Source organism: Triticum aestivum, chromosome 7D (assembly GCF_018294505.1).
Source record: "Triticum aestivum cultivar Chinese Spring chromosome 7D, IWGSC CS RefSeq v2.1, whole genome shotgun sequence".
Taxonomy (NCBI): Eukaryota; Viridiplantae; Streptophyta; class Magnoliopsida; order Poales; family Poaceae; genus Triticum; species Triticum aestivum.
In genome coordinates, this window is record NC_057814.1 from 53,695,652 (window position 1) to 53,767,740 (window position 72,089).

The following is a 72,089-nucleotide window of genomic DNA, read 5'->3' on the forward strand; positions in this document are numbered from 1 at the left end:
CAGGTGGCATTCACACAAATCATGTCTAAACTAAGCAAATGACATAGCAATGCAACATACCATACGCACGATATGAGCAACATAACCCTGCCAAGTTAGATCATGCACCTCGGGGCGAAATAGGACTGGTCATCTGTCTCTGAATCCTCCTCTGAGGAGCTATCCGTAACCAGCGAGATATGCGCTTCGTCAGTATTTTCCATCACCGTGTGAAATGGCTGATGCACACGAAGAGTAGTTGAATGTACTAACATTGTTGACAAATGTAATACGTAACGGAAAAAAAAGGATGGACTGATATAATTCACATATAAGATGACTGGCTAAGCAGGGTGGCATTGCAAAATTCACATATATGATGCCTGGCTAAACAAGATGGCATTGCATCATTCACATAAACGGTGAATAAACTAAACAGATGGCATTCACACAAAGCATGTCTAAACTAAGCAGTTAACATATTTGATGTATAAAGTAAGCAATGCAAGGCACCATATGCATGATATAACCAACATCAGCAGGCCAAGTTAGAGCGAAGACCTCATGGGGTAAATAGGAGTGGTCTTCTTCTTCTGAATCCCCCTCAGAATAGTTATCTTCCTGTTGATTACGATCCGAAATGGGTCGAGGGGGGCTGCCTTTGCGCCCACCATGGAGCGACGTGTGCATGAAATTTTGTTGCCACGCAAGGCTCGTCTCTTTTTCTCTACATGTTCAGTTCCATTGTGTACAATAACTGACATGCATAGGAATAAAACATAGTGAGATTATGCAAGGAGTGCATGCACAAATCCAGAGTGATGCACGGTAGCAAACTGTGGATAGACCCAAAACCAATGATAGCAGACAGATAATAGCTTTAGTTAAAAAATATAGATAATGGCTCCTTTAATGTTTGTTTGCACCCAACATGAAACTCATAGTAGACACCCGAGATTTACCAGATAGTAGACAAATAGTACTGATTGCTGCCCCAATATGTACCCCACAACCATTTAAAAACTCAAGTTTCAGCATAAGTTTGGACCTGAGTCGGAGTCTAATAGGTGAACACGATGATAAAGTAGCATGTCATCATATTAAGCGATGCATAACGTAAGCAGACATGGAAGAGTGCGACCTCTCTTGCGGACCCGTGTAGTCCTCAAGGTCATCTGCACAGTTGATGATGGTAATGCAGTTGTCGTGGCTGCTAGCGGCGGGGTAGAAGATCTGAGGCGGCGAAAGACAGTCTAGAGAGCGGATCCCTGCTGTGGTGAATCCTTCCCTCGTTGGAGCAGCTGAGTTGGGGTGGAACACAACACCGCAGGAGCAGGACAAACCACACAAGGTTTTCTTTGACACATATCTGTAACAGAAGTAATTGTGTAAGGACTTGTTTGAATTTGAGGATTCTAACAATGCAGGGATAGGAAATAGACAGGAATAGGATATTAATGCATGTGCAAAATAGAGAATTTAAAAACACTGGATTTCTGCCAATCTGGGTGTTTGGTTCACAAGAATTGGAAGATCACAGGATGCAAAGCAACATGGTGAGATTAAGTCAAACCATAAGAAGTGTACAACCTCTTTGGCGAAGCCATGTCGATCTCGGCGTGATTGGGTTGGCCGGTGAGGATGCTCTGGCTGACTTGGCTGTCAGAGGAGGGGAAGAATATCTTAGGCATCTGGAGATGGAGCCCGAGGTACTGCTCCGCTGTGATGGAGGGTTTCGTCATTGGAGCAGCTCCGGTGAGTTGTACGATGCCGAGGCTGAAGCAGGACAAGAGAGAGAACGTTATCCTGAGTGGAATTCTAATAGCATCTCCAATAGATGACGTAAAATACATAACCACAAAGTGCTAGATGTATACATCAGCCGCTCATCTCTGAACTTAACTGTAGAAACTGAATTTAACTGTCAAAACTGAACTTAACTGTTGAAACTGAATTTTGCTGTCGAAACTGAATTTTACTGTCGAAACTGAATGCACTAGAGGTGAGGCTACACGTCAGTCGACTGACTTTTTCATCTCTGGTCAGTCGATTTTGCAGTCGTTGGATACGAAATCAAGGGCCTGCAGTTCATCTTCCACCTCCACCCCCCTGAACCGCCAGATATCACCGGCCAAACAGCCGCCCCCCGCCGCCCGCGGCCGGCGGTGCACCGCCCCGCCTGCCCCGAAAACACTCCCCACCGCTGGTCCGCCGCCGCCCCGGCCATCCCTCTAGCCCCCCCCCCCCCCGTGCCGAGCTTTTTCTCCGGCGATCCCCACGCCACCGCCCTGCTACCTCTTGAGCACTGCGTTGGTTTTCCCTTGAAGAGGAAAGGGTGATGCAGTAAAGTAGCATAAGTATTTCCCTCAGTATTTGAGAACCAAGGTATCAATCCAGTAGGAGGCCACGCACGAGTCCCTCACACCTACACAAACAAATAAATCCTCGCAACCAACGCGATAAGGGGTTGTCAATCCCTACACGGTCACTTACGAGAGTGAGATCTGATAGATATGATAAGATAATATTTTTGGTATTTTTCTAATAAAAACGCAAAGTAAAGAAAACAAAATAAAAACGGCGCTAGAAATAGCTTGTTGTCGGGAATTGATATGATGGAAAATAGACCGGGGGGCCATAGGTTTCACTAGTGGCTTCTCTCGAGAGCATAAGTATTTACGGTGGGTGAACAAATTACTGTTGAGCAATTGACAGAATTGAACATAGTTATGAGAATATCTAGGTATGATCATGTATATAGGCATCACGTCCGAGACAAGTAGACCGACTCCTGCCTGCATCGACTACTATTACTCCACACATCAACCGCTATCCAGCATGCATCTAGAGTATTAGGTTCATAAGAACAGAGTAACGCTTTAATCAAGATGACATGATGTAGAGGGATAAACTCATGCAATATGATATAAACCCCATCTTGTTATCCTCGATGGCAACAATACAATACATGCCTTGCGGCCCCTACTGTCACTTGGAAAGGACACCGCAAGATTGAACCGAAAGCTAAGCACTTCTCCCATTGCAAGAAACATCAATTAGTAGGCCAAACCAAACTGATAATTCGAAGAGACTTGCAAAGATAACCAATCATACATAAAAGAATTCAGAGAAGATTCAAATATTGTTCATATATAAACTTGATCATAAACCCACAATTCATCCGTCTCAACAAACACACTGCAAAAGAAGATTACATCAAATAGATCTCCACGAGAGAGGGGGAGAACATTGTATTGAGATCCAAAAAGAGAGAAGAAGCCATCTAGCTAATAACTATGGACCCGAAGGTCTGAGGTAAACTACTCACACATCATCGGAGAGGCTATGGTGTTGATGTAGAAGCCCTCTGTGATCGACGCCCCCTCTGGCGGAGCTCCGGAACAGACCCCAAGATGGGATCTCACGGGTACAGAAGGTTGCGGCGGTGGAATTAGGTTTTTGGCTCCATATCTAGTAGTTTATGGTACGCAGGTATATATAGGAGGAAGGAGTATGTCGGTGGAGCAACAGGGGGCCCACGAGGGTGGATGGCGCGCCCTGGGGAGGTAGGCGCGCCCCCCTACCTCGTGCCCTCCTGGTTGATGTCTTGACGTAGGGTCCAAGTCCTCTGGATCACGTTTGTTCCGAAAATCACGTTCCCGAAGGTTTCATTCCGTTTGGACTCCGTTTGATATTCTTTTTCTGCGAAACTCTGAAATAGGCAAAAAACAGCAATTCTGGGCTGGGCCTCCGGTTAATATGTTAGTCCCAAAAATAACATAAAAGTGTATAATAAATCCCAATAATGTCCAAAACAGAATATAATATAGCATGGAACAATAAAAAATTATAGATACGTTGGAGACGTATCAAGCATCCCCAAGCTTAATTCATGCTCGTCCTCGAGTAGGTAAATGATAAAAACAGAATTTTTGATGTGGAATGCTACTTGGCATAATTTCAATGTAATTCTTGTTAATTGTGGTATGAATATTCAGATCCGAAAGATTCAAGACAATAGTTTAATATTGACATAAAAATAATAATACTTCAAGCATACTAACTAAGCAATTATGTCTTCTCAAAATTACATGGCCAAAGAAAGTTATCCCTACAAAATCATATAGTCTGGCTATGCTCTATCTTCACCACACAAAATATTTAAATCATGCACAACCCCGATGACAAGCCAAGCAATTGTTTCATACTTTTGACATTCTTAAACTTTTTCAATCTTCACGCAATACATGAGCGTGAGCCATGGACATAGCACTATATGTGGAATAGAATGGTGGTTGTGGAGAAGACAAAAGGAGAAGATAGTCTCATATCAAGTAGGCATATCAACGGGCTATTGAGATGCCCATCAATAGATATCAATGTGAGTGAGTAGGGTTTGCCATGCAACGGATGCATTAGAGCTATAAGTATATGAAAGCTCAACAAAAGAAACTAAGTGGGTGTGCATCCAACTCACTTGCTCACGAAGACCTAGGGCATTTTGAGGAAGCCCATCATTGGAATATACAAGCCAAGTTCTATAATGAAAAATTCCCACTAGTATATGAAAGTTAAATTGGGATGTAACTTTTCGAGTAGATGATTTTTCATATAAAAAACTTTTTCATCCGAGTTCGTATGCAAAAGTTATGCCCATTTTAAGAAATTCCAGAGAGATTTTGCAAATAAAGTCGAAATTCATATTTGTTAATTTTCCCAACAACTAGACCACATATCACATGGGAAACTTATTTTATTTTATTTTTTTGACATTTCCATCATTTTCTTTTGTTTTTTTCTAAAACTGAAAAGGCGGTCCACAGGGGGGGGGTAGAGTTTGAAAATGGGCCCTTTAGTACCGGTTCGTGCCATGAACCGGTACTAATGCCTCAAAGCCCATTAGTACCGGTTGGTGGCACCAAACGGGACTAAAGGTCTAACCTTTAGTCCCGGTTGGTGCCACCAACCGGTACTAATGGGCATCGCACCCTTTAGTCCCGGTTCGTGGCACCAATCGGGACTAAAGGGCCCAGGTGAACCGGGACTAATGCCTTAGCCGCAAGAACCGGGACCAATGCTCACATTAGTCCCGGTTCGTGACTGAACCGGGACTAATGTGAATATTGCCCTGTGACGAAAGCCCTGTTTTGTACTAGTGCATGACGTCTTTTGGCCCATATGAGGCCCTTAGTAAACCTCGGCCCATTAACGGCCCATGGTAAAACTGGCCCGTAATGAACAATGTATCACTTTATACCCATTAACGACCCATTATTCCGTTGGGCCATTTCCATCCCATGTTATCTTTCGGCCTTCTCAGGGCCCATTTATTCTTGGGCTCATTTCCAGCATTCGTTTACTTTCGGCCCGTTACTGTCATTTTCTGCTTGTGGGCAAAATACAACCGTGGTTACAATCGGCCCGTTTGTGGCCCGTTAATACGTTGGGCCGTTTTCATAGTGTCATCAAATACGGCCTATTAACGACGGCCCGTTATGGTCGGCCCATGAACGGACGATTTCAACTCTAGCCCATTTACGCCCCTAATGTCGTATGTTATTGGCCCATGTTTGTCCAACCGATCATACGGCCCGTAGAAGGCCCATTGATGATATGGCCCGTAGAAGGCCCATTGTGTCTATGCCCCGTAGAAGGCCCATTGTTTCTACGGCCCTTAGAAGGCCCATTGTTTGTACGGACCGAAGGAGGCCCATGTTAACTACAGTAAATATGTAGCCCATTGTTAATGTGGCCTAGTTTTAAAAAATAGGTTATTCCGGCCACTAGCAAACCGCGGAAAAAGAACTGCACTGAAATAAATAAACAAGACAACGCAAATAAATAAGCAAGCAACTTACGCTAGGCTATCACGGCTATTACACATATTACATCCACTGGGCATCAAAGTTCGCCACAAGTGCAAATATAGGGAACAAAGCAGCATATAAACGCCGCAGCAAAACAAGTCCAAAACTGAACCCACTTCAGAAGAGCTCAAGAAACAATATCCTAGGTGCCCATAATGCTGGCAAGATGCTTAGCAAGCTTATTAACTTTCTCTTGTTTGGCGCTTAAATCCTCCAGCACTTGCTGTTGCACCAGAAAGTATGCATCTAAATTCTGCAGGGACTTCCTCAGTCCTTCGGCCTCCTGTCGCATAACGTCTGATCGATGTCTTTCAACTTGAAGTTGAGACATAAGAAGCCGAACTGACTCAGGCAGCAAGTTCGAAGAGCTGGTGCCAGCAGTAGTAGCCAGTAACTCGAACACTACATCAAGACAGGACTTTGGGGTTGTCTCAGTGTCTTTAATATAGCTTTTATCAGCTTTCTTGGAGAACAACAGGGATGTCTCACTATCTTGAAAATGATCTGCATTACTTCCTTTACCTTTTCATAATGGGGTACTCTTCTCCAATATTTTATCCGCGTTCTAAAGGAGAAACAAACAAACACATCACAGGATTACAATGTAGTATATGAAACTCATTTTGGTAAACCAGTTCAGTCGTAAGGTGGATAGGATAACAACATGAAACAAACATATATCTATGTAGTATGGTCACTGTATGGTCTATACCGTTCTAGTTTGTGTTGCCAAATCAAGATAGATACAGTTCGAATCATATCTATTTAGGACAAAGCAGCATAGACAGAATATAAGTCTGGGAAACTACACAGCAATAACAACAGTTGTAATGTGCATGGCAAGAGAACATAACTGTTTATTCAGTTGAAACTGAAATCAACATAGCGCAAGTTACAAAAGCAAACACGTTAAAGAAACAGGTTTAAAACATACCTGTTGCGCCATTGCAGTTCCAATTGCATCCTTCAAATTTGAAATTAGTTGGTATGAGTAAATACAGTGATGCAAGAGCAAATTATTATGAACCATAGCTACGGAACCTGACCTGAGAACAATTCTTCTTCTGCTTTAAGCGTTGACTTGGGGTTCGGAGTAGTGGTCTTCATGCTTTGGGCACTGCAGTTGCCTTACTAACTGCTCGTGTTTGGGCGCTCTGTGGTGGAGACGGTGCTGTGTCAACGGGAACTGGGTTACTATCTGCTGGGGTTGGGGTTAGAAGGGGTGTAGCTGGTTCTCTGTCCAACTGGGTAGGGGTACAATCTGCGTGAGTCTGGGTTATGTGTGGTGGGGCTGGTTCTTGGGCAAGTACAACCGTGGTTCTATCTCCGTCGACAGGTAGCACGATCTTTTCTGAAAACCGTGTTTTTACTCCCACAGATACTGCCATCACCCCCTCCAATTGAAATGGCTGATAAACAAGAAAAGTAATTGAATGTACATACATTGTAAGATAGACAGGTGCACTGGATAGTAGGGAAGAAAACAGGGCATGAAATAATTCACATTTATGTTGTCTAACCAAACAGAATAGCAGGACATAATTTCAAATATATGATGGCTAATTAAACGGGATAGGATGACACAATTTCACATGTATGATGGCTAACTAAACAGGATAGAATGACATACTTCAAAATATGATGACTATGTAAACAGGATGACATGATATAACTACACGATGTGTCTATTAAAGTGGTTGGCATGCCATAAATCACAAACATGCCGTCGATGGAAACATGATGGCATGATATAATTCACGGATAGAATGACATAATTCAAAATATGATGACTATGTGAATAGGATGAGATGATATAACTATATTATGTCTTTAGAAAATGGGTTGGCATGCCATAATTCAGATACATGCTGTCTATGTAAACATCATGGCATGATATAATTAAAATATATGATTTATATACTAAGGAAGTGAGCAGAGGGCAATCACATATATGATGTGTCAACTAAGGAGATGGTATTCAATATCGTGTATATGATGTAAAAACTAAGCATTTCAATACAACATATGCATGATATGAGTAATATAACCCTGCCAAGTTTGAGCATACACCTCAGGGGGATAATAGGACTGGTCATCTGCCTCCGAATCCTCCTCTGAAGAGCTATCTGTAACCAGCAACATATCTGCTTCACGAGGTAGCATTGTCTGCTCTGAAGACCTTGTTTTCACTCCAGATTTCTCCATCACCAATTCAAATGGCTGATGCACAGGAAGAGCAGTTGAATATACAAACATTGTCGACAAAAGCAATGAGAAATACAAAAAAAAGGACGGCATGATATAATTCACATATATGACGCTTGGCTAAACAGCATGGCATTGCATAATTCACATCTATAATGCCTTGCAACAAGATAGCATTGCATAATTCACATATATAATGTCTTGCAAAAAGATGACATTGCATAATTCACATATATGGTAATTAGACAATAAACAGGTGGCATTCACACAAATAATGTCTAAACTAAGCAAATGACATAGCAATGCAAGATACCATACGCACGATATGAGCAACATAACCCTGCCAAGTTAGATCATGCACCTCCGGGCGGAATAAGACTGGTCATCTGTCTCTGAATCCTCCTCTGAGGAGCTATCCGTAACTAGCGAGATATGCGGTTCGTCAGTATTTTCCATCACCGTGTGAAATGGCTGATGCACACGAAGAGTAGTTGAATGTACTAACATTGTTGACAAATGTAATACATAACGGAAAAAAAGGATGGACTGATATAATTCACATATAAGATGACTGGCTAAGCAGGGTGGCATTGCAAAATTCACATATATGATGCCTGGCTAAACAAGATGGCATTGCATCATTCACATAAACGGTGAATAAACTAAACATATGGCATTCACACAAAGCATGTCTAAACTAAGCAGTTAACATATTTGATGTATAAAGTAAGCAATGCAAGGCACCATATGCATGATATAACCAACATCAGTAGGCCAAGTTAGAGCGAAGACCTCATGGGGTAAATAGGAGTGGTCTTCTGCTTCTGAATCCCCCTCAGAATAGTTATCTTCCTGTTGATTACGATCCGAAATGGGTGGAGGGGGGCTGCCTTTGCGCCCACCATGGAGCGACGTGTGAATGAAATTTTATTGCCACGCAAGGCTCGTCTCTTTTGATCTACATGTTCAGTTCCATTGTGTACAATAACTGACATGCATAGGAATAAAACATGGTGAGATTATGTAAGGAGTGCATGCACAAATCCAGAGTGATGCATGGTAGCAAACTGTGGATAGACCCAAAACCAATGATAGCAGACAGATAATAGCTTTAGTTAAAAAATATAGATAATGGCTCCTTTAATGTTTGTTTGCACCCAACATGAAACTCATAGTAGACACCCGAGATTTACCAGATAGTAGACAAATAGTACTGATTGCTGCCCCAATATGTACCCCACAACCATTTAAAAACTCAAGTTTCAGCATAAGTTTGGACCTGAGTCGGAGTCTAATAGGTGAACACGACGATAAAGTAGCATGTCATCATATTAAGCGATGCATAACGTAAGCAGACATGGAAGAGTGCGACCTCTCTTGTGGACCCGTGTAGTCCTCAAGGTCATCTGCTCAGTTGATGATGGTAATGTAGTTGTCGTGGCTGCTGGCAGCGGGGTAGAAGATCTGAGGCGGCGAAAGACAGTCTTGAGAGCGGATCCCTGCTGTGGTGAACCCTTCCCTCGTTGGAGCAGCTGAGCTGGGGTGGAACACAGCACCGCAGGAGCAGCACAAACCACACAAGGTTTTCTTTGACACATATCTGTAACAGAAGTAATTGTGTAAGGACTTGTTTGAATTTGAGGATTCTAACAATGCAGGGATAGGAAATAGACAGGAATAGGATATTAATGCATGTGCAAAATAGAGCATTTAAAAACACTGGATTTCTGCCAATCTGGGTGTTTGGTTCACAAGAATTGGAAGATCACAGGATGCAAAGAAGCATGGTGAGATTAAGTCAAACCACAAGAAGTGTACAACCTCTTTGGCGAAGCCATGTCGGTCTCAGCGTGATTGGGTTGGCCGGTGAGGATGCTCCGGCTGACTTGGCTGTCAGAGGAGGGGAAGTATATCTTAGGCGTTTGGAGATGGAGCCGAAGGTACTGCTCCACTGTGATGGAGGGTTTCGTCGTTGGAGCAGCTCCCGTGAGTTGTACGATGCCGAGGCTGAAGCAGGACAAGAGAGAGAACGTTATCCTGAGTGGAATTCTAATAGCATCTCCAATAGATGACGTAAAATACATAACCACAAAGTGCTAGATGTGTACATCAGCCGTCATCTCTGAACTTAACTGTCGAAACTGAATTTAACTGTCGAAACTGAACTTAACTGTTGAAACTGAATTTTGCTGTCGAAACTGAACGCACTAGAGGTGAGGCTACACGTCAGTCGACTGACTTTTTCATCTCTCGTCAGTCGATTTTGCAGCCGTTGGATACGAAATCAAGGGCCTGCAGTTCATCTTCAACCTCTACCCCCTGAGCCGCCAGATATCACCGGCCAAACAGCCGCCCCCCGCCGCCCGCGGCCGGCGGTGCGCCGCCCCGCCAGCCCCGAAAACACTCCCCACCACTGGTCCGCCGCCGCCCCGGCCATCCCTCTAGCGCCCCCCCCCCGGTGCCGAGCTTTTTCTCCGGCGATCCCCACGCCACCGCCCTGCTACCTCTTGAGCACTGCGTTGGTTTTCCCTTGAAGAGGAAATGGTGATGTAGTAAAGTAGCGTAAGTATTTCCCTCAGTATTTGAGAACAAAGGTATCAATCCAGTAGGAGGCCACGCACGAGTCCCTCGCACCTACACAAACAAATAAATCCTCGCAACCAACGCGATAAGGGGTTGGCAATCCCTACACGGTCACTTACGAGAGTGAGATCTGATAGATATGATAAGATAATATTTTTTGTATTTTTATAAAAAAAATGCAAAGTAAAGAAAACAAAATAAAAACGGCGCTAGAAATAGCTTGTTGTCGGGAGATTGATATGATTGAAAATAGACCCGGGGGCCATAGGTTTCACTAGTGGCTTCTCTCGAGAGCATAAGTATTTACGGTGGGTGAACAAATTACTGTTGAGCAATTGACAGAATTGAACATAGTTATGAGAATATCTAGGTATGATCATGTATATAGGCATCACGTCCGAGACAAGTAGACCGACTCCTGCCTGCATCGACTACTATTACTCCACACATCAACCGCTATCCAGCATGCATCTAGAGTATTAGGTTCATAAGAACAGAGTAACGCTTTAAGCAAGATGACATGATGTAGAGGGATAAACTCATGCAATATGATATAAACCCCATCTTGTTATCCTCGATGGCAACAATACAATACATGCCTTGCGGCCCCTACTGTCACTTGGAAAGGACACCGCAAGATTGAACCGAAAGCTAAGCACTTCTCCCATGGCAAGAAAGATCAATTAGTAGGCCAAACCAAACTGATAATTCGAAGAGACTTGCAAAGATAACCAATCATACATAAAAGAATTCAGAGAAGATTCAAATATTGTTCGTAGATAAACTTGATCATAAACCCACAATTCATCCGTCTCAACAAACACACTGCAAAACAAGATTACATCAAATAGATCTCCACGAGAGAGGGGGAGAACATTGTATTGAGATCCAAAAAGAGAGAAGAAGCCATCTAGCTAATATCTATGGACCCGAAGGTCTGAGGTAAACTACTCACACATCATCGGAGAGGCTATGGTGTTGATGTAGAAGCCCTGCGTGATCGACGCCCCCTCCGGCGGAGCTCCGGAACAGGCTCCAAGATGGGATCTCACGGGTACAGAAGGTTGCGGCGGTGGAATTAGGTTTTTGGCTCCGTATCTGGTAGTTTGGGGTACGCAGGTATATATAGGAGGAAGGAGTATGTCGGTGGAGCAACAGGGGTCCCACGAGGTTGGAGGGCGCGCCCTGGTGGGGTAGGCGCGCCCCCCTACCTCGTGCCCTCCTGGTTGATGTCTTGACGTAGGGTCCAAGTCCTCTGGATCACGTTTGTTCCGAAAATCACGTTCCCGAAGGTTTCATTCCGTTTGGACTCCGTTTGATATTCTTTTTCTGCGAAATTCTGAAATAGGCAAAAAACAACAATTCTGGGCTGGGCCTTCGGTTAATATGTTAGTCCCAAAAATAATATAAAAGTGTATAATAAAGCCCAATAATTTCCAAAACAGAATATAATATAGCATGGAACAATAAAAAATTATAGATACGTTGGAGACGTATCAAGCATCCCCAAGCTTAATTCATGCTCATCCTCGAGTAGGTAAATGATAAAAATAGAATTTTTGATGTGGAATACTACTTGGCGTAATTTCAATGTAATTCTTCTTAATTGTGGTATGAATATTCAGATCCGAAAGATTCAAGACAAAAGTTTAATATTGACATAAAAATAATAACACTTCAAGCATACTAACTATGCAATATGTCTTCTCAAAATAATATGGCCAAAGTTATCCCTACAAAAACATATAGTCTGGCTATGCTCTATCTTCACCACACAAAATATTTAAATCATGCACAACCCCGATGACAAGCCAAGCAATTGTTTCATACAAGCCAAGTTCTATAATGAAAAATTTCCACTAGTATATGAAAGTGATATCATAGGAGACTCTCTATCATGAAGATCATGGTGCTACTTTGAAGCACAAGTGTGGTAAAAGGATAGTAACATTGCCCCTTCTTTCTTCTTCTCTCAATTTTTTGGGCCTTTTTTTATGGCCTCTTTTTTTCGCCCGGAGTCTCATCCCGACTTGTGGGGGAATCATAGTCTCCATCATCCTTTCCTCACTTGGGACAATGCTCTAAAAATGATGATCATCACACTTACAACTCAACGATTACAACTCAATACTTAGAACAAAATATGACTCTATGTGAATGCCTCCGGCGGTGTACCGGGATATGCAATGAATCAATAGTGACATGTATGAAAGAATTATGAACGGTGGCTTTGCCACAAATACAATGTCAACTACATGATCATGCAAAGCAATATGACAATGATGGAGCGTGTCATAGTAAACGGAACGGTGGTAAGTTGCATGGCAATATATCTCGGAATGGCTATGGAAATGCCATGATAGGTAGGTATGGTGGCTGTTTTGAGGAAGGTATATGGTGGGTGTATGATACCAGCGAAAAGTGCGCGGTATTAGGGAGGCTAGCAATGGTGGAAGGAAGAAAGGTGCGTATAATCCATGGACTCAACATTAGTCATAAAGAACTCATATACTTATTGCAAAAATCTACAAGTTATCAAAGCAAAGTATTACGCGCATGCTCCTAGCGGGATAGATTGGTAGGAAAAGACCATCGCTCGTCCCCGACCGCCACTCATAAGGAAGACAATCAATAAATAAATCATGCTCCGACTTCATCAAATAACGGTTCATCAAATAACAGGCCCCAAGATGGGATCTCACGGGAACAGAAGGTTGCGGCGGTGGAATTAGGTTTTTGGCTCCGTATCTGGTAGTTTGGGGGTACGTAGGTATATATAGGAGGAAGGAGTACGTCGATGGAGCAACATGGGGCCCACGAGGGTGGAGGGCGCCCCCCCTACCTCGTGCCCTCCTGGTTGATGTCTTGACGTAGGGTCCAAGTCCTCTGGATCACGTTTGTTCCGAAAATCACGTTCCCGAAGGTTTCATTCCGTTTGGACTCCGTTTGATATTCTTTTGCTCCGAAACTCTGAAATAGGCAAAAAACAACAATTCTGGGTTGGGCCTCCGGTTAATAGGTTAGTCCCAAAAATAATATAAAAGTGTATAATAAAGCCCAATAATGTCCAAAACAGAATATAATATAGCGTGGAACAATAAAAAATTATAGATACGTTGGAGACGTATCACGCACCACCACCGCCAGCGACCACCACCCCCACCCTGAACCCTAAGATAGATAGTTTGGTACTTCTCCGGCGAATGCCCTCCCCGCTGCGGCTGGTTCTTCCTTAACTCCGGCGAGCCCCCCCACCACCTGAAAATCGACTGATCCAAAAGTCGATTCAGTCGACTGAAGTGTAGCTAAATCGGAGTAGCATCGCAAGCAAGAGCAAGAGCGAGAGCAGCAGCGCGAGCAAGAGCAAGAGCAAGAGCAGACCAGGCAGGGGACCGAGAGCAAGAGCAGAGCAGCAGCGCGAGCGAGAGCTCAAGCAGCAGCAGCTGCTACTGATGTGGACGTCGCCGCCGAGGCAGCGACGTCGTGGAGGAAGTGGCCGGCGACCCCGCGGTGGATGGAGTCGCGCCGTGTCGGCTCGGGACCGAGCGCCGGCAGCACAGTGAGATCGAACGAAGAAGAAAATGCGGCGACTAGTGTACAACCTCTTTGGTCGCGCCGATTAGGCCGCGGCTTCATCCGAGGAAACAGTGATGCTGATGCTCTTCCGGTGGTGCAGGTGACGGCAGTGTGGGATTGGAGGTGGCGCGAAATACGAGGGGAACGTCGGGGCAGCTCCTTGGAGATGGAGGACGGGGTGGCAGAGCCGGCGGGACGACCAGATCGACGGCGGATCCTCATCCGGTACGGTGGATGAGGGACGCCGAGGTGTTGCTGTGAACGACGTCGTCGGGGAAGAGGCTTCGGCTGGGTGGCGGACGGAGGAGGGTGTGGGGCTTCGCGGGTTTTCCCGGCCTCGGTGTACGAATGGGTGGTGGGACGTATCACGCCCCACCACCGCCGGCGACCACCGATTTGAGGCGGTTCTTTTGGTTTAGGGGTATCACCGGCATTTCACGTGTCGGGATTTCACAGGAGGTGGGAGTTTTCACGCGCGTTGTAATTTTGGAATAGCAAGGTGCGGGTTGAGATGGAGGGAGTTGTCAGAGCACAACGAGACAAAGATATATCTTAAATATTTCGGGCTAACAAGGCGCGGGTTGAAGAGGCGGGAGTTTCGCAGCACGATAGACAGAGACGCTAGCTTGAAATTTCGGCATAACAAGGTGCGGCTTGAAATTTCGGGAGAACAAGCTTAACGTGTACCCAAAAGAAAAAAAGACAAGTTAGACTAGTATGATATACTACGTACAATGTGTTTAACACGCACAACACACACACATACACCATTTAGACTAGTAAGGTACACGTGCATTGCACGCATGAGATTTGGCAAACAAATTATGAATAAATACCACATTATAGCATGTAAGCTTTCAGTCATATATGCATGATGTAGATGTTCGTTTAATTCTTATAGTTCATTTCATTCAAAATCATCTAGTTTTTATAAGAAAGCTAATCTATTTTAAGCTTTGAGTCATGGAATTGTGCGTTGTAAGGCATAAAGTAAAAACAAATCATGTAGAATAACACTTGGGCAATTCTGATACGGAAGATTCTAGAACAAAGAAGAAGTGCTTGTGTTTTGAGGTTTGTGCATTATGCTTAAGTTCAACCATAGAGTCTTCTAGATTGTACATGTGGCAAAATCTGGTGGAATCTAGATGATATCCAACGGCCAGTAGTGCTCAAATTTGCCAGCTCTGCACCATCGGATTGGCCTCATCCAACGACCATCTTTCAAAGTTAAAGTTATCCGCACACTATATAAAAAGTATAAAATATAATGTATATGTATAGGGGTATAGATATAGATATGTGATGCGAAAGCCACCCATCATCTCCAATTAGAATAGTGTGTCCATGCACGGATGCAATGTGGCCAAACGATGTCTGCCATCGGTATCTCAAATTCAAACCAGTCTGACCATGTTCAATGTGTATACATAACAACATGCTCATTTCCAAACCACAACGCGCCGATCTCCGTTGTATTCATGCATGCATGGATTTCAAACATCATGATCTCTTATCAAATATTTGAATTCAAATTTACATTGATTATGACCTCACCTAGTCTTTTACACCCACACATTGGTCTTCTCTTTATAATTGTACCACTAACTTTCTCTCGTGCATGCATGCACACACACTACCAGTCGGCATTATCCATTGCACACGTGCAATCTTTTTCTTCGGGTCGGTCTCCCATGAAGGCACACACACACACAGACATCCCCCTCTCCATCATATCGGGCATTCTTTATCTCTCACGTGCATGAGCAACGATCGATGTTCTATGTGTGTATGTGTGTGTATATAGCTAGGTCTTTCATAGTTTTCCACATAAACCGATCAATCTATATATCTAGTGAGGTCTCACCCTCTTTCCGACGTCCACATCGATCAATCTATACCTCTCTATATAGGATTACATATATAGCTAATACACCCACATTAATTATATATCCAACGCCCCCTCTCATCATCCATGCCTTCCGCTTCATCTCTCAGACGCGCGCACAATGGCGAAGACAGGGGCAGCAAGGGCCCTGCCCCCCCCCCCCGCCCTAACATCACTATATATCGAGGCTAATATGAATGTGATCATTAGAAAATTGCTGGTAAAAATGGTTTAAGTTGATGAATTGGCCCTCCTCGTAAAGGATTAGCAATGCTTGGCCCCCTAGCTAATGGGACATTTTTCATGGCTCCGCCACTGCGCGCAACAGCGCACGTTCTCACCCCCTCTCTCTAAATATCGATCTCGCAGTTGTGCACTCCTTCATAGTCTCCCTCCACTCGGCCCCTCGCACCATCTTCTAGCTCCCCACCAGATTTTGCCACATGTACAATCTAGCAGACTCCATGGTTGAACTTAAGCATAATGCACAAATCTCAAAACAACAGTGGTTCTCCTTTGTTCTAGAATCTTCCGTATCATAACTGCCCAAACTTTTTTTCTAGTTGAATTGCCATTATTTGTTTTTTACTTTATGCTTTACAATGGACAATTCCATGAATCATAAAATAGATTAAGGGCTTCTTTGATTCAAAGGATTCTCGAAGGAATTTTGGAGGATTCTAATCCTTAGGAATTTTTCCTATCTTGGTTGTTTGATTCATAGGATTGTAAACCATAGGAATTTTTCCATATGATTCATTTGCACTAGATTTCATAGGAAACATCCCATCCACTCAAACCTCTTTGAAAGAATTCTGCGTTTTTTCTATGCACAATCAAACACTCGTACCATCCTGTAGGATTCAAGACGACATTCCACTCTAATCCCATGTTCTTCCTATTCCCACGTTTTGGAAATCCTACGAATCAAAGAGGCCATAGGTTTTTTATAAAAACTAATTGATTTTGAATGAGATGAACTATAAGAATTAGACGAAGGTCTACATCAGGCATATATGACTCAGAGCTTACATGCTACAGTGTGGTATTTATTCATAATTTGGTTGCAAAATCTGACGCGTGCAATGCACCTGTACCTTAATAGTACTTCGAGTATGTGCAAAACACAATGGCACGCTACACAGTGTCTCTCTTACAGTTCATGAAGCCACGTGGCACATGTGGAGGCGTTGTCGCGAAATCCTTGTGTGGATTGATCACAGTGACGTGCTGCTGGTTCCAGAAGAATGTACTCGTCCTCCCTGAGCCGCACTGGCGGTACATGCACGAAGCGAAGATGTGCATGCACGCCACACACACACTCATTCCCTCGCACGCACACGAGGGTACACGGGCGGACACAATTTTGTACCAAGATCCACCCCATGTGATAATTTGACGCGTGTAAAGTCCTTCACTTCATTGATGGTCAATTAATACAGCGCATGCAAATTGTGTGGACGTGAGGGCGGAAGAAAGACATTACTACTCCACTGTGCGCATGCGAGTAGTTAAATCATGGGTTGCTAGTAGTACTTCCATTGGTCTCCTTCGTATTTTGTGCCAATTTTTGACAGTACCATAATATTTACGTATCTGAGCAGTGTAGTCTACTTGAAATTTATGTTCCACTAAACTCATCGGGGGCCGTTTCGGGCCTCGAAATCAAAAACCATCAATTAATCTTTACCTTGTTCCCATCACATTCGAAAGTACTAGTGCTACAATTAAGTGCAAGCCTGCTCACACCTACCAGTACGTACCAAACCTGAACGTGTTCCCACTATGCAGGTTTTAGTACTAGTGCTAGCACTTAGGTTAAAAAGGGAAACTACCTAAACCGAAAATTACTCTACCTTCCTCCTCATAAGTCCTCCTTCTTCGTCTGTGCTTGCCATGGCCGGTGTGTAGAGTTCTAGGTCGAGAACTACTCGTAACAAGGGAGGGGCAACCAAGGATGCGGAAAAAAAGAGAGGGCTCGCCGCCACGCAGAGACCTTGAAAGATCTCTCACGGGAAGGCGATGGCTCCCAGGAGCGCCCTAGACGCGGAGGCGAACATGCCGAGCTGGCGGCGGTGGAGTCGTTATCCCTCGACGACATGCCCGATCAGCTCAATAAGCACCTCAATAAGCAGAAGGAGTTCATCCACGGCTTGGTGGAGCTGCTGAAGGAGAGCCTCGACGACATGCCCGCTGAGCTCAATGAGCAGGGGGAGTTGACCGCTGGCTTGGCGATGCTGCTGAAGAAGAGCATTGCCTTGGAGAAGAAGGCGACCGGCGAAATGCTGCAACTTCAGGAGGACAAGGCGAAGCTCTGCCACGAGCTCGACCTGCTGAAGGAGGAGAATGCCGGCTGGAAGAAGCTGCATGAGAATAGTAGTTCCTCGATGAAGATGTTGCAGGCCCTCGTCATGGAACAGAAGGAGGAGTTGGCGAAGCTCCGCATCGAGCACCCGGCTGCTGTGAAGGTACGTAATGCGGCCGTGGAACAGATGATGAAGGCTCGCGTCGAGTAATCCCGCGTCATGGACACAATGATGAAGATGGCGGAGGAGACGCGCAAGGAGACGAAGGTCGTGGAGGCGATGAAGAAGCAGTTACGACTCCGCGGCCAGCAACCCTTCGTGTAGTGAGAGCAGCGCCCCGGACTTGTGTGTGCGTCTTCCTTCTTGTTTTGGGGGTGATAATCCTCCTTCTTCTTTTGCTCCTGTGTTTCTTATTTTGCTTCGGGTGTTTCGCCGCACGTGCCACCTTCTCTGCGAGGCATGAATAGAACAATGCTAAAAATGAGATGACTAGCAAATTAGATCATCCTTTATCACCAATAGAACAATGCCTCTTGCTAGTAATATATAATAAGAGTAGAGAGTAGAGGATATGGCACTGGGCTACCGTGTTTCGTGCTCCTCCGTCGTACTCCAGTGGAAAACTTGAGTATACCGCATGGTTCTTTGCTCCTCCTCAGGTCGTCGGCACATTTATACGAGCAGTCAAATCACAAGGCCCCGCCTTCCAGCAGTAATGAGCCGTCAAATCACAAAGGCCCTCGCCTCTCGTGAAAAGGACCAAGCTAGACTGCCCCGCCCTCTAGCCTTTTTAAAAATGTATACATTTGTATAGTAGTAGTATCGATGGATTGCGCCATGGAGCAAAACTAACAATATGTAATTAAAGAAAAAAGGTGGTACATATAGAGAGCGCTCTTCGCCAAATTATGCATATACTATATGACACTACCCATTATGAAGGTACTAGTAACATAGACTAGTAACTAGTCTATACTACTCTCCACTATGACCAGCCAAAGTCGAGGCGCGGATACCAACGAGGGCCTGGTTGTGTCTATACTTGGACAACTCACCCTACTGCATGCGCACCAAGCAGACGAAGCTCGTGTCGTGTTGGTGCCGTGTGCGGCCCGCACATTAACCAAAACCTCGCGCCTCCATCTTAGCCTCCGCGTTTTAAACTTCTCAATCTCAAGGCCAAGGAGCAACATGAAACCTATGATAGAGCCAATCGGATGATTGAGAACACTACAATTCGTAGCTATAGATGCGTGAGAGAGAGAGGATGAGTGCGTGCGTGCACCTCTTCTCAGAGTACAAGTGTATGTGGGTGGCATCGACCTAGGGAGCAGTGATGGTGCGTGCGAGAAGTCCCGAGAGATAGGTGTAATGCGTCTAAAAAAAGACTAGTTTATAGCTCGCCACGAGCACTACTAGGAAAAAGCCTACTAGTGGCGCACCAGTTTTGCCTACTAATGGCGCACTACTGGTGCGCCAGTAGTATCACGCCACTAGTAATTAATACTAATGGCGCACCACTGGTGCGCCATTAGTATACTAATGGCGCACCAGGCAGTGCGCCATTAGTATAAGCCACGGTGCGCCATTAGTATTTTTGAATTTTTAAGTCGGGAAAATAGTAGTGGCGCACCGTCTAACCCCCACCGTGCGCCATTGCTATTTTTGAATTTTGAATTTGGATCTTGATCGCGATTTTTTTGCCCATTTTTTGCTCGTTTTTTTTGCTAATTTTTTTGCACGATATTTTTTCAAATTTGTTCTCGTTTTTGTATCTTGTACGTTCTTTTGCCGTGTTCTTTTGCCAGAGAGGAGTTCGCCGGAGAGGAGGGCCGAGGTCACCGGAGAGGAGGAGGAGGTCACCGGAGAGGCGCTCGCCTACATCGCCGGAGAGGAGGAGGAGGTCGCCGGAGAGGAGGAAGGAGAAACCGTGAGGGGAGGGGAGGAGAGGAGAGGAGGGAGGAGGAGCTCACCGGAGAGGAGGGAGGAGGAGATCACCGGAGAGGAGGGAGGAGAAACCGTGAGGGGAGGGGAGGAGAGGAGGGAGGAGGAGGTCGCTGGAGAGGAGGAGGAGGAGGTCGCCGGAGAGGAGGAGGGTAGTATGGTGGAGGAGAGAAGGGGAGATGGAGTGGAGGAGAGGAGGAGATGGAGTGGAGGAGAGGTGGAGTGGAGGAGAAGAATGAAGAGGTAAGGAGGAGAGGACCACGCCCAGCCATATATACGGCATAGTAATGGCGCACCGTGGGCAGGTGCGCCATTACTAACTTTTTTTCATTTTTTTGATTTATTTTGAATTTTGAAGGCGGGAAGATAGTAATGGCGCACCATGGGCAGGTGCGCCATTAGTAAGTTTGAATTTTTTTGAATTTTTTTGCCTCTCCAGATCTTAAAAGCCCTGTATCTTTTTTTCTGTTAGGGTTTTGAGGATTTATAAAATGTTCGGATGTAACTTTTCGAGTAGATGATTTTTCATATAAAAAACTTTTTCATCCGAGTTCTTATGCAAAAGTTATGCTCATTTTAAAAATTCTCAAGAGATTTTGCAAAAAAGTCGAAAATTCATGTTTGTAAATTTTGCTAACAACTAGACCACATATCACATGGGAATCTTATTTTCTTTTATTTTTTTGACATTTCTATCATTTTCTTTTTTTTTTTTTTGAAACTGAAAAGGCGGTCGGGGGGTGCATTCGAGGGAATGTTTGGGCCAAATTACTAATGGCGCATCGTGGGAGTGGTGCGAACTAGTAATGGCGCACCACACCCACGGTGCGCCATTAGTAGTTTAAAAAAAATAAAAAAAAATTTAATTTTTTTTGAAACATAATTACTAATGGCGCACCGTGGGAGTGGTGCGCCATTACTAGTTTAACTAGTAATGTCGCACTATCCCCTGGTACGCCATTACTAGTTTTAAAAAAAATAAAAAATAAAAAGAATTACTAATGGCGCACCGTGGATGTGGTGCGCCATTAGTATTTGCACACTAATGGCGCACCAACACATGGTGCGCCATTACTATTTAGTAATGGCGCACCACATGCACAGTGCGCCATTAGTGTCTATATTGGCTATAGCTGTTTTTGTAGTAGTGGAGGCTATTCCTGTCGAACGCCAAGCGTAAGATATGTATCCGACGGTGCCAGTTTTTGCACGTACACAGCAGTAGAAAAAGAACAAGTACCATGGCATATGCTACACCACGGCCGAGAAAATGTGCCGACGTTACGCCATCCGGGAATAGTGCCGCACTTCGAAACTAGAACCGTCAATAAATTTTGAGCGCGTCTCGTCACATTCCAAATTACTACTACTACCACGCTATATTTAATTGCAAACCTGTTCACACCGATCACAACCTAAACGGTTTCCCACTTAGGAGCGTACTAGTTGTACTCGGTTATAAATACTACTATGCTAAGATGACTGCACATTCCTCCTCAACTCCTCATCCACAAAAAACAATCAAGTCAGTCAAGCCATGGCCAACGTGAGTGGGTCGAGAGATTTCAACCAGGGAGAGGTGAGCATGGAAGAGGAAGCACGAGAGATGTCCCGGCTCGCCGCGAAAGTAGCCGACATGTCCAGCCTCGCAGCAGTAGCAGCACGGAGGTCCCGCCGCGCCGTCGATGTAGCAGACTGGTCCAGCCACACCGCGGAAGCAGCAGAGATGCCCCGCCGCGCCGCCGAAGCAGCACGGAGGTCCCGCCGCGCCGCGGTGGCCTGGGAAATTTCTCGCGGGCAGGCGAGGACTCTTACAGGCGCATGCGTGCGATGGTCCATAGCCAGATGGATCAGATCTCCGGCTGGGTGAGGTTGCAGGAGGAGGCTACCGGCGTCATCTGGCAACTAGGCGAGGGCAATGCGAAGCTCCGGGGCGAGCGCGACCTGCTGAGGGCGAAGATCGACGGAAGGGCGAAGCAGGCGGAGGAGACCGCTGCCTTGTTGCAGAGGACGGGTGTCATCGTCAAGAAACTTATGGACGAGAATGCCATGCTCCGCATCGAGCGCAACAGGCTGGTGGAGGAATTCGTGGATGCTGCCAAGCAGCGTATTAAGGACATGAAACTGATGAAAGAGATCATTGCCCGCCGCGAGAACTAGTCTCCGCGACCTGCAGCGCATAAAGAAAGTAGAGATCTGCGAGCCAGATCGTTGTATGTGTCTTCCTTCTTCTTTTGCCCTTGTGTATTTCGGGCATAGCCGCATGTGGCTTTTTGAATTATCTTCCTAATTATGTAAGACAATTATTATCCACTCTCGCCGTCCTTATATATATTCATCGGTCTTGCTATAAGTCGCAGTAGATGCTATATAGGTCCGTCGGATCTTACATCAAGATCCGTGCAATATTTTCTTTTCAAATTTTCTTTTTTCTCTGTTAAATCTCAGTCGAGTGAGACATTGCCACGCCATTAAACAGAGGCTCATGCGCCATTAATGGAGACCTTGGGAGAGAGGTGTACGGCAGATGGAGGTCAAGGGCTCTCCTCCCGATAAGCACGCGCAGGGGTCTGGTCGCACGCCTCCCATACTCAAATAGCTACCCTGCACGGCGCCTCCTAGCTAATAGAAAAAGGGGACGCGTGGCAGCACGTAAATGGTAAATAGAACGCCCACGGTTTCAATAATACTTGTGTTTCCGATTGTAACGTGACAGCACTTGTTCCAAAATGACTTTGTTGATTGTTAATGTGTGCGCCTTCGCAAATCGGACAGCAAAATTACCACAGTATGTTGGTGCCATGTCATGACACCAAGCCAAGTTTCATGATTTTCATGCGTGTTTCGGATTTACAGGAATTAAAAAACCAAGTTCCAGCCGAGCCATGACGCCCAGATGTTTGAATTTCATCCCCATTTCTGGCATGGGACCTAGAAATTTACCCGAGGACACACATGTGATTTTTCAACCAGCTTTGGTGCACTAGAGCATGTGCTTGTATTTAAAATTTGAATTATGCACACAAAGGTGACACGTTCCCTCTCAGAACCACGAGCCTTCTTGAGAGAAGCTCCGGTTTGCTAAAACCTTATACCAAATCTTGTTCCTATTCTGCAATTTTTTTACCACAGCATGGTAGTACCATGACATGACACCATGCCAAGATTCATGATTTTCAGGCGTGTTTTGGATTTACAAGAATTTTAAAACCAAGCTTCTCAATGTTCTCTGCTGAACCACGATGCCCAGATGTATGAATTTCATTCCCATTTCTTGCATGGGACCTAGAAATTCACCTGAGGACACACATGTGATTTTTCAGTCAACTTTGGTGCACGGGAGCATGTGCTTGTAGTTCAAATTTGAATTATGCACATTAAATGACCAGAAACTCAATTAATGTATAAAAAGGCCAAACGAACCCGGAATAGTCCCAGAATTTAAGAGGGCACTCATATAGTTCCATGTTGCCTCTTTAAAGAAAATCTGGGGGGAGGCAGCGTATATTGTTTCGCACACAAAGGTATAAAGAAATAAAGAAGTAAAGAAATTAGCATACCTATTTAATTCTTGGGTTCTTATTGTTTATGCCACTAGTTGTGTATCACTACTCAGTTTTGCTATTATAAGTTACAACTACTCCAAAAATGCCATCGATCCGTGAGATGCCTACTAAAAAATGCAATTAGATATCTAAAAAATGACATCGTTAAGTTAGATGTTTGCTCAGAAATGCCATTAGACATTGTTATTTTCATGTCAAACCCGTTTACCATGTTACATGACAAAAATAAGCCGATTCTCACAATGATAAGTTAATGGTGTCCAGCACAACACACCCCTCAAATAAAACTAAGCACCCTGGAATTCTTTGACAAAACTAAGCACCCTGAAATTCTTTGACAACTAAACTACTGGCTATATGATGTTGGCCATATATATTGTACGTATATAATGTCAAGAAACGAGTGGTAGTACTATACCAACTAAAAGATGAAATGTACGAAATATAACGAGAAGAAACATAACATAGTTCTGCTGGGGGCTCAGCACAACACACCCCTCAAATAAAACTAAGCACACCAGAAATTAAACTAAGCAACTAATCCGGTAGACACTGCATTAGAACCACCATGAGCGACGACACTGCCACCTTACTCGGAGTCCTCGTCCATGTCCTCGACTTCGTCCTTGTCCCTCTTCCTCTTGGACGATACTTCTTTGCTTGAACCGCACACTTGGCTCTTGCTCTTCATCCAACCCTTGTAGATATGGAAACAATGGTAGCCATCCATTGAAGCGTAGTGGATGTGGTCTATATCTAGTACATTCCACTGCCATGCATGACGATGAAACGTGTACGGAGCTTTCTCTAGTTTACCGTACGAAAGATGAACCATGGCTTCTGCCAGGGTCAGCATTGAAGGCTGAGAGGAGGACACCAGGCTTGCCTTCTGGAGATCGAAGGGCTGGCCTACAACGAGGCCTATCCGACCCAGGATTTCCTTGTCGTTCCTAAAGTCTACAGTAACGAATTTGACTCGGCCGCCCTTGAGGAACTTCTTAAATTCCTCGCACTCAACGTCGGCATGGCATATGTGGTAGACCAAGCATAAGTCATGCTCGCAAACCTAGATCATGGCGTGCTTCTTCTTCTCTGCCTCCTTTAGTTTCTTCTCGCTTCCCAGGACTGTGGTGTACTCAACATCTAGCTCAGCAACCCACTCATCATTTGAGTTTTCGAACATGCGTTTGAAGCGAGCAAGGCATTCTTTCACCGTTGCGGAAGAACTGGTGTAGATGACGTCAAACTCATCGCCGGTGATGGTTCTAACCTTGTACTCACCGCCGATCATGGAGATTTGGGAGGAGGGTTAGGATTAGTGGAACTGCCGTAATGTGAAAGGACGGGACGACTAGGAGTGGTTTATCGATTGTAAAAATGTCGAGTGGGGGGCGCATGCGAATGGCAGGGTAGTGGCTTGCCTGGTGGATAAATGGATTCATGCACAGTACTATGGGGGCCCAATTAGATGTCATGTCTACTCGACTCCTAATTAAATGGCTTTCGATGTCATGTCAAGCGCCGGGAAAATTACAGGTCATACGAAGCTTTCCATTCTCCCATGATATGGGCTTCCGAGAGCCCTTGGATCTGAGATCGAATGGTTGCATGGCGTGATTCTAGACCTATGGGTGAATATCCTATCCTGGAGGGTTATTCTGCAAATTTTCAGCAACTTAGCATGCGACCGTTCGATCTCAGATCCAAGGGCTGCCAGCAGCCCGTATCATGGTCGCGCCAACCACGACCGTCGCCTCGCTCGCGCGGTCGCACCCTTGGAGATTTAACATGGTGCGTTAGGCTATCTGATGTTGGCATGTCATACATAGTCATCACTTAATCACTCATACAACAAGGTTAGCTATAAGGTTGGCTATAAGAGTATTTTTTGTTTACTTCTCTCTATCTCTTTCTTCGTAGTATTTATTTTATTTGCCAAGGAGTGACCTCTTCCAATGAAATGGTGCATAGATGAGGTACTATGGGCATTAAATGGCTTAGCAACTCAAGTCCCCAATGCATAGGTGCTTAGTTTTTTGTTGCTAAGTTTGCTTCATCTAGGTACACGCGCTTATCACCGTTTCTTCCTAGGGTCACCAAACTAGTCTCTCTCTTCTGAATTAACTTGCCACATCAGACTTTATGCCTATGTGGCAGGCTTAGCACCTGTAGGATCAAGTACAATAGTGGGCTATAAGCTCGCTTTACATGGCATTTTTGCATACGTGGGGGAAAGAGGCAAGGAAAAAGTGGAGGAGTGGGCTCTCAAGCAAGAGCCAGCCTCTACATGGTGGAGCATCGGGAGAGGCACCTGTATGGAGGTGGTCAGGAATCGGGAGACTCACACCGGTCGTAGCGCCGCAGTTAAATGATAATGGCAAGTCAAATCACCGGGCCCACCTATCCAGAAGTAACTCGTTGTCAAATCACACAACCCTACTTTTGCAGCAGCCTACTGCCTCATCTTCTCGCATCTCTGTCGAACCGACTAGGCGGAACTGCCCCGCCTACCGTGTGGGAAAAGCCCCGCCCTCGACTTTTAAACAGTACAATATACTAATTTTGTATCCATGGATTTCGCCATGGAGCAAAGCCTCAAGAAAATGGCGGTACACATGTACGAAGTATACAACACGCCCTTCGCGTTTGCGTTGCACCCCAGACGGTCGGTCGGTCTGGCACGCCGCTCTCCAAATGGAACGCGCGTCATATTGCGTTTGCACACACATGTGGGACCGCAATTGAGAACCGACCATAGGCACACTCCCCGGCCCCGCAAGTCAGGTGAGTTAATAGATGAGAGAGACGAGCGATAGTACTACTAGAGAAGTGTTGTAGGAGTACATACCTTGGTACCTGGACGATCCCTGCAAGACACGGAAGATCAGTTCGTCCATGCATGTGACCAGATTCCAGCAGACACGCCTGGATTGGCTATCATCTACATATCGTGCAGGCTGTGTTGTACAGGGCTGTAGTTCTGGTGAGACATCTAAAAAAGGTTTCTTGTCATCTCGCAAAATTAGGTGTCATGTGCTTCGCATCACTGCGAGGGTTAAACAGCGACAACTGAGTTGGGCTAGTCATTGGGGGCACATGCACGAAGACTACTCGGCTGCCATCTAGGTCAAGCCGGCTATGTTAATTAGGACATCTATCGACGGACCCCTTTTCTACGAGTTTATCTTTAGTTTGAGCTTTGATCCTTGTCTAGTTTGTCCGTCGGGATTCATCTTGTCTCCTTTGGGCGGTGAGGTTATGATTTCTTGTCATGTGGCATTTTTTCGTGTTATATGTTATAATCCGGTGCTTCAGATCAAAATGACGATAACTGCGCCTCCGGGGCAAGTGCATGAAGACTTCTCGACAGTCAGTGCCGAGGTCAAGCCGGCTTCGGCCGGTAGACAAAAGAAAACTAGTACTCCACTATATAGGCAGGAGCCTCCGCGCTTGCTTGCTAGTGTTGCTCTCTTCACACTGTCTCGTCCTCTCCAGATCTAAACACGACAGCGGTGGCCACACTCTCTCTCTCTACTCACCGCTGGTCACAGATCCAGCCGGATCCTCTCCGCCGGGGAAGGTGAGATGGTGCAACGTTCATGCGGTCATCCTCGGCGACGGCTCTTACCCACTGATACGTCTCCAACGTATCTATAATTTTTTGATTGTTCCATGCTATATTATATTCTGTTTTGGATGTTTAATGGGCTTTATTATACACTTTTATATTATTTTGGGACTAACCTATTAACCGGAGGCCCAGCCCAGAATTGTTGTTTTTTGCCTATTTCAGAGTTTCGCAGAAAAAGAATATCAAATGGACTCCAAACGGAATGAAACCTTCGGGAACGTGATTTTTGGAACGAACGTGATCCAGAGGACTTGGACCCTACGTCAAGAAAGCTACCAGGAAGGCACGAGGTAGGGGGCGCGCCTACCCCCTGGGCGCGCCCTCCACCCTCGTGGGGCCCACGTTGCTCCACCGACGTACTTCTTCCTCCTATATATACCTACGTACCCCCAAACTGCCAGATACGGAGCCAAAAACCTAATTCCACCGCCGCAACCTTCTGTACTGGTGAGATCCCAACTTGGGGCCTTTTTCGGAGCTCCGCTGGAGGGGTCATTGATCACGGAGGGCTTCTACATCAACACCATAGCCTCTCCGATGATGTGTGAGTAGTTTACCTCAGACCTTCGGGTCCATAGTTATTAGCTAGATGGCTTCTTCTCTCTCTTTGGTTCTCAATACAAAGTTCTCCACGATCCTGGTGGAGATCTATTCGATGTAATCTTCTTTTGCGGTGTGTTTGTTGAGATCGATGAATTGTGGGTTTATGATTAAGTTTATCTATGAACAATATTTGAATCTTCTCTGAATTCTTTTATGTATGATTGGTTATCTTTGCAAGTCTCTTCGAATTATCAGTTTGGTTTGGCCTACTAGATTGATCTTTCTTGCAATGCGAGAAGTGCTTAGCTTTGGGTTCAATCTTGCGGTGTCCTTTCCTAGTGACAGTAGGGGCAGCAAGGCACGTATTGTATTGTTGCCATCGAGGATAACAAGATGGGGTTTATATCATATTGCATGAGTTTATCCTTCTACATCATGTCATCTTACTTAAAGCGTTACTCTGTTCTTTTGAACTAAATACTCTAGATGCATGCTGGATAGCGGTCGATGTGTGGAATAATAGTAGTAGATGCAGGCAGGAGTCGGTCTACTTGTCGCGGACGTCATGCCTATATACATGATCATACCTAGATATTCTCATAACTATGCTCAATTCTGTCAATTGCTCAACAGTAATTTGTTCACCCACCGTAATACTTATGCTCTCGAGAGAAGCCACTAGTGAAACCTATGGCCCCGGGGTCTATTTTCCATCATATTAATCTTCCAACACTTAGCTATTTTTATTGCCTTTTATTTTAGTTTGCATATTTATCATAAAAATACCAAAAATATTATCTTATCATATCTATCAGATCTCACTTTCATAAGTGACCGTGAAGGGATTGACAACCCCTTTATTGTGTTGGTTGCGAGGATTTTATTTGTTTGTGTAGGTGCAAGGGACTCATGCGGGGCCTCCTACTGGATTGATACCTTGGTTCTCAAAAACTAAGGGAAATACTTACGCTGCTTTACTGCATCACCCTTTCCTCTTCAAGGGAAAACCAACGCAGTGCTCAAGAGGTAGCAAGAAGGATTTCTGGCGACGTTGCCGGGGAGTCTACGCAAAAGTCAACATACCAAGTACCCATCACAAACTCTTATCCCTCGCATTACATTATTTGCCATTTGCCTCTCGTTTTCCACTCCCCCACTTCACCCTTGCTGTTTTATTGGCCCTTCCTCCGTTCAATCTTGTGTTACCATGTGCCTTCTTTTTGCTTGCATCTTCGCTTGCTAAGAGTTTATGGATCCTCATCCACTTGCTAATCTCTTTAAGAGATCCAATTATGATGAACCTATTGCTAGTGAGTTGAGTGCACTAGATTATCTTCATGAGGTTTTGCTTGAAATTCGTGAATCTGAAAATTGTGATGAAGTACTTTATCAAGTGATTCATGATAGATCTTTGAATAAAAAGCATGATTGCAATGATTTTATTATAAATTCTATTGATGTAAATTATGTTAATAATATGCAAAACCCTAAGCTTGGGGATGCTAGTTTTGCTATGTCCTCCACTTGTTGCAATGATCATGATTGGGGTGATTCTTATTACAATCTTGAAAATTTACTTACTCCCCATGATGAATATGAGATTGATAATAATGTTTGCAATAATATTGAAAGTGGATTTGGAGAGGTCATGACTTTAGTTAATGTTGATCCCACTATTTTGGAAGAGTGGCAGCTTCGCATGCATGTGGATCGTGTTGATTTTTTTTTCTGTGATAGCTATTTTGTTAAATTTGCTTATGATCCCACATGTAATTATTATGAGAGAGGAAAATATGGTTGTAGAAATTTTCATGTTGCTAAATTACCTCTCGTTATGTTGAGATTGCTATTGTTTCTTTCCTCTTCCTTGCATATGCTAGTTTTTGCTTGCTATGATAATTTGTTTGCCTATAAGATGCCTATGCATAGGAAGTATGTTAGACTTAGATGTGTTTTTCATATGCTTTATGGTGCTCTCTATGTGCTTCAATTCTTGTCTTCGTGTGAGCATCATTGAAATCTCTATGCCTAGCTAGGGGCGTTAAACGATAGCGCTTGTTGGGACGCAACCCAATTTTATTTTATTTTTTTGCTTTTTGCTTCTATTTAGGAATAAATATTTGATCTAGAGCCTCTGGTTAGATTTATTTTTATGTTTTAATTAGTGTTTGTGCCAAGTTTAACCTATAGGATCTTCTTGGATGATAGTTATTTGATCTTGCTGAAAATTCCAGAAACTTTCTGTTCACAAAAACAATTGTTAAAAATCACCAGAAGGTGATAAAATATTGATTCCAATTGCACCAGATCAATAAACAAATTTTATAGGTCTTCATATTTTTTATGATTTTTTTGAGTTCCAGAAGTTTTCGTTAGTTACAGATTACTACAGACTGTTCTGTTTTTGACAGATTCTGTTTTTCGTGTGTTGTTTGCTTATTTTGATGTATCTATGGCTAGAAAAATAGTTTATAAACCATAGAGAAGTTGGAATACAGTATTTTTAACACCAATATAAATAAATAATGAGTTCATTACAGTACCTTGAAGTGGTGTTTTGTTTTCTTTCGCTAACGGAGCTCACGAGATATTCTGCTGAGTTTTGTGTTGTGAAGTTTTCAAGTTTTGGGTGAAAGATTTGATGGGTTATGGAACAAGGAGCGGCAAGAGCCTAAACTTGGGGATGACCATGGCACCCCAAGATAATCTAAGGACACCAAAAACCCAAAGCTTGGGGATGCCCTGGAAGGCATCCCCTCTTTCGTCTACTTCCATCGGTAACTTTACTTGGAGCTATATTTTTTTTCACCACATGATATGAGTTTTGCTTGGAGCGTCTTGTATTATTTGATATTTTGTTTTTTAGTTTACCACAATCATCCTTGCTGTACACACCTTTTTGAGAGAGTCACACATAAATTGGAACTTATTAGAATACTCTATGTGCTTCACTTATTTTTTTTTGAGCTATATAGTTTTGCTCTAGTGCTAAACTTATATCTTTTAGAGCACGGCGGTGGATTTGTTTTATAGAAACTATTGATCTCTCATGCTTCACTTATATTATTTTGAGAGTTTTAAAACAGCATGGCAATTTGCTTTAATTATAATATCATGAGAAATTTGATGCTTGATAATTGTTTTGAGATATAAAGGTGGTAATATCATAGTTGTGCTAGTTGAGTAAATGTGGAATTGAAAATACTTGTGTTGAAGTTTATGATTCCCATAGCATGCACGTATGGTGAACCGCTATGTAACGAAGTCGGAGCGTGAGGTATTTATTGATTGTCATCCTTTGTGTGGCGGTCGGGATCGCGCGATGGTTAAGTCCTACCAACCCTTCCCCTAGGAGCATGTGTAGTAGTACTTTGCTTCGAGGGCTAATAAACTTTTGCAATAAGTATATGAGTTCTTTATGACTAATGTGAGTCCATGGATTATACGCACACTTACCTTTCCGCAATTTTCTAGCCTCTTCGGTACCGTGCATTGCCCTTTCTCACCTAGAGAGTTGGTGCAAACTTCGCCGGTGCATCCAAACCCCGTGATATGATACGCTCTATCACACATAAACCTCCTTATATCTTCCTCAAAACAGCCACCATACCGACCTATTATGGCATTTCCATAGCCATTTCGAGATATATTGCCATGCAACTTTCCATCCTTTCGTTTATCATGACACGCTCCATCCTTGTCATATTGCTTTGCATGATCATGTAGTTGACATTGTATTTGTGGCAAAGCCACCATTCATAATTATTTCATACATGTCACTCTTGATTCATTGCATATCCCGGTACACCGCCGGAGGCATCCACATAGAGTCATATTTTGTTCTAAGTATTGAGCTGTAATTCATGAGTTGTAAGTAAATAAAAGTATGATGATCATCATTATTAGAGCATTGTCCCAAGTGAGGAAAGGATGATGGAGACTATGATTCCCCCACAAGTCGGGATGAGACTCCGGACTGAAAAAAAGAGGCCATAAAAAAAGAGAGAAAAGGCCCAAATAAAAAAAGAGTGAAAAGGCCCAAATAAAAAAAGAGAGAAGGGACAATGTTACTATCCTTTTACCACACTTGTGCTTGAAAGTAGCACCGTGATCTTCATGATAGAGAGTCTCTCTTTTTGTCGCTTTCATATACTAGTGGCAAATTTCATTATTGAACTTGGCTTCTATATTCCAATGATGGGCTTCCTCAAATGCCCGAGGTCTTCGTGAGCAAGCAAGTTGGATGCACACCCACTTAGTTTCTTTTATTTGAGCTTTCATACACTTATAGCTCTAAGTGCATCCGTTGCATGACAATCCCTACTCCTTGCATTGACATCAATTGATGGGCATCTCCATAGCCCGTTGATTAGCCTCGTTGATGTGAGACTTTCTCCTCTTTTTTTGTCTCCCCACATAACCCCTATCACTATACCTTATTCCACCATAGTGCTATATCCATGGCTTGCGCTCATGTATTGTGTAAGAGTTGAAAAGGCTAAAGCGCGTTAAAAAGTATGAACCAATTGCTTGGCTAAAACCGGGGTTGTACATGATATGAATATTTTGTGTGGGGAAGATGGAGCATAGCCAGACTATATGATTTTGTAGGGATAACTTGCTTTGGCTATGTTATTTTGATAAGACATAATTGCTTGGTTAGCATGCTTGAAGTATTATTGTTTTTATGTCAACATTAAACTTTTATCCTGAATCATATTAAATCTGAACATTCATTCCACAATAAGAATAATTACATTGAAATTATGCTAAGTAGCATTCCACATCAAAAATTCTATATTTATCATTTACCTACTCGAGGACGAGCAGGAATTAAGCTTGGGGATGCTTGATACGTCTCCAACGTATCTATAATTTTTGATTGTTCCATGCTATATTATATTCTATTTTAGATGTTTAATGGGCTTTATTATACACTTTTATATTATTTTGGGACTAACCTATTAACGGGAGGCCTAGCCCAGAATTGCTGTTTTTTGCCTATTTCAGAGTTTCGCAGAAAAAGAATATCAAACGGAGTCCAAACGGAATGAAACCTTCGGGAACATGATTTTTGGAACGAACGTGATCCAGAGGACTTGGACCCTACGTCAAGAAAGCTACCAGGAAGTCACGAGGTAGGGAGCGCGCCTACCCTACCTGGGCGCGCCCTCCACCCTCGTGGGGCCCACGTTGCTCCGCCGACGTACTTCTTCCTCCTATATATACCTACGTACACCCAATCTACCAGATACGGAGCCAAAAACCTAATTCCACCGCCGCAACCTTCTGTACTCGTGAGATCCCATCTTGGGGACTTTTCCGGAGCTCCGCCGAAGGGGGCATTGATCACGGAGGGCTTCTACATCAACACCATAGCCTCTCCGATCATGTGTGAGTAGTTTACCTCAGACCTTCGGGTCCATAGTTATTAGCTAGATGGCATCTTCTCTCTCTTCGGTTCTCAATACCGAGTTCTCCACGATCCTCGTGGAGATCTACTCGATGTAATCTTCTTTTGCGGTGTGTTTGTTGAGACTGATGAATTGTGGGTTTATGATCAAGTTTATCTATGAACAATATTTGAATCTTCTCTGAATTCTTTTATGTATGATTGGTTATCTTTGCAAGTCTCTTCGAATTATCAGTTTGGTTTGGCCTACTAGATTGATCTTTCTTGCAATGGGAGAAGTGCTTAGCTTTGGATTCAATCTTGCGGTGTCCTTTCCCAGTGACAGCAGGGGTAGCAAGGCACGTATTGTATTGTTGCCATCGAGGATAACAAGATGGGGTTTATATCATATTGCATGAGTTTATCCCTCTACATCATGTCATCTTACTTAAAGTGTTACTCTGTTCTTTTGAACTTAATGCTCTAGATGCATGCTCGATAGCGGTCGATGTGTGGAGTAATAGTAGTAGATGCAGGCAGGAGTCGGTCTACTTGTCGCGGACGTGATGCCTATATACATGATCATACCTAGATATTCTCATAACTATGCTCAATTATGTTAATTGGTCAACAGTAATTTGTTCACCCACCGTAATAGTTATGCTCTCGAGAGAAGCCACTAGTGAAACCTATGGCCCCTGGGTCTCACTACTAGGGAAAAGCCTATACACAGAATCGTACCAGCAGCGCGTTTTAAAATAAGGCGCTGCTGCTAACTAGCAGTAGCGCGCTCACACAAACCACGCTGCTGAAGCAATGTATCAGTAGCGCGCCCACTCTAAGACGCCCTACTGCTATAATTCCCACGACGCCCCCGCGAGGCTAGTTCTAGCAGCAGTGCGCTAGTATGAAGAGCGCTACTGCTAGGGACCATACTAGTAGCGCATTTACACAGTAACCGATACTGCTAAGTTTACTAAAAAAATTAGGCCCACCTCGCTTCGTGAAGAGAGTTTGTACCTCCTTAAATATGTTACTTCTCAAACTTTCACAACCACTTGGTCTTCGTTGAACTCTATGTGTAGAATTTGTGGCCGCAATATGAGTCTTCACCATTTCCTAAACTGGTGAGGACTCATATTGACAAATCAGATTGTACACAAAAAGATCATTGATGATCAATGTATTTTTTATGTCTATTTTTACATGCTGACACATAGCAGTAGCGCGCTCTTTGTGAAAGGCGCTACTTCTAGGTCGTTTAGCAGTAGCGCCTTTTGCTATAGCGCGCTACTGCTAAGCCATTCCATCTCCCCCCCTCTCCGACCTATCCGATCCAGTCACACACTCACACTCACTCGATCTCCCCCTCAACCCCCCACGCCGGTCCTCCCCCGTCGCCCCTCCTCGCTCCGCCTTCCTCCTCTGTCCTCCCTCCACTCGCCGCCGGCTGGCCCCTCATCGCTCCTTCTTCCTCCTCCGTCCTACTCTCTTCTCCCTCCTCGAGTCGCCCCTCCTTCTCCCTCCTCCCTCCTCCATCCACAACCCCTCCTCCCTGCTACACATTGATTTAGTAGGCTAGTTGATTTAGTTGATTTAGAACATTTTGATTTAGTATGTAGTTGATTTAGAACATCTTGATTTAGTTGATTTAGTAGGCTAGTTGATTTAGTTGATTTAGTAGGCTAGTTGATTTAGTTGATTTAGAACATTTTGATTTAGTCGATTTAGTATGCTAGTGGATTTAGTAGGCTAGTTGATTTAGTTGATTTAGTATGCACCATTTTATTGTTATTATTTCTGTACATGGATAGGTAGATGCATGCTTTCGTTTTTTTGTAATAAGTTATTTTTTGGCAAAATGTAGGTGCCAATTTAGTTAAATTTGCCACTTGTTTTTTTAATCAATTATCTTAGGCAATAGGGGCCAAATGAGATGAAATGTCTTGGTAGGTGGTACCTTATTTGGTAGATATTTGTGAAAAGTTTTTTCGGCAATAGGTGCCACCGAAATGCTTTGTCCATAAAATTGCTTCTCGCGGAAGAACCAAAAATATCACATGCTACTGTTTTTCTTTCCTGTGAAGTGAATCATTAATCCTTTGCTCATATTGCTTTAGGAAAATGGCGCCACCACCACCACCACTATGTCAACTGTGCAAGTCAAGGTGCGCCAGCAGCCTTGCAACTGGCAAGCTGTTCGGCATCTACTGCCAGCCGAGTTTTCGTCATGCGGCGGTAAGAAATTAGACGAAATGTAACAACTATTTTATTTTTAGTGTTGGCATTACTGCATTGTGTCATTCTGCTTTCTTTACACAGATCATCCCATGCAATGTGAGGTTGAAATTCAACAAGCTGATAGGAGACACTGTGACATTTGAGGATCCTGGGGGCCGTACACTATGGAGGTCGAGAAAGGACGCAATATGTCGCAGATTGGAGGAGATGGATGGGCCCATTTCCTTGCCCACATGCGTCTTACTGGTGGTGAGTTGATCAGCTTCTCCTTCAGAGCAGAAAGACCCAAGCTGGCTGTCATTTATCTCAACCTGGTGGAAGATGATGAAGATGACGAAGATGATGAAGATAATGAGGACCCACTCGACGAAGATGATGAGAACCCACTTCATGAAGCCATCATAACTCAAAGAATGAGGCTGAGCGAGGAGGAGGTGTGCAACCTATGGGACATAATTCCGCCACATGATGACTTTGTCGGGGTGCCATTCGTGACCCGCCTGACAAGTACCATGGTCGATCGGCATGAAATGGTATGTTATACATACTTCCTGTAGTAATTTGATGATATATATGTGCTTTATTGTTATACTTACAAATGCAAATGATTCGATGATATGCTTAGTGAATCCGATGATATGCTTAGTGTAGAGTCCAATGATATGCTTTGTGGAATCTAGTCGATGATATGCTTTAGTATAGAGTCGGATCACATGCTCTTATTAGTGTAGAATCCAAGGAACTATCAATAGTGTAGATAATCCATATATACTTATTAGTAGAATTCATGATTAGTTAGTACAAATGCGTAGTACTGTGTCTTTTGATAGTGTAGAAATCTAGACTTAATGGAAATATATTTGCAAGAGTATGTGCGAGGCTAATTATTAATTGATATGTTTTTCTTATTTAGAAATTGCCAAAAAACATATCTGTGAGTTGTGGTATCAAGCCTGATGAAGAAGGCTCAGCTGGACTACGCCTTACTGCAAGGGGCTCCGTCACCACCTGTACTTACCGCATGGACACAGACGGTCGCACACACTTAAACTCGGTTGGGTGGAAGAGATTCCTCGTTGGCAAGAATCTTCGTGTTGGATAGGCCATCCTAATTACTATCAGGAACACCCACCGCCCAGGCTTGAGAATGATGATCGTCGTCGATATCATCTAGAACTACATATGTGTGTGTGGCTATATCATCTATAACTACATATGATGATCGTCGTCGATATCATGTAGAACTACATATGATGATTGTCGTCGATATTATCTAGAACTACATATGATGATCGTCGTCGATATCACCTTGTACTGCTTGAGGATGCATGTTGAGTATATATCAAATTATTATCTAGTACTCCCTCCGTTCCAAATTACTCGTGGTGGTTTTAGTTCAAATTTGAACTAAAACCACGACGAGTAATTTGGAACCGAGGGAGTACTACCTAGTACCTATAATGCTTTATGAAATTGATATCTAGTAGTACCTAGTATCTGGAAATTGCTGTTTATTGAAGCTGAAACGGGGTAGGAAGCCGGGGCGAAATGATGAAAGATATAGCAGTAGCGCGGGGCAAGGAAATCGCTACAGCTAATTAATAGTAGCGCGTTCCGAAAACGCGCTGCTGATACAGTCCATAGTAGTAGCGCGTGTACAGACCGCGCTACTACTAACAGTTAGCTGTAGCGCCTTATTGGTAGCGCGGCTGCCCGCGCTGCTGATAGCCTCAAAACCCGCGCTACCACTAGGGTTTTCCCTAGTAGTGTCTATTTTCCATCATATTAATCTTCCAACACTTAGCTATTTTTATTGCCTTTTATTTTACTTTGCATCTTTATCATAAAAATACCAAAAATATTATCTTATCATATCTATCAGATCTCACTTTCGTAAGTGACTGTGAAGGGATTGACAACCCCTTTATTGCGTTGGTTGCGAGGATTTTATTTGTTTGTGTAGGTGCGAGGGACTCGTGCATGGCCTCCTACTGGATTGATACCTTGGTTCTGAAAAACTGAGGGAAATACTTACACTGCTTTACTGCATCACCCTTTCCTCTTCAAGGGAAAACCAACGCAGTGCTCAAGAGGTAGCACCCACTGCCGGCGCGTCCCGATCAGCGTTCCTTGCCGTTCTCTCCCAAGCATCGCTGGCGGGGGAGGGCCTCCCAGCCCTTCTTCCTTGCTGCCGTAGTGTGGGCAGATCCGGCCTCCCGCCGCCCACCTAGCGACATCCTGGCGACCCTCAGGTATAACTTCCTTCGAAACCGGCCTTGCTCTACTTCCCGAGCTCCTGACGTCGCTGCATTTGTATCTTTTACTATTTCTCAGGCCCCGTCGTGTAGATAGGATCGATCGGCTATTCGAAAACCACCTAATTTTTTACTGTTAAGAGATAAAACTAGTTCATGCACTCGAATCTAGTAGTACTTGGTTCAGACAATGAAGAAAGGGGGTGGGGTGGGGGAAGATTTGTTACCTGAATCTAGGACTTGGTCGAAAGAGGAAATAATGGGGGCGAAAAGTTGCAGAGACTGGCTATCCAACTGGTCTCTAGGTCTAATAGTGAAATAAAGGGAACGTAGTACAAACTCAATATAAACCCGATCTATTGGTTGAAAAAGGAAAGAAAGTGGGGACTGGGGGACAAGTCAACAGAGTAAGTCCAGCACTAGACTTGCTAGCCTCACACAGTATAAGGTGGCTATATACCGAACAAAAATGGGACCAACCTAGTTATCCTCTTCTGATGTTTGTTGCCCCGAGCCGCTCTGATGTAATGCCACTGGTAAAATGTAGCAGTTGCACTATTAAAAGTAAGGACACGTTAAACCAATGTTGTTTTCAATGTAATGCCTCCAGTAATATGAATCAGTGGCACTTTTTTCATGTCCTGCTAAATTTCCCATTAAGATAAGTTGCTTCTTTTCCTTAGAGATGCAACTGCCCTGGTCCGCCTACTCTCCAGGAGCTTCACGGCCAACCTTGATGTTGCTCAATTTTATTGCAACTAATGAAGAAGAAGCTCTGTGGGTTTCATTTTCTGATGGAAATGGAACCGGGGCTGGAGCCCTTTTCTTAAAAAAAGAATAAGAAGCTACTAGCTCATGGGACATTGCTTCATTTTAGGTGAACTGCACCAAAAGGTCCCATGAATTGAATCATCCATGTTGGTGACTGGTGTCATCCCTTCTACGATGGCGTTGACTGCAGATATGGTTCCCATCACGAGGTATGTTCCTTTTTGGTCTGACCGTTTGCCAAAGATCCTGCATGATGATCCTGCCCTTGTGCTACTGTTTTGGCACTGCCATGATAAAGCAGTAATGTTATTATTTTGCACCTTAATCTAGTGGCACTACTAATTTGAGGCAATGTTTTGGCACCGCTAGTGCCACTGTTTTTTTATATATATCGAAAGAGGGGGTTCCCTCCGATTTCATTAAAGAAACCCAACCATAGAGAACCATTATCCGACAACATCTCAGTGTAAACGGGCAGTTATGCAACAACTACTAGAACGGACTGAGTACTAGCAGGAGACAAGTTCGCCACATAATCTAGGCAGGTAGGGGGACGGAGCACTAGCTCGACCAAGTTTGGATTACAACCCAAATGCTACCACAGAAACATCAGGGGGAAGATAGGGACTGAAAGAGCCGGCTTCAGCATCCCAGTCTAAGCACCCCCGGCCTTCATCCTTGCGACGCACGGTAGCCACCTGCTCGACCCTAGTGTCACTGATAAAATGAAGTAATAATATAGTTAAAATAGAGCGAGTGTCCTCTCTATCATTTCATATCCAATGTAGATAAATAAAGTGCTTCTCTTTGTTAATGTATGTTTCATCAACTAGTCCCATTGTTAATGTTTAAGCATTTCTGCAAACTGGGTGCTTAATTTTAGTTGATCTACACAAAAATAGAGATTTGAATATCTCAAGGCCCCTCCTTGTACAACCGCGGTACACTGATGTTCATCACTGGTAGAAGGTGTATCGGGGAGACTTGGGTTGATTTCCAGTATGATGTAATATTTTCTTCTGTTTATTAGTGTTTGTTTCATCAACTAGTGCCACTATAATGTAATCACGCCTTTTCATTATCTGTGCAAACAGGGTTATTCAGCTGCCTTTTGGTGGAACTGCACAAATGTACGGATGGAACCGACATATATGCAGAGTGCGAGGTGCCAAGTAAAAATTACCGACACCAACCCTGCTCCATCTAAGCATTGGCATCCACCACCATCAGTGGGATGTGTGGCGCTCACTGTGGATGGATCTTTCTCGGCAGCAAATGCTCTAACCAAATACTAGTAGCTTAGACCTAAAAAACTACTAGTAGCTTATATTGGCAGTTTTCTAGGGGTGTACTCTTTTCTGAAAGAAGCACCGATCTATTTTTCTTTATTTGTACACAGTATCACAACTTTGACCCAAAGGTCCAGAGCTATTTTAGGGTGATTGGCATAGTACTCGGAGACTAATTGTAAGCATGCTTTTTATTAGTTGTCACACTGATTGTAAGCATGAGCAGATGAAAGATTAGGTTAGTGCGAAGCTTACCTTAAACCCTACCGACGCCATTGAAATGAGGCGAGCGTCGAGGGAACCGTGGAGAACGGCGGGGAAGCGACGTCGCGCCATCCGGCCTCCTCTTGCGGTGGGAGAATGAATATTCTTGTGGCTCCAGCTGGCTCTGCACCCTCACGAACGACACACCGTACTCGATCGATTCGTTATCCTTTGGGTGCTCGACCTTTGACCTGTACGCCCACCACCTCCGCCTGACTTTCGCCTCGAGCGAATCTGTCTGCTCCATCGCCCAGAGGAGATACTCGATGAACTCGAAGGACTGCGGCATGACTGCCGCCGAGGAGTACATCGCCGCCCTCATCGCCGTCGTCTCGCTCTTTCGCATACATTGCCACATGGCCCTCACCTTCCTCGAAATCTCACACTCATTGTCAAACCTAGTAAGGATCTCCTTCAACATGGCTAACTTTGCCTGGTCGCCACCTGTCGGAGTAATTGGCCACGGATACCCCGAAGACGGCGAGACAATAATTCAAGACATCGGGGCTAGCAAAGCCCCTCAGTCCGACTGCCCGGCCGCTCCTGCCGGCTCCCCGTCCGACTGCTCTGCCCGGCCGGCTGTCGGCTGCCGACTGCGCCAACTAGCCGGCTGCCGACTGCAGCCTGACCCGACACCGACAAGACACCGATGTGACGGCCATACCACGGACGAGACGGCTGTACGGCGATGACATCATCTACAGTGTATCTGTCCCTGGGCACTGTTTTATAAAGTGCTCCAGGGACAAGGAGGCATGCACATCACGTCCACACCATCATGGGCATGGTGCCCCATGCCCACTTGCCCCCCACGCCACTACCTAGCTTAGGTAGTAAGCTAGCTCACCTATATATATGCCACCCATCCATCCATCCACTAGAGGCCGACGGCCACACACTCCACCACGGCCATGCCTAGCCACAAGAGCATGCATGCTCACTCCAGCCATACACATATACAGAGTCAGATGCCCGTGGCACTGATCCCAGATACAGTTCCAGGAGCACTTTGTACTGCCCGATGTACATCCTAGATATATATACTCAGACATGCAGGAGTAGGGGTATTATCTCTCCGGAGATCCCCGAACCTGGGTAAACTAGCGCGTGCTACTCGCATACCCGCTCCCGGGCCTATCAGCAGCAGTCTTACCCTCACACTAAGCCCTTGTGGCATCTGTCGACTCGCAAGCCCCCCGTGAGAATACCACGACAGTTGGCGCCCACCGTGGTGTGGTACTACTACTATGCTACCACGCTGCTGCTGGTTTCGCAGTCCGGGCGGACCATCTTCGCCATCACCGCCGCGGCGTTGCGCCGTCTCTCCGGTAGCGCTCGGGGGCTCGACTTCGACCCGCCCCCGTAGCGGCCGCGCGGGACGGCGCGTCCTCGTCGTCGGCCTCGCCGCTTTCATCATAACCACAACCGCAACGCTGACCGTCCGTCCGCGCGCGCCGCGCGCGGGGCCTCGTTTCGGTTGGCCGTGGCCATCCACGCGTCGCTCGCGTCCACTCCCCTCCATGCTGCGCTTTGCTCCGGCCGGAACGGGCGTTCGCTACTCCATATATCATGTATGCTAGCTAGCTAGATTCTAGTCAATAATGGTCAAACCATTAGCCATACCACTACACAGATACTACCCCGTACATGCCCCAGATAATGGTCATGTGGTGCGTGTACACTCACTGTACGCTCCTGGCCGCACAGGTCGTCACCGCTCATGTCCCTGCAAGTCGATGTGCTCGTGTCCTCGGCTGGGTCCGTTGCTGCCTTCGCCAGCAGCACTGCTGCATACCTGTCTTCCGCCCGCGCCGCTGCGCCTTGCATCCGCGTAGGCCTCTGTGCTCATCAGCAACCACGCGCCCAGCCCCGAGCTGCTGCCTGCGGCAGCGCACCACCGCTCGCGGCCGTCGTCGGCTCCCCGTGCTGGCGCTGCTCCTCGCCGCCGTGCTCGCTCCGGTGCCGGACCGCGTCCCAGCAGCTGCTGCCGCTGCCGCACCTGCCTGTTGCTTCACCCGTCTCCGCACCAGCGCCGACCCTGGTCCTCCGCCTCCCGCGCTGCTCTGCCGGGCTCCGGAGCCACTGGCCGGCTGGTCCCCTCCGCCTCGCGGTCGCCTCCGCCTGCGCCCAGCCCTCGCGTCGTCATGCTGCTCCGCCCCGCGCGCGCGGCCCCGCATCGGCCGTCTCCGCATCGCCCGTGCGCCCGCTAGGCCTGGGCCGGCTGTGGCTCCAATCCTCGCCTCGGCATCGCGCATGCACGCGCGACCGACTCCTCCAGCTTCCACCACACCGTCCGCCTCGTCCCCGTGGCGTCTGGCCGCATGGGTTCCGCTCCGCCTCACGCGCGCCCGCAGTCGGTCGCTCCGCCTCGCGCGCACCCGCAGTCGGCCGCGCCGGCCTCGCCTGCATCCGCGGCGCCTCGCCCGCGTTCGCGGCTCCGCGCGCCGCGCCTCCCGGCCGGCTTCCACCAAGTCCGCGCGCCCCACGCCGCGCCCGCCTCCCGCGCCGAGTTCGGCCCCCTACCGTGTCGCCCGGCTCCACCAGCTTCACCCTGGCCGCATCCGGCGCCGCTGGCCGGCTCCCGGCCACCTCCGCTGCCGGCCTCCGCGCCCCCGGCTGCTGCTGTGCCGCCTCCGCCGTCTGGCCTGCACCGGCTGTTCGGCTGCCCCCAGACTCCGCGCTGGCTACCGCCGCATCCCGTCCGCCAGATGGGCGCGCCAGCCGGCCCTCCGCGTCACCGGCTCGCTGCTAGCCGGCCGCCTGCCGGCTCCGATTCCCTCCACTACAGCCCCCTCCTGTGGCCGACTGCTCGTCGAAAGAGAAGTGGGCGTCGGCTGCTCGTTTGGAGCCGGCGAAGAAAAGTCAAGGTCCGGCTGCCCTCGTGGAGACAGAGAAAGAGAAGAGTCGGGCCGACTGCTAGCAAAAGAAACAAAAAGAGTGGGAAGCCGACTGCCCACAGCCGACTGGCAGAAAAAAATATAGAGAAAAAGAAATGGGGTCGGGTGGAGAGATGCTGGCTGCCCAAGCCAGCAGAGGAAAGAAGGGACCGGCTCCCCGCGTGGAGTCGGACAGAAAGAGGAAAATAAATAAATGAGAGAGATGTGCGTTCAACTGCACGCAACCGGCTGGAATATGCGTCCGACTGCCAGATGTGCGTCCGACCACTGACTGCCTGGCCGGCTGTAAAGAGCCCGACTCCTATGCAGGAGTCCGCCTGCCCAGCCGGATGAAGAAGAAAAAAGCACAAACTTCAAAAGAAGAAGACAAAGTAGTCGCCGGGAGATCCGGCCTGACTGCTCAGCAGTCGGCCCGAATCTCGGGGCTACACCCAGCGGATGCGCTGACGCGCCCCCACGAGAAAGAAGACGAAGTAGTTGCCGGGAGATCCGGCCCGACTGCTCAGCAGTCAGCCCGAATCTCGGGGGCTACACCCAGTGGGTGCGCTGACGCGCCCCCACAGAAGATTGCAAGAAACGAAAACAAGAGAAGAGTTTTGTCCGGCTGCCAGCAGCCGGCAGAAGAAGAAAAAGGGTGATGCAAGACGCCTCGCCGCCTAGCCGGTCGAGCCTGACCGGCCGGGACCCCCCTTCGAGCGCCCGGGGGCTCGAAGGCCACACCCAGTGGGTGCGCCGGCTCTCTTCGGCAAACTCCACCTCGGCTACACGAAAATCAATGTGAGCTCCTCACCCGCATGTTTTTGCACCGCGGAAGCACGGATAACCTCGAGCGATGCTCGAGGGGCCATCTCCGCATTTTATTACAGTTGCATCACTGTTCGCCCCGGCGCCAGCCAGAGTTGGCCCGGGGGCTGGCCGCTTGGCCTGAGACGTTAGTTCCCGCAGACGGCTTAGTAGCGTGCGCGGTACCAAAGGCCCACTCTTAGTCACAGACCGCAGAGCGGCTGTCCGGCTAGCAAGAGTGAACGCTGGAGGCCACCCATGCGAAAAACGTCTGGGAAGAGAAACGCTTCGGGCGACCCGACCATTTCCTTTACAAGTATCAACTCGGTTGAATTCGCTCCCAGAATCTGAGTATTGTACACTCCACTCCGCGGCCCACTCTCAGCCACAGACCGCAGAGTGGCTGTCCGGCAAGCGAGAGCAAGCCAAAGAGTGGAGGGAACATGAAAGAGATTGAAGGGGGCTCGGACGAAACCGAGTCGGCACCCTCCACATAAAACTTGCAGTGTTAAAAGCAATCATTTGATATATCTGCATGGACTAACTTTGTCTTTTGCATGATCATTTCCATGAAACACCCGCCAAAAAACCTCCGCCCAATTTTGCCAAGTTGCCCGGAGGCTTGGGGGCTACTGTCGGAGTAATTGGCCACGGATACCCCGAAGACGGCGAGACAATAATTCAAGACATCGGGGCTAGCAAAGCCCCTCAGTCCGACTGCCCGGCCGCTCCTGCCGGCTCCCTGTCCGACTGCTCTGCCCGGCCGGCTGTCGGCTGCCTACTGCGCCAACCAGCCGGCTGCTGACTGCAGCCTGACCCGACACCGACAAGACACCAATGTGACGGCCATACCGCGGCCAAGACGGCTGTACAACGATGACATCATCTACAGTGTATCTGTCCATGGGCACTGTTTTATAAAGTGCTCCAGGGACAAGGAGGCATGCACATCACGTCCACACCATCATGGGCATGGTGCCCCATGCCCACTTGCCCCCATGCCACTACCTAGCTTAGGTAGTAAGCTAGCTCACCTATATATATGCCACCCATCCATCCATCCACTAGAGGCCGACGGCCACACACTCCACCACGGCCATGCCTAGCCACAAGAGCATGCATGCTCACTCCGGCCATACACATATACAGAGTTAGATGCCCGTGGCACTGATGCCAGATACAGCTCCATGAGCACTTTGTACTGCCCGATGTACACCCTAGATATATATACTCAGACATGCAGGAGTAGGGGTATTATCTCTCCGGAGAGCCCCGAACCTGGGTAAACTAGCGCGTGCTACTCGCATACCCGCTCCCGGGCCTATCAGCAGCAGTCTTACCCTCACACTAAGCCCTTGTGGCATCTGTCGACTCGCAAGCCCCCCGTGGGAATACCACGACACCACCGGCGATCTGCCTGATTCGCTGCTGCATCCCCTCCATAGATGTCCTGTTGAGTGGTCCGGTTTGGAAGATGGGAGGAGAGACGGTGGTCTTGCAATAGAGAAGAGGGAGAGGCGAGACGGTGGTTTTGGAATGGAGATGATGGAGAGGAGAGGGGGTGGTTTTGAAATGGAGAAGAGGGAGAGGCGAGATGGTGGTTTTGGAATGGAGATGATGGAGAGGAGAGGTTCCCCTGCCTTTCGGTCGCTGACAGGTGGGCCCCGTGCTTGGTGGGACCCATGTGTCAGTGTCTCAATGGCAGGATGGGCTACCTCAGGGGATCCTCGTCCGAGGAGAGGAGGTGGTTTTGCAATGGAGAAGAGGGAGAGGTGAGACGGTGGTTTTGGAATGGAGATGATGAAGAGGAGAGGAGGTGGTTTTGCAATGGAGAAGAGGGAGAGGAGCGTGCGGCAGCGATTTAGGATTAGACGAGAGGGCCATCGCGCAGTGACTGGATCAAAATCAAAATCAATTTACCCTTCAATTAAGAAAGCGACCCCACATTAACTAGTCTCCCTTTTATTATGGGTCATAATTGACCATGATTTTCGCAAATAAAATATATGTCATACATTGCAAAAATAATATAATTGGAAAGTACATTCAGATACGAACCAAACGATAAAATTTTTGTGACATGCATTCACATTTTGCTTGTCAAATACAGTACCTGGTCAAACTTTGACCCAAAATACGCAAAACAAAAAAAATACTTCCAAGACCAGCGCCGCTCTTGCGCTCTTCTCCTCTTAAACCACTGCCGCTCCTCTCCTGTTCCAATCTAAATCCAGCGCCGCTCCTCTCCTCTTCCATTTCAAAACCACCGCCCCTCTTCTCATGTTCAAATCCAAAACCAGCGTCGCTCCTCTCCCGTTCTAAATGAAAACTAGCGCTGCTACTCTCCTCTTCCATTAAAAATTCACCGCCGGCGAGTGAAGGTGCTGTGGAGAAGTAGATCGATGGAGGAGTACAACCGATACGTGAGGATCGCAGACGGCGACCCTGTGAAGCTAGCTAGGATGTTGGAGATACAGTTTTGGTTTGACAACAAGGATCAACTAGCGGCGACGGCGACATCCATGGCCAAATATCTGGAACAGAGCGAAAAGGCGGCGATACTCCCGGAGGGAGTCGCGCGGGAGTACATAGAGTTGCTCCTCTGGGCCATCGAGCAAACAGATTCACCGAATCCGGTCGTGAGGGAGCGGTGGTGGGAGTATCGATCCCAGATGGAGCATCCACAAGAGATTGAAGGATCGAGCATCTACAGGGTGCCGTTTGTGAGGGTGTCGTGCCAGAGCGAGCCAGTGCAGTCTTCATCGACCGAACCCAACTACAAGAGGAGAAAAACAGTTGGCCCGACGACGCTTCCCCGCCATCCTCTCCCTCGCCATTTATATCGTCTCATGGGGCGGCTGTCCGCCGCCGAGGAATAGGAGGGATTGCCCCCCTGAGGGAGTCCGGGACTAAGGGGTCCTCGGGCGTCCGGCCTGTTATCCATGGGCCGGACTTATGGGCTACGAAGACATGAAGGCCGAAGACTATACCCATGTCCGGATTGGACTCTACTTGGCGTGGAAAGCAAGCTTGGATACCGAAGATTCCTTCTTGTAAGGGACTCCATGTAACCCTAGATCTCTCCGGTGTCTATATAAACCGGAGAGCATAGTCCGGATAAGGGACATTCATTACCATATACACATAGGCTTGGCTCCTAGGGTTTAGACATTATGATCTCGTGGTAGATCAACTCTTGTAACACTCATATTCATCAAGATCAATCAAGCAGGAAGTAGGGTATTACCTCCATAGAGAGGGCCCGAACCTGGGTAAACATCGTGTCCCCCGTCTCCTGTTACCATCGATCCTAGACGCACAATTCGGGACCCCCTACCCGAGATCCGCCGGTTTTGACACCGACATTGGTGCTTTCATTGAGAGTTCCACTGTGCCATTGTCAAAGGACTCGATGGCCCCTTCGATCATCAGTAATGGCGTCATTCAGGGACAAACCTTCCTCCCCAGACAAACCTTTGTGTTCGGCGACTTCGTACTGCGGTCCAACTCGCTTGGCCATCTGGAGCAGGTCGATAGTCACGCCCCTGGCCATCAGGTCAGATTTGGAAGCTTAAACTGCGTCATGGATACCCGTGGAAACTTGATCTTCGATGGATTCGAGATTGCGGCAGTCGCTCCCCCTCTCTCCGATGAACATGACTTAAATCTGTCATCGGATCACATCCAGGAGATGGATCCTGTTGCTGCAACGACCTCATAACCGAAGCAGATCGTTCCCTCCGAGGCCATAAAGTCCATGGCGTTGGAGCCGCACACGGACTCTACATCCTGCAATACATGCGTCAATGGAACTCCGGACTCGTTTCCGGCTACACGTTCCGGATCAGGTGCGCCCGCGGACACCGAGCTGGATCGGTTATCGATTTTTGAATTTGACACCGCAGACTTCTTCCAGCACTCACCTTTTGGTGACGTACTAAATTCTTTAAAGAACTTATCCTTGGAGGACTCACAACCGAACTATGTTCGGTTCGAATTAGAGGCGGATGACGAGGAATTTCGCTTCCCACCCGCCACCGACTTCATAGCCACCGTTGATGACTTAACCGACGTGCTTGACTATGGCTCTGAAGACATCGACGGTATGGACGACGATGCCAACAAGGAGCAAGGCCAAGACCCGCCATTCACCGGACGTTGGACGGCTATCTCTTTGTATGATGTGTACATGGTTGATACACCTAAAGGATCTGGCGACAACAAAGAAGAGCCAGATGCAAATAAAACCTCTGAGACGCAGTCCAAGCGCCGGTGCCCCAAACGCCGCTCTAAGCCTCATCGCTCAAAAGACGGCAACAACGTCACCAGAGAGAATAGTACTCCAGGCGACGCCGAAAACAATGAAAACCCTGTCAGAGCTACATCCGAACAAGAGGAACATGACAACAGGCAAGACAACCCTGATGAACAGGCCATAGAAGATGACTCGGAGGATGACAGTTACCGTCCACCCTCCGAGGAGGAGACTAGCCTCGGCAACGAAGACTTCATCGTGCCTGAGGATCCTCTGGATCAGGAGCACTTTAAGCTTCCGTTCATAGCCACTTCAAGGAGCCTGAAGAAGAAACAGCAGCAGCGTCAAGCTGAACAAGATCTGCTCATCGACAGATGGACTAATGTCCTGACAGCCGAAGAATACGGCCTCAAGCGTCCAGCCAAGAGCTACCCAAAATGCAGACTGCTACCTCAATTCGATGAGGAAGCACCGGAGCACACATCTCCCTCGCGTAATGCGGAACGACCACCACGTGGTCGAGATAGGGCAGCCGGTCGGCCACCCCACGGCCGGGATAAAAATAGAGACGGAAGAGATCGGGGTCACACGTACGACCTCCGGCAGATCCTGGACGATAGAGTAGCACATACAAGATCGATCTACGGATCGCAAGGGCGTTCCTCGAGGCATGACGACGGCTACCTATTCGGACATGATAAACCAAACCACGCCCGGGCCGAATATCGCAGACGGACTCCATCAGAGCTACGCCACGACGCGGCCCGATATAGAGGTGCCGCACACACTCTCTGCTTCACAGATGAAGTACTAGATCATGAATTCCCCGAGGGGTTCAAGCCTATCAACATTGAATCATACGACGGCACAACCAATCCCGCAGTATGGATCGAGGATTTCATTCTCCATACCCATATGGCTCGAGGAGATGACCTCCACGCCATCAAATACCTCCCATTAAAGCTCAAAGGGCCAGCTCGGCACTGGTTAAATAGCCTGCCTAAGAATTCCATCGGCAGCTGGGAAGACTTGGAAGAGGCTTTCCTTGATAACTTCCAAGGAACTTATATCCAGCCACCGGACGCCGACGACTTAAGCCACATAGTTCAACAACCTAGAGAATCAGCCAGAAAATTCTGGACTAGATTCCTAACCAAAAAGAACCAGATCGTTGACTGTCCGGATGCCGATGCCCTAGCAACCTTCAAACACAGCATCCGGGACGAATGGCTAGCACGCCACCTCGGCCAAGGAAAGTCGAAGTCTATGGCAGCTTTCACGGTACTGATGACCCACTTGTGTGTGGGTGAGGACAGCTGGCTGGCTCGTAGTAAAAACACAGCCAGCGAGGCAGACCCCGTTGAGGCAAAGAACAGCACCGGCAAGCTCTGGCGCAATAGACACAAATGCCGAAGCATTGGCGACAACACCGATGACACCACAGTCAACGCTAGATTCAGCGGCTCCAAGTCCGGCCAATGGAAGAAGCCATAGAAAAGAAACAACGAAGGACCTTCCAGCCTGGACCGCATACTAGACCGTCCGTGCCAAATTCACGGCACCCCGGATAAGCAAGCCAATCATACTAACAGGGACTGTTGGGTCTTCAAGCAGGTTGGCAAGTTAAATGCCGAAAACAAGGAAAAGGGATCACGAAGTGAGGACGAGGACGAAGAGCCCCGGCAGCCGAACACTGGGGGGGCAGAAGAAATTTCCCCCTCAAGTCAAAACGGTGAACATGATAAACGCCACACACATTCCCAAAAGGGAGTGTAAGCGAGCACTTAGGGACGTCTACGCGCTAGAGCCAGTCGCCCCAAAATTCAATCCGTGGTCATCATTCCCGATCACCTTCGATCGTCGGGATCACCCAACTAGCATCCGCCATGGCGGTTCAGCCGCACTAGTCCTCGACCCAATTCTTGATGGGTTTCACCTAACATGAGTCCTGATGGACGGTGGTAGCAGCCTCAACCTGCTTTATCAGGACACAGTGCGGAAGATGGGCATTAACCCCTCGCAAATCAAACCAACAAAGACTACCTTTAAAGGAGTCATACCAGGCGTAGAGGCTCGCTATACAGGCTCAATCACGCTGGAGGTGGTCTTCGGTTCTCCGGACAACTTCCGAAGCGAAGACTTAATCTTCGATATCTTCCCCTTCCGCAGCGGCTATCACGCACTGCTCGGACGAACCGCGTTTGCTAGATTCAACACAGTGCCACACTATGCTTATCTCAAGCTCAAGATGCCCGGTCCACGCTGCGTCATAACAGTCAATGGCAATACGGAACGCTCCCTCCAAACAGAGGAGCACACCGCCGCCCTAGCAGCAGAAGTATAGAGCGGCCTTCTCAAACAGCACCATAGTACGGCTGTCGAGCCCTCGGACGTCACTAAGAGATTCCGGACTTCACTACAACAGGACGGCGCGGCTCGTCAAGAACTCGACTAGCAATTCGGCCTCCGTCCCAGTCCCAATGAGGTAGTGGCATTTGTACCACGCGTACACAATTACGCACTCAAAATTCCATGGACATCGACGGAGGCACAAGATAACCCGGGGGCTACAGTTCGGCCAGACCGATCCCAGACACACATACTTTAACTTTTTTTATTTCAGGTTCCTTTTTTCGTGGGCCAGATCGCAAGTCCTTTAGAAGGATTGGCATACAACGGAGGGAAGCAGCACATGTGTGTAGGGTAACCTTTATACGTTCTTCTTGACGGTATTCATACTTATTTCTCAGGACCCGCACGCTGCGCCCTACTGATTCTGGCATGTTAAATAGCCCGGATACTTCTCGCACCATCTGTACAAGATACGCCTAGACGTATCCATCTAGTTATAATAAAAATGGTTCGTGGCCCAGTTTCTGTGGTTTTCGCTTCTTACTTCGTTTTATTTCGATCTGCCTATTTGTTGCATCGATACTCTTCTGTACGTTTCATATTCGCCAGGGGCTACTTATCGCCCCACAATACGGCAGCAAAGTCCGAACACTTCTTATACATACGTTTGGCACCCCGAATTTAGCAATATATGCATCGGCTCCGAATCATGTGTTTGGTCAATAGTTGGGTTGTCCGGCTCCTGTGCTTGCTACCCTACGTTTCGCTCCGTCGGCTAGGGTAGTAAAGGGAGAACTACAGCGATTGTGCCCTGGCCTTGACCGGATGAGCACCTCAGTAGAGAAAGCCGAAAACTGACTGTCATGATACGACGAGAGCCGGACAGCTGTTCGAGGGTTAAAAAATCGTTGGAGATTTTTTCCGCGTCATGCGAAGGATCGGCACTTCCTGATCAGATGGTGACAGCACCCTGGCTTGGACCAGGGGCTGCGCACTTGCTTAATTATAAAACTCCTATGGCTAAGTGAGGGCGTTTAAGCCGTACAGTCCGATTGCCTTGTTCGTTGCGCTAAACAACTCCTCCAAAGGACCATATAATTGGATCAAGATTGTTTAGAATCCATCCCGAACACCTCCGTACTACATACGCGAGGGCAGAAGCCGACGACTGGCCAACCCTCAGATTGCTAATAACACGGCCGCACAGGAGGAAACAATTCAAAGCATAATAAAATTATTTTACAAAAACCGGCTTTGTTCCCATAATACAAGGCAAGGGCAACATTTATTCAAATACAATGTCCTGCGAACATTGCCCCGCCACAAGTCGAGACCCCTCTACGACATCCGCGAAATATCGCTCGGGTGTGCGGTGCTCCTTGCCCTCCGGCGGCCCGCTGGAAACTTCAACAGCGTTCATCTTCGCACACCACATCTTGCAGCGAGCGAAGGCCATACGGGCACCTTCAATACAGGCAGAGCGCTTGACGACGTCCAGCCGCGGACAGGCCTCCACTAGACGCCCCACGAGTCCGAAGTAGCTGTCAGGCATAGCTTCGGCTGGCCATAGCCGGATCATCACATCCTTCATAGCTAGTTCGGCCACCCGGTGCAGCTCCACCAGCTACTTCAGCTGATCGGTGAAGGACACGGGATGCTCTGGCGTCGCATACTGCGACCAGAATAGCCTCCCAGTAGAACCTCCTCCTTCGGCTCGATAGAACTCCGCAGCGTCTGATACGCTGCGTGGTAGATCCGCAAAAGCCCCTGGGGAACTCCGAACCCGGGTTAGTAAAAGGTACTGCTTCGCCACACACTTGCTTTGCATCTTAAAATCCTTACCCGCCGTGACCTTCTTGGCCTCCTGAATCTCTTGGAGGGCGGCCTGGGCCTCATTTCGTGCGGTCTCCGCGCTCTGACGAGCCTTGGTGAGTTCGGCCCCTTGAGCCTACGCATCATGCTCCAAGGTCTCACATTTTTTCACCGCATCCTGGAGCTCCTACTGGATATCCTTGACCCAGGCCTCGAGCTTCTTATGGGTGGCTTGCTGCTGGACAGCTTTCCCCTCGGCCTCGCCCAGGGCCTTCCTCAGGGTCTCCACCTCGGTCGCGGCTCCTGCACATATTACGACACTACAGTCAATATGCATCGCCTACGTTTTCCGAACATACAGCAAGCCGTTATTCAGCTTGCTTCTCCTAGAGCCAAACCCTAACCTCGCCGAGCTCGTTCTCGGTCCGCTCCAGCCTCTGCCTCAATTCAGAGACTTCGGCAGCATGCGAGGTCGCGGCCAACAGCGACGCCTGCTTATGCATACGTATTACGGTAGTCTCCTGCAAGAGAGGATTGATCCTCTGTTCGGTCCTCCTCGCCGAACACCGGACAGTGTCTCAGGGGCTACTGACTACATGGGATTTTCTCTTTTTATGTTATTTACCTCGAAACCTGTTAACAGGTTGCTGCAGGCTTCGTTCAGTCCACCCTTGGCGGACTGAACCTTCTCGATCACCGCGCCCATAAGGACATGGTGCTCGTCCATAACGGAGGCGCCTCGTAGCGCCTCCATCAGGTTATCCGGTGCCCCTGGATGGACAGGGATGACCGGCGGAAGCGCCGCACCCCCCTCCTTCAAAGGGGGCTGTTCGCCCGGAGCCATATGGGTCTCCGGAATTGTGTTCGGCTGAGGGCCAAACTGGATGCGGCCCTCTTCGCCAGTCTCCATGGGGATTGTGTCCTCCATGTGTCCGGCAGTGGAGGTCTCGCCTTGTGGCGCCTCCCGGACCACGTCCTGGGCTCCTCCCTTCGGAGAGGTCCTCTGGGACAGCACTTCGGTGTCATCCCTTGCCCCGGGGGAGTAAGAAGGCGGTGGTGACTGGCTCGCCATCTCCGATGGAGCCAACGAACCTCTAGATGAGGATCGCTGGATTAGGTCGCGGGCCGGACTGCAATAGTACAGTTAACTACATCAAGATAATGGAGAGAAAGGGCTGGATGTGCGCATGAGCGAGCCCTGTCACTTACGATGCGGCCTAGGGCTTAGTGCGGGGGCGCCATTCCGGACTATTGTCAACGTCCCACGCGGTGTTGACCGCTGGGGCGCCCTTCCCCTTTTTGGGCACTTTCGCCTCCGGATGTGCCGAGGCCGCCCTCTTCTTCTTCTTCTCCTCGGAAGGGGGGTTGTTTCCCTCCTCCTCCTCCTCGTCGTCGTTGTCCTCAGGGACAGAGGAATGGGCCTCGTCGTCTTCGGATGTCGCGTCCGAAGTGCCCTTGCGACGGGGGCCACTCTTGGCCCCCTTGGCCTTCTTCTTCGGCGCCGGCACCAGCATCTCCGCTAGGCGTGGGATGACCGGTTCTTCGGGCAGCGGAGCTGGACACTGGATCCACTTTGCCCTCTCCATCCAGTCCTGAGGGATCAATGATAAAATCTCAGACATCATCCTCGAAATATTTAAGCTGGGGATACGTCAAAAGTAACATACCTCGCTGACGGGGTGTTTACAGTCGTGACCACGGTTTGAATCCGTGGCCGGCGGTTTCTCGTTGCCCTTAAAGAGCAACTTCCAGGCATCTTCGTGGGTGGTCTCGAAGAGCCTCACCAGGGTCCGATGCTTCTTCGGGTTGAAATCCCACAGGGGCCATCCTCTGCGCTGGCATGGAAGAATCCGACGAACTAGCATCACCTGTATCACATCGACGAGCTTGATGTTCTTGGCGATCATGCTCTGGACGTGCGTGTGCAACGCTATCAGCTCATCAGACGAACACCAGTCCGGACTCTTCTCGACCCAAGAGGTGAGCCACATGGGAGCACTGGAGCGGAATTCGGCAGCCGCGGCCCAGGTGGTGCCGCGGGGTTCCGTGATGTAGAACCATTGTCTCTGCCACTCCTTCACTATCTCCACAAAAATACCTTTCGGCCAGGAGACATTGGGCAGCTTGCTCACCATGGCACCTCCGCACTCCGCATGCTGGCCGTCCACCACCTTCGGCTTCACGTTGAAGACTTTAAGCCACAGCCCGAAGTGGGGTTGGATGCAGAGGAAGGCCTCACACACGATGATAAACGCCGAGATGTTGAGGAAGGAATTCGGGGACAGATCATGGAAATCTACCCCGTAATAATACATCAGCCCGCGGACGAAGGGGTGGATTGGAAACCCTAGCTCGCGGAAGAAATGAGGAAGGAACACTACCCTCTCGTTGGGCTCCGGCGTAGGGATGATTTGTCCCTCGGCTGGCAAGCGGTGCGCGATTCCCTTCGCCAAATATCCGGCCGCTCGGAGCTCAGTTGTCAGGACCCCGATCCTAAGTCACACCGATCTAGCATGTAACACATCATATCACTTTGCGGCCTCACGCACGGTATTCCCACGGGTGCCACCTTACCTGGCCCGCGACCATTTGCGCCTTTTGGCTCACGTATATGATAGCGTCGCTAGCATCCATATGACAGAGAACCCGGGCCGACATGACTAGTCGTGAACCCAAAGTGGCGCTAACTTACGGGGACAGGCATACATGAACCAGCATCGAACGTGTCGGTCATCAGCATATGAATCTGGGCGGTAGCAGACTGCCATGGCTCAATGGAAGCACCAGACTACATTTCCCCATAAGAGAGGCTACCAAGGATAGACAACTAGGTTGTCGGATCCAACACATACCAAGCATTTCAATCATACACACAATATGCTCGATATGTGTAAATACAACATGGCATCACAACATGACTCTACGACTCAAAGTATTTATTCAATAGGGTCCGAGGAGCGAGATATTACAAACATGGGTCTCATGACCCAACATTCATAGCATACAAGTCAAAGCACACGCGGAAGCTTAACATGTCTGAGTACAGACATCTACAAATGAAAAAGGCTGAGAAGCCTGACTATCTAGCAGATCCTGCCGTGGGCACAAGATCGTAGCTGAGGTAACAAGCTAAACGTCGAAGTCCACGCGGAATTACTAGCGAGACTGAAGTCTCTCTGCAAAAACATAAATTAAGCAAACGTGAGTACAAATGTGCCCAGCAAGACTTACATCAGAACTAACTACACTAGTCGTCAACCCGTGCAATTGCACGGGCTAGCATTGTTGAAAAAGTATATCCTAATGATTCATATGCTATTTTGAAATAACACGCTATATTAGACGATTACATCCAAGCAAAGGAATTACAATATAAGAAAATTACTTAGATCCTCCAAAATGTTTGCAACTAAGTAGAAGAATGGCAAATATCAGCAATTGATTATCAAAATATATAGGGCACTTTCGGTAGAAACTTACTAATAGTCTCTGAAGGGGTTCGGTCGAATACAATAGATCAAACTATGTACTTATGATTAGGTTTTAAGTCACATATGCTTTTACAATGGAATTTTGAATTCTAATATTCTAGTATTGATCCAGTACCCAGCTTGACACGTGGCAACCTCTAAAAGGTCATGTTTGACCAAGTATTTACACAAAAATATGAATATAAACAATATCAATATACCATCATTAGATGTTATTTCATAATATATGTATTCAAGATTGTAGTTTTATATATATATTCATAATATACTTCATCAAACATCAAAATAGTTGACTTTTAAATGAGTTTGCATGACATCTTTTGAGACCGAGGGAGGATATAAAAATAGAGACCCATGCATGCATGCTTCAATTTCTATCATATGCATGTATTTTTTAATGTGAACAGATTTCCGTAATATTTAAGTGACACAGTAGGCATGCGAAACAACCGTCCATCATCTACTACTGAATGTTCCATGAGCCACATGTTCCCATATATAAATTTGCAAGTTGTTACTATTTTACTGACATAACGGGAATACAAAACAACAATACACTATCCACTATTGAACTGGCTAAGATCCCTAATATAAATTTGGAAGTTGTTAATAATATATGTATACTTACTTCAGTTATCTTTTTCCTTCTGTATCTGCTTCATTGCATGAACATGATACAAAATTTAGTACGTGTAAGCATGAGGTAGAATGTGGCCAGCTTAAAAACAATGATCTGAAACATGACTCAGATATGAGAACGCCATATAGGTTCCACTTCTAATCAATTAATCCATTTAGATCACTAATAGAATAATCAATCAGATCAAGTATCATCGAGGGAAAGAGAAAGATCTAATGCACAATGTGGTCGTCTTTAATAAAATAGTAGTGAGACCATCTGAAGAGAAATATTCGACATAGTATTCATCCATAAATAACTACATAAATAATTTGTAAATATCTTGATGGTGACTGGTTACATGAGGCTTGTGCTACTATTTCCAGCAAGCGGCCATGATGAATCTCCATGTATGTAGGAAACAAACATGTATTGAAACTGTCAAGGAAATATATAGGAGCACCAATGTATTAGATATTAATTTATGTAATTATAAGTTCAAATTTTTATGAACTATTATGTAAGCAAACCATGCTAAGAACATTAAGGCCATGTTGTTCCGGGATAAGAACAACTATCAAGCTACATGATACTCTTAGCATAGGTAATTCTGCAAGATATATTACAGGTTGCTCAAGCTCCATTGTGGACCATGGCCTATTCTCTACTGATGATCACTCGAAACCAATTTTATCCAAACTGTGTTTGGTCCGATTGATATAATCCAGTCCAGGAATTGGCCGATGTCCCAATACACTGCTCACTTATCTATATATATTTAGATCATCTTCTACCGGGAATCACTAAAAACAAATATACTTATTATTTTAATAATTGATATGCAAAAAGAAATCAATGATGGAGTACCTAACACTGATTTAAACAGACTGTAGAATAAATGGTGAGCATGCCATTGAACCATCAGATCGCCGTAAGGCAGCAGTTAATGGAAGCGTAGAAACCAATACATCTATAAGAAAAGTAGCATCTAAATGTATCACATGAAGGAAAGAAGAAGAGCTCTTGTGAGAGATAATGTCTGCATCATGGCCACAAACATGCTTGGTCACAGTCAGTGGAGTCAATCTGTTAGAGGAGCTGGTGTGTAGATATAGGACAGTAGATGGATTCCTATATAGTGTTACAATGGAAGCCTGGGGCTGGTAATGTGGAAATGGATGGGTCAGCCAGAGCGACATCTGTACATGTCATTTACATACAGAAAACGACATAGTGGTGACATGTCTGAAGTAGTAACAGACCAAATATAATCATGTTGTAGGGTAGAAATCTGCAGAGTATTATTGTCATAGTGCTACATTATTTCAGCAACTTCTTTGGAACCCTAGCTAAAAATTCAGGTTGCTTAGCCATCTAGAGAAATGACCCAATATAGGTTTCATATTAGTCATCAGTTTAGGTTCTGGATTAAGCCACTATGCAAGAGGACATATAAAACATGTACTGGGTAATTTCAAATTATTATACTCGAGTTTTGTAAGCATAGCAAGAAAACAATGTAGAATCAGTCCAAAAACATACATAAGAGCATGTGCATCGTACAGAGAAACTGCGGATCTATACATTGATTTTCCCAAAAAAATATATGATTTAATTATGTAGAAATAGGAAGAGGCATTTAGAGAGGTAAAAATCGATAGAAAGGCGAATAGATTCCATACCTACATAAACCAAAATTGTGATCAATAAAGCGACCATCCTGAAATTGGATGCCGATAAAATCACTTGAAAATTCTAGGTGAGGATTATACGTCATATTTGCAATCTACTTAATTACAAATAGTATGGTAGTGCTTAAGTTTGGTCAAATGATAGTTTTTGTGGTTCCTAGTCTGAAGTACAGTTTTCAGAAGTAGATATGGTGCCATGCATGTACTCTAAACATTCAGCTGCGCACAATGGAACACATTAATCTGCTAATTTCGTAAAAACATATTTAGCTGAAAATATTGGATGATTATCAATTCACATAGTTCCCCATATCAAATATCGAAATCACTAAAAGTTCATGCTGATCTCGTAGCTAAAAATATGTTAACCAAGGTAGCATCTCTGAAATCTGAACACCGAAATTGCAGAGAAAAGGTCATGCATATTGTTAGGAATAATCCTAAGAAATATGAATTACTGATTACAATTGCAGGAATTTTGAGATGATCAGTGTTTAATACTGCAAAAACATACATCTGGATCCCCTTTCAAGTACAATAAATGTACGTCTTGTATGCATGAACTTGTATAACTAAATACGCCATACATTTAGTATAATTTTTGCATGGGCAACAATTTTAGAATCTTACTCCTGATCTACAATGAAAGGTTATGCACCGTATTAGAAATAATTTTGAGAAATTTGTTAGGTTTGTAAAACTTAAATGTAAGCATGCCGTTTTAAGACTGAAAGACAGAATTGTATAATATATATACCGTGGTACCATGCAGATAATCTAAGAATCAGCGTTTACTCAGAGGAAATAACAAACAAAATAAAAAATCTCTCCAAGGAACCGTCAACTAATTCTTTTGTCTAACAAAGCGGGTATCATGGCAAGACATCTGTGTAGAGCTTCCTATAAACAATCTACGTAAACTGGCTCATGGCTGGTTGATGTAGATGCACAATCTACGTAAACTGGCTCATGGTTGGTTGATGTAGACGCAGTTTAACAAAAAGTTACTGCAAGGGTGCCACTTTAGGCGATGCCGAGCTCCTAGCTGGTTCTCCTGCACTCCTCAAAACATATAATCTGATAAAGAGAAGTGCCTGAAAGCTAGTTTTTCTTGATAAAACAATATGGATCAAGCAGACAATGGATGTACCTCCCCATCTGATTCATCAACCATACTGGATTCAAAAACTTAGAATAAGAGGAGAATTAAAGATTGTAGAGGAAGGAGTCGAGGAGAGATGGGATTGCAGCACAGATGGGAATTTGGGGTCTAGGATTGCATTCGAATAGGCCATGGCGAGTCGGGGGAGTAGCGAGATGAAGGAGGCGGAGGAGGAACATAAGGCAATGGGCAGAAGAGCTTCGGGGAGAGATGGAGAGAGGGAGACGGCCTCTTCCTTTGTTGCATCTAATCTGTAGGTTTTTCTTATCGTTGAAGACTTGAAGTACAATACGTACGTATGACTCTCTTTTTTAGATCGCTACCTAGGAGCCGTGCATGACGTGGACACTCTTGACCGGATGCAAAACCGATTTGGGTGAGGTTATTTTTTTTTTCGGGCAAGATTAATAGATCGATAGATCTACACCTAATAACTCGGTCCCATCAGAGATGAACGGCTCCTAATTTCTAATTAACGTGGTAATTTTTAGGGAGTCGGTAATTAGTATAGGTAGGTATAGGTATAGGTATAGATAGATAGATAGATAGATATAGATAGATAGATAGATATGCATCGGTATCAACAAGGGGGGTGGTGGAGTTTAACTGCAGCAAGCCAGCTTGACGCGGTGGCTATTCTGAACTACGTCTGCAAGTAACTCTTTTGAGGTGGCGCACACGAGTCCACATATTCACCAAATCAATACACCACTATGGATCAGCTCCCGCCTCCCTACGAGAACGCCATCCATAGCACTTACGCTTATCTTGCGCATTTTAGAGTATCCACTTTCACTGGTCTATGAACTGTTATAGGCAAACCAGAAGTCCTTTACCGTGGACGTGGCTATTCGAATAGATCATTTATAACCCTGCAGGGGTGTACTTCTTTACACATGTTTCCACCACTTAGTGTCTGCACACGACATGTGCTCGGCAGACTTCAAGCGAAAGCCGACGTGGGTGTAGACCACGACCTAACTAACCACACAAGTCTCTAGTCCAGGTTTATCGCCTATTCGGGTTCCATCCGCGAGGAGATCCGGCCGGGGTTTCGCTCAAAGCCCCAAACGATGTGTGCAGGGTTCCCGAGACACCAAACGGGCGCCCGGTACACCGGGCCACGGTGTATCTACCGCATCATAGCCCACCCTACGGTCAGCTCTACGCACGGCCTCCAACACATATCCTACAAACACCAGAAACTAGTTGCAACTCCTCGACAGACGACAAGGGCGGTTAATAAGTCGAGCGGGGTCATATTTCAGGGCCCAACGTGTGGTAGTAGCTGTTTCATGAATCACAAACACAGAACTCAGTTCCTGAGGACGGTTTCAGTGAGACAACCCACCATGTACTCCTACATGACCTCTCACCGCTACCTTTACCAAATCGTGTTCACACGCTTTGCTCACACACAGTAGGACATGTTCATCACCATTCCAATTCATCCCCGGTGAATCAGACCTGACTCAACTCTAAGCAGTAGCAGGCATGACAAACAAGCATGAATGAGTAGGCACATCAGGGCTCAAACAACTCCTACTCATGCTAGTGGGTTTCATCTATTTACTGTGGCAATGACAGGACATGCAAAGGAAAGGGGTTCAACTACCGCAGCATGTAACAGTTGAATCATTGTTGTCCTAATGTAGTAAAATAGAGCAGAAGCGAGAGAGTGGGATTGTATCGGAATGAACAAGGGGGGTTTTGCTTGCCTGGCACTTCTGAAGATAGCATTGGGTCTTCATTAGTGTCAACGATCACATCGTCGAAGCAACGTCTACTGAGAGGGGACTATTACCGGCAACAGAGAGAAAACACAATCAATGCAATGCAACAATATCATGCATGAATATGACATGGCAAAGTGAGTGTGTTGGGCTAATGCATCTACAACCAGGGTGGTTTGAGCTCATTTGAATCAAAGATTCAAATACAAACTCAAGTTATGGGTTTATAAAGTGCATTAACATGTTTTGAGCTAAACAGCAAGTTTAAGTTGCTCTAACATGCATGAAACCAGTACAGATGGATAGATTTGATTTTTCTGATCATTTTTCATATATTACTCTTTGTATTTGGAGTTGCAGATTAATTTCTATGATTTTTAGAAGTTTAAACAATTTTCTGGATTTTATAATTCATTTCTGAAATATAAAATCGCCAGAAAATGATTATGAGGTCAGCATGACGTAAGCCTGGCGTCAGCAGGTCAACTCGGCTGCCCCTGGTCAAACCTGACCAGAGGGACCCACACGTCAGTGTCTCAGGGCTGGTTTGGGTGGATGACAGGTGGGACTGGTCAGCACTGACTTGACCAAGTCAAACTGACACGTGGGGTCCACCGCAGTTAGATTAACCTTAATCTATTTTGGTTAGCCAGTTAGTTAGGCGGTGGGGCCCGGCTGTCATTGACTCCAGGGGGTAGTTAGTAGGGTGCTTAGGCCCTAATGGCCGGTTACGTCGGCGGTTAACCGCCGACGACCATAGCCGACGGCGGAGGTACTCCGGCCGGCCGATTCCGGTTGCCGTTTGTAGCGCGGCTAGGCTCTTTTGAATGCCCGCAGAGAGGCGCGTCGGGTGGTGCAGGTGGCAGCTGCTGGGGAGGGCTGTAGCATCGCCGGCGTCGAGGTGGGCGGCGGCGGCGCTCGGGCACATGCGGGAAACGGTGCTACGGGGCACGAGCGAGCAAGGTGAAGGTCTAGGCAACCTCCTTGGATCACTAGGAGCTTGATGCGGTGCGAAGGCGCGGTTGTCTTGAGCTCAGGCCACGATGGCGGCAAGGCAGGCGGCGGCCGGAGCTTGGTGTTGGGGAACGTAGCAGAAATTCAAAATTTTCTACGCATCACCAGATCAATCTATGGAGTAATCTAGCAACGAGGGGAAGGGGAGTGCATCTACATACCATTGTAGATCGCGATGCGGAAGCGTTGCAAGAACGCGGATGAAGGAGTCATACTCGTAGCGATTCAGATCGCGGTTGATTCCGATCTAAGCGCCAAACCACGGCGCCTCCGCGTTCAACACACGTGCAGCCCGGTGACGTCTCCCATGCCTTGATCCAGCAAGGAGAGAGGGAGAGGTTGGGGAAGACTCCGTCCAGCAGCAGCACGACGGCGTGGTGGTGATGGAGGAGCGTGGCAATCCTGCAGGGCTTCGCCAAGCACCGCGGGAGAGGAGGAGGACATGGAAGAGGGGAGGGTTGCGCCAGAACTTGGGGTGTTGCTGCCCTCCCACCCCCCACATATATATATAGGGGCAAGGGAGAGGGGGCCGGCCCCCTCAGATCCAATCTGAGGAGGGGGCGACGGCCGGGGGGTTGCCTTGCCCCCCAAGGCAAGGGGGGTGCCTGCCCTTAGGGTTCCCCCAAACCCCTAGGCGCATGGGCCCTGGGAGGGAAGGCTCCCAGCCCACTAAGGGGCTGGTCCCTCTCCACATACAGCCCATAGGGCCCTTCGGGGCTGGTGGCCCCTCCCGGTGGACCCCCGGAACCCTCCGGTGGTCCCGGTACATTACCGACGACGCCCGAAACTCTTCCGGTGGCCAAAACGGGACTTCCCATATATAAATCTTTACCTCCGGACCATTCCAGAACTCCTCGTGACGTCCGGGATCTCATCCGGGACTCCGAACAACATTCGGTAACCACGTATATCTATTCCCTATAACCCTAGCGTCATCGAACCATAAGTGTGTAGACCCTACGGGTTCGGGAACCATGCAGACATGACCGAGACGTTCTCCGGCCAATAACCAACAGCGGGATCTGGATACCCATGTTGGCTCCCACATGTTCCACGATGATCTCATCGGATGAACCACGATGTCGGGGATTCAATCAATCCCGTATACAGTTCCCTTTGTCAATCGGTATGTTACTTGCCCGAGATTCGATCGTCGGTATCCTGATACCTTGTTCAATCACGTTACCGGCAAGTCTCTTTACTCGTTCCGTAACACATCATCCCGTGATCAACTCCTTGGTCACATTGTGCACGTTATGATGATGTCCTACCGAGTGGGCCCAGAGATACCTCTCCATTTACACGGAGTGACAAATCCCAGTCTCGATTCGTGCCAACCCAACAGACACTTTCGGAGATACCTGTAGTGCACCTTTATAGCCACCCAGTTACGTTGTGACGTTTGGTACACCCAAAGCATTCCTACGGTATCCGGGAGTTGCACAATCTCATGGTCTAAGGAAATGATACTTGACATTAGAAAAGCTTTTAGCAAACGAACTACACGATCTTGTGCTAGGCTTAGGATTGGGTCTTGTCCATCACATCATTCTCCTAATGATGTGATCCTGTTATCAACGACATCCAATGTCCATGGACAGGAAACCGTAACCATCTATTGATCAACGAGCTAGTCAACTAGAGGCTTACTAGGGACATGGTGTTGTCTATGTATCCACACATGTATCTGAGTTTCCTATCAATAGAATTTTAGCATGGATAATAAACGATTATCATGAACAAGGAAATATAATAATAACCAATTTATTATTGCCTCTAGGGCATATTTCCAACAGTCTCCCACTTGCACTAGAGTCAATAATCTAGTTCACATCACTATGTGATTAACACTCAATGAGTTCTTGTTTGATCATGTTATGCTTGTGAGAGAGGTTATTAGTCAATGGGTCTGAACCTTTCAGATCCGTGTGTGCTTTACGAATATCTATGTCATTTTGTGGATGCTACCACACGCTACTTGGAGCCATTTCAAATAACTGCTCTACTATACGAATCCGGTTTACTACTCAGAGTCATCCGGATTAGTGTCAAAGTTTGCATCGACGTAACCCTTTACGACGAACTCGTTTTCACCTCCATAATCGAGAAAATTCCTTAGTCCACTAGATACTAAGGATAAGTTCGACCGCTGTCATGTGATCCATTCCCGGATCACTATTGTACCCCTTGAACAACTCATGGCAAGGCACACTTCATGTGCGGTACATAGCATAGTATACTATAGAGCCTACGTCTAAAGCATAGGGGACGACCTTCGTCCTTTCTCTCTCTTCTGCTGTGGTCAGGTCTTGAGTCTTAGTCCATACTCGCACCTTGTAACACAGCCAAGAACTCCTTCAAAATCTTGTCACGGTATGTATTCATTTGAAAGTACTATTAAGCGGTTTTTGATCTATCCTTATAGATCTTGATGCTCAATGTTCAAGTAGCTTAATCCAGGTTTTCCATTGAAAAACACTTTTCAAATAACCCTGTATGCTTTCCAGAAATTCTACATCATTTCTGATCAACAATATGTTAACAACATATACTCATCAAAAATTCTATAGTGCTCCCACTCACTTCTTTGGAAATACAAGTTTCTCATAAACTTTGTATAAACCCAAAATCTTTGATCATCTCATCAAAGCGTACATTCCAACTCCGATATGCTTACTCCAGCCCTTAGCAGGATTGCTGGAGCATTGCATACTTGTTAGCATCTTTCAGGATTGACAAAACCTTCTGGTTGTATCACATACAACCTTTCCTCAAGAAAATCGTCGAGGAAACAATGTTTTGACATCCTATCTGCAAGATTTCATGAATAATGCAGTAACTGCTAACACAATTCCAACAGACTCTTAGCATCGCTACGAGTGAGAAAGTCTCATCGCAGTCAACTCCTTGAACTTGTCGGAAAACATCTTAACGACAAGCCGAGCTTTCTTAATGGTGACACTTACCATCATTGTCTATCTTCCTTTTAAAATCCATCTGCACCCAACAGCCTTACGACTATCAAGTATTTCTTCCAAAGTCTATACTTTGTTTTATACATGGATCCTCTCTCGGATTTCATGGCCTCGAGCCATTCGTCGGAATCCGGGCCCACCATCGCTTCCCCATAGCTCGTAGGTTCATTGTTGTCTAGCAACATGACTTCCAAGACAGGATTACGTACCACTCTGAAGTAGTACGCATCCTTATCGACCTACGAGGTTTGGTAGTGCCTTGATCCGAAGTTTCATGATCACTATCATAAGCTTCCACTTCAAATGGTGTAGGTGCCACAGGAACAACTTCCTGTGCCCTGCTACACACTAGTTGAAGTCATGGTTCAATAACCTCATCAAGTCTCCACTATCCTCCAACTCAATTCTTTCGAGAGAAACTTTTTCTCGAGAAAGGACCTGTTTACTTCCAGATCTGAAACAGGAGGTATACCCAACTGTTTTGGGTATTCTATGAAGATGCATTTATCCGCTTTAGGTTCAAGCTTATCAGCCTGAAACTTTTTCACATAAGCATCGCAGCCCCAAACTTTTAAGAAACGACAACTTAGGTTTCTCTAAACGGTGTCGTCTCAACGGAATTGCGTGGTGCCCTATTTAAAGTGAATGCGGTTGTCTCTAATGCCTAACCCATAAACGATAGTGGTAATTCGATAAGAGACATCATGGTATGCACCGTATCCAATAGGGTGCAGTTATGATGATCGGACACACCATCATTGTGGTGTTCCAGGCGGTATTAATTGTGAAACACTTTCCACAATGTCTTAATTGTGTGCCAAACTCGTAACTCAGATATCTCTATGATCATATCATAGACATTTTATCCTCTTGTCACGATGATCTTCAACTTCACTCTGAAATTACTTGAACCTTTCAATAATTCAGACTTGTGTTTCATCAAGTAAATACACTCAGCATCTACTCAAATCATCTGTGAAGTAAGAACATATCGATATCCACTGCGTGGCTCAGCACTCATTGGACTGCACACATCAAATGTATTACTTCCAACAAGTTGCTCTCTTGTTCCATCTTACTGAAAACGAGGCCTTTCAGTCATCTTGCCCATGTGGTATGATTTGCATGTCTCAAGTGATTCAAAATCAAGTGAGTCCAAATGATCCATCTGCATGGAGTTTCTTCATGCATATATACCAATAGACATGGTTCGCATGTCTCAATCTTTTCAAAACGAGTGAGTCCAAAGATCCATCTACATGGAGCTTCTTCATGTGTTCTATTCCAATATGACTCAAATGGCAGTGCCACAAGTATGTGGTACTATCATCACTATCTTATATCTTTTGGCACGTACATGTGTATCACTGCGATCGAGATTCATTTTAGGTGCAAGACCATTGAAGGTATTATTCAAATAAACAGAGTAACCATTATTCTCCTTAAATGAATAACCGTATTGCGATAAACATAATCCAATCATGTTTATGCTCAACGCAAACACCAAATAACAATTATTTAGGTTTAACACCAATCTCGATGGTAGAGGGAGCATGCGATGCTTGATCACATCAACCTTGGAAATACTTCCAACACATATCGTCATCTCACCTTTAGCTAGTCTCCGTTTATTCCGCGGCTTTTATTTCGAGTTACTAACACTTAGCAACCGAACCGGTATCTAATACCCTGGTGCTGCTAGGAGTACTAGTAAAGTACACATTCATATAATGTATATCCAATATACTTCTATCGACCTTGCCTGCCTTCTCATCTACCAAGTATCTAGGGTAGTACTGCTTCAGTGATCGTTCCCCTCATTACAGAAGCACTTAGTCTCGGGTTTGGGTTCAACCTTGGGATTCATCACTAGAGCAGCAAATGATTTGCTATTTCATGAAGTATCCCTTTTGCCCTTGCCCTTCTAGAAACTAGTGGTTTTACTAACCATCAACAATTGATGCTCCTTCTTGATTTCTACTTTCGCGGTGTCAAACATCGCGAGTTGCTCAAGGATCATCATGTCTATCCCTGATATGTTATAGTTCATCACGAAGCTCTAATAGCTTGGTGGCAGTGACTATGGAGAACCATCACTATCTCATCTGGAAGATTAACTCCCACTCGATTCAAGCGATTGTGGTACTCAGACAATCTGAGCACATGCTGAACGATTGAGCTTTTCTCCCTTAGTCTGCAGGCTTAAGAAACTTGTCAGAGGTCTCATACCTCTTGACGTGGGCACTAGTCTGAAATCCCAATTTCAGTCTTCGGAACATCTCATATGTTCTGCGACGTTTCAAAAAAACCGCCTTTGGTGCCACAATTCTAAACCGTTAGCATTACGCACTGAACTATCACGTAGTCATCAAAACGTGTATGCCAGATGTTTCGCAACATCTACAGACGACGCTGAGGTTCAGCACACCGAGTGGTGCATTAAGGATATAAGCCTTCTGTGCAGCAATGAGGACAATCCTCAGTTCACGGACCCAGTCCGCATAATTGCTACTATCAACTTTCAACTAAATTTTTCTCTAGGAACATATCTTAAACAGTAGAACTAAAGCGTAAGCTATGACATAATTTGCAAAGACCTTTTGACTATGTTCATGATAATTAAGTTCATCTGATTATTTAATGAACTCCCACTCAGATAGACATCCCTCCAGTCATCTAAGTGATACATGGGCCGAGTCAAACTAGGTCGTGTCCGATCATCACGTGAGACGGACTAGTCATCATCGGTGAACATCTCCATGTTGATCGTATCTACTATACGACTCATGTTTGATCTTTCGGTCTCTTGTGTTCCGAGGCCATGTCTGTACATGCTAGGCTCGTCAAGTCAACCTAAGTGTTTCGCATGTGTTCCGAGGCCATGTCTGTACATGCTAGGCTCGACAACACCCGTTGTATGCGAACGTTAGAATCTATCACACCCGATCATCACGTGGTGCTTCGAAACAACGAACCTTCGCAATGGTGCACAGTTAGGGGGAACACGTCTCTTGAAATTTTAGTGAGGGATCATCTTATTTATGCTACTGTCGTTCTAAGCAAATAAGATGTAAACATGACAAACATCACATGCAAATCATAAAGTGACGTGATATGGCCAATATCATCCTGCGCCATTGATCTCCATCTTCGAGGCGCGGCATGATCACCTTCGTCACCGGCATGACACCATGATCTCCATCATCATGATCTCCATCATTGTGTCTTCATGAAGTTGTCTCGCCAACTATTACTTCAACTACTATGGCTAACGGTTAGCAATAAAGTAAAGTAATTACATGGCGTTTTCATTGACACGTAGGTCATACAATAAATTAAGACAACTCCTATGGCTCCTGCCGGTTGTCATACTCATCGACATGCAAGTCGTGATTCCTATTACAAGAACATGATCAATTTCATACATCACATATATCATTCATCACATCCTTTTGGCCATATCACATCACATAGCATACCCTGCAAAAACAAGTTAGACGTCCTCTAATTGTTGTTGCATGTTTTACGTGGCTGCTATGGGATTCTAGCAAGAACGTTTCTTACCTACGCAAAAGCCACAACGTGATATGCCAATTTCTATTTACCCTTCATAAGGACCCTTTTCATCGAATCCGATCCGACTAAAGTGGGAGAGACAGACACCCGCTAGCCACCTTATGCAACTAGTGCATGTCAGTCGGTGGAACCTGTCTCACGTAAGAGTACGTGTAAGGTCGGTCCGGGCCACTTCATCCCACGATGCCGCCGAATCAAGATAAGACTAGTAACGGCAAGTAAATTGACAAAATCGACGCCCACAACTACTTTGTGTGCTACTCATGCATAGAAACTACGCATAGACCTAGCTCATGATGCCACTGTTGGGGAACGTAGCAGAAATTCAAAATTTTCTACGCATCACGAAGATCAATCTATGGAGTAATCTAGCAATCAGGGGAAGGGGAGTGCATCTACATACCATTGTAGATCGCGATGCGGAAGCGTTGCAAGAACGCGGATGAAGGAGTCGTACTCGTAGCGATTCAGATCGCGGTTGATTCCGATCTAAGCGCCGAACCACGGCGCCTCCGCGTTCAACACACGTGCAACCCGGTGACGTCTCCCACGCCTTGATCCAGCAAGGAGAGAGGGAGAGGTTGGGGAAGACTCCATCCAGCAGCAGCACGATGGCGTGGTGGTGATGGAGGAGCGTGGCAATCCTGCAGGGCTTCGCCAAGCACCACGGGAGAGGAGGAGGACATGGAAGAGGGGGAAGGCTGCGCCAGAACTTGGGGTGTTGCTGCCCTCCCACCCCCCACATATATATAGGGGCAAGGGAGAGGGGGGCCGGCCCCCTCAGATCCAATCTGAGGAGGGGGCGGCGGCCAGGGGGGTTGCCTTGCCCCCCAAGGCAAGGGGGGCGCCTCCCCTTAGGGTTCCCCCAAACCCCCAGGCGCATGGTCCCTGGGAGGGAAGGCGCCCAGCCCACTAAGGGGCTGGTCCCTCTCCACGTACAGCCCATAGGGCCCTTCGGGGCGGGTGGCCCCTCCTGGTGGACCCCCGGAACCCTCCGGTGGTCCTGGTACATTACCGGTGACGCCCGAAACTCTTCCGGTGGCCAAAACGGGACTTCCCATATATAAATCTTTACCTCCGGACCATTCCGGAACTCCTCGTGACGTCCGGGATCTCATCCGGGACTCCGAACAACATTCGGTAACCACGTATATCTATTCCCTATAACCCTAGCGTCATCGAACCTTAAGTGTGTAGACCCTACGGATTCGGGAACCATGCAGACATGACCGAGACGTTCTCCGGCCAATAACCAACAGCGGGATCTGGATACCCATGTTGGCTCCCACATGTTCCACGATGATCTCATCGGATGAACCACGATGTCGGGGATTCAATCAATCCCGTATACAATTCCCTTTGTCAATCGGTATGTTACTTGCCCAAGATTCGATCGTCGGTATCCCGATACCTTGTTCAATCTCGTTACCGGCAAGTCTCTGTACTCGTTCCGTAACACATCATCCCGTGATCAACTCCTTGGTCACATTGTGCACATTATGATGATGTCCTACCGAGTGGGCCCAGACATACCTCTCCGTTTACACGGAGTGACAAATCCCAGTCTCGATTCGTGCCAACCCAACAGACACTTTCGGAGATACCTGTAGTGCACCTTTATAGCCACCCAGTTACGTTGTGACGTTTGGTACACCCAAAGAATTCCTACGGTATCCGGGAGTTGCACAATCTCATGGTCTAAGGAAATGATACTTGACATTAGAAAAGCTCTTAGCAAACGAACTACACGATCTTGTGCTAGGCTTAGGATTGGGTCTTGTCCATCACATCATTCTCCTAATTATGTGATCCCGTTATCAACGACATCCAATGTCCATGGTCAGGAAACCGTAACCATCTATTGATCAACGAGCTAGTCAACTAGAGGCTTACTAGGGACATGGTGTTGTCTATGTATCCACACATGTATCTGAGTTTCCTATCAATACAATTTTAGCATGGATAATAAGCGATTATCATGAACAAGGAAGTATAATAATAACCAACTTATTATTGCCTCTAGGGCATATTTCCAACACTCGGCTAGCACGGCCTAGGCGCTAGGGTGCGGGAAAGGTAGCGGGAAATGGGGGAAAGAATCGGGGCTCACAACGCATTGGATGGGGTCGTCGACGAGCTCGGGGATTGACGGTTGACGGCGAATCGACGAAGATAGCCAGCGAGCAGATGGGACGGTGACAATCTCGAAGGCAGCGATTCCAGACATCCGAGGACATGTGTTGCGGCGTGGAGCTTCACATCATCGAGGCGGATCAAGGGAACACGTCCACGGGGCAAGGGGACGGCAGTGGGCACGGTGTTTTGCGGCGGCGCATTCCGGCTCGTTCGGGCCCCCGTGAGAGATAGAGCAGAGGGGAGGGGAGAAACCGCGTGATAGAGAGAGAGGCAGAGAGGTGCGTGGCATCTCCAGGGCGACGTCGGGGAAGCGGCAGCAAGCAGGAGGTGGCGCGCGCGTGCCGGCGTGCTGCGGCCACACGCGCTCTGTCCTTCTGGCGCGGCGAGGAAGATGACTAGCAAGGTGGGCTCGGGTGGGCTGCTTAGAAGCTGGGCCGACTACAGTAGCAGGCCGCCAGGTACGCTTCTGTTCTGCTTTATTTCTGTTTGTTTTCTTTTTATTTATTTGGCCACTGTTTTAAATTCAAACAAAATTCAAAACCAGTGCCAACTTCTCTGAAATATTTTTATGTTGCTAGATGGACTTTTCCAAAGCACATAAAATATTTCAGTGGCATTTGAAGTTATATTCTAGTTATATGAATATAATTCAAATTGAAATAGCTATTCATTTAAATTCAAAGTCCCAAAAATAAATCCTTAAAAATGTTCAGTAACTCTGGGTTGGACCAAAACACTTGCCAAAATTGTCAAACATTATTTAAGGCCATTTGGAAACATTGAATGCATTTACAGGGTTATGTGCCCTTATTTTAAATAAAATTTTGAGGCTTTTCAAATTCCCTCAATTCAACTTTCAGAATTTAGACATGATGCATGTACGCAATGCCACTAATTACAAGCATTATTCTAGGGCTGTGACATCAGTAATGTCCTCCTGCTTGACGGAGGAGCCCATCCACTTGCCCTGACCACCGGATCCGGACATGGTTTCTTGAGTGGAAAGGAGATGAGAACTTGGGCGCTGGAGCTCGAGATCGGAAAGGCGGAGACAGAGAGAAAGCGTGAGAAGAAGAAGAGGGAATCCTTATCCTCTTATAAAGGCAGCAAATATTAAACGCCTCCTCACTCGCCTTAGGATTCACCTGTTCCCAAGGGCTGTATAAACAGCACGGTTGAGTTACCCATGCCCGCATTGATGAGAATCCCGCAATAAGGGGACACGATCTCTGTTTCGACAAGACGTGCCAGTAGCAACTGCGTCTCTAAACGTGGGATGGCAGAAGAAAAACG